Source organism: Bombus vancouverensis, chromosome 2, assembly GCF_051014615.1.
Source record: "Bombus vancouverensis nearcticus chromosome 2, iyBomVanc1_principal, whole genome shotgun sequence".
NCBI lineage: Eukaryota > Metazoa > Arthropoda > Insecta > Hymenoptera > Apidae > Bombus > Bombus vancouverensis.
In genome coordinates this window covers 153,044-225,132 of record NC_134912.1, presented here as the reverse complement: position 1 = coordinate 225,132, position 72,089 = coordinate 153,044, and the positions used below count along the sequence as shown (strand labels likewise).

The 72,089-nt window shown below is 36.3% G+C and overlaps 5 protein-coding genes across 13 annotated transcripts; 2 read left to right on the top strand and 3 right to left on the bottom strand.

Annotated features, from left to right (window-relative positions):
* Positions 1–29,343: 29,343 nt before the first annotated feature.
* On the bottom strand, positions 29,344–31,188 carry LOC117163859 (uncharacterized). Its single transcript, XM_076624600.1, has one exon. The coding sequence runs from the start codon at positions 30,473–30,475 to the stop codon at positions 29,645–29,647; it is 831 nt and encodes a 276-aa protein (XP_076480715.1). The 5' UTR covers positions 30,476–31,188; the 3' UTR covers positions 29,344–29,644.
* A 213-nt stretch (positions 31,189–31,401) lies between these two features.
* On the top strand, positions 31,402–34,046 carry LOC117165276 (survival motor neuron protein-like). 5 transcript variants are annotated; one of them, XM_076624618.1, is made up of 6 exons: positions 31,402–31,446; positions 32,564–32,746; positions 32,872–32,986; positions 33,374–33,671; positions 33,792–33,871; positions 33,940–34,046. In XM_076624618.1, exons 1-6 carry the CDS (start codon positions 31,417–31,419, stop codon positions 33,996–33,998), a joined length of 765 nt encoding a protein of 254 aa, XP_076480733.1. In that variant the 5' UTR covers positions 31,402–31,416; the 3' UTR covers positions 33,999–34,046. The 5 variants fall into 5 exon arrangements, with proteins under 5 accessions (XP_076480733.1, XP_076480747.1, XP_076480719.1 ...); XM_076624632.1 differs by lacking the exon at positions 31,402–31,446 and adding an exon at positions 31,879–31,897; XM_076624604.1 differs by lacking the exon at positions 31,402–31,446 and adding an exon at positions 31,935–32,383.
* Positions 34,046–37,892, bottom strand: LOC117165275 (katanin p60 ATPase-containing subunit A-like 2). Of its 5 annotated transcripts, none has more exons than XM_076624641.1 (5): positions 37,752–37,892; positions 36,760–37,335; positions 36,243–36,583; positions 35,831–36,030; positions 34,046–35,680 (listed from the first exon to the last, which is right to left on the bottom strand). In XM_076624641.1, the coding sequence occupies exons 2-3, from the start codon at positions 36,922–36,924 to the stop codon at positions 36,296–36,298; spliced, it is 453 nt and encodes a 150-aa protein (XP_076480756.1). In that variant the 5' UTR covers positions 36,925–37,335; positions 37,752–37,892; the 3' UTR covers positions 34,046–35,680; positions 35,831–36,030; positions 36,243–36,295. The 5 variants fall into 5 exon arrangements, with proteins under 5 accessions (XP_076480756.1, XP_076480751.1, XP_076480766.1 ...); XM_076624636.1 differs by having other exon boundaries at positions 37,622–37,756; XM_076624651.1 differs by lacking the exon at positions 37,752–37,892 and having other exon boundaries at positions 36,243–36,356; positions 36,415–36,583; positions 36,760–37,061.
* A 753-nt stretch (positions 37,893–38,645) lies between these two features.
* On the top strand, positions 38,646–53,326 carry LOC117165274 (venom serine protease Bi-VSP-like). Its single transcript, XM_076626798.1, has 13 exons — positions 38,646–38,729; positions 39,484–39,576; positions 47,401–47,692; positions 48,077–48,128; positions 48,200–48,384; positions 48,601–48,766; positions 48,838–48,992; positions 49,321–49,375; positions 51,030–51,125; positions 51,202–51,480; positions 51,556–51,824; positions 51,908–52,004; positions 52,167–53,326. The coding sequence occupies exons 3-8, from the start codon at positions 47,672–47,674 to the stop codon at positions 49,357–49,359; spliced, it is 618 nt and encodes a 205-aa protein (XP_076482913.1). The 5' UTR covers positions 38,646–38,729; positions 39,484–39,576; positions 47,401–47,671; the 3' UTR covers positions 49,360–49,375; positions 51,030–51,125; positions 51,202–51,480; positions 51,556–51,824; positions 51,908–52,004; positions 52,167–53,326.
* On the bottom strand, positions 45,136–50,184 carry LOC143303629 (omega-amidase NIT2-like). The gene is made up of 4 exons (XM_076624664.1): positions 50,071–50,184; positions 46,253–46,437; positions 45,752–45,860; positions 45,136–45,417 (listed from the first exon to the last, which is right to left on the bottom strand). Exons 2-4 carry the CDS (start codon positions 46,334–46,336, stop codon positions 45,284–45,286), a joined length of 327 nt encoding a protein of 108 aa, XP_076480779.1. The 5' UTR covers positions 46,337–46,437; positions 50,071–50,184; the 3' UTR covers positions 45,136–45,283.
* Positions 53,327–72,089: the final 18,763 nt, after the last annotated feature.

The following is a 72,089-nucleotide window of genomic DNA, read 5'->3' as shown; positions in this document are numbered from 1 at the left end:
GTAGTTATTCTTATTTCCTGGTTTATTTAGAATTGTGTGTATATGTATTTTGTTTATTGGTTGGATCCGTTAATCGCCCTCGTTTTGTTAATCCTTCCTTTCGTTTCGTAGTGCCGTGTGTTCCTTTGTGCATTCAAATCCTTATTCGCGTGTTTTGTATAGAATGGTTTTCTTGTTCTTGTTACGGCGCGTGCGGAGCGCGGGACGTGACATCCCCGCCCTTGGAGTTCAAATTTCCAAAGGAAATTTGACTGATGGTATCTCTGAGTTCGCTCAAGGCGGACGTAGATGTCGTTGGTAGTTGAGTGACTACCGGTGTTATCGATATCCCTTGAGGTTGTGCTGTTTGATCATCGATATTTCGTCTTCTTTTGAGGTATAGTAGCGGGTGGGTGACTGAGCCGCATATTGCTCCTAATAGGGCGATTCCGCATTCGTAAGTTTCACGTAACTGGTATCCGTGTGCGGCTATATATATTATTGTCTTGATTAGTTTAAATATTGCGAGTATTCCAAATATTGCTGCACTGACAGTTCCAAATTCCATAAAACCAGTCCATAAGCTTGATACGGTATTTTTCGCTATTGTCGTTAATGTGTTTTGTCCATCATTCCCAGGATGTTTACTGTTCCAGGGACGATTGTTTTTCCTGTTGCTCCTCTGGCCAATGCGTTCAAGACTGCAGATTTTCTGCCGGGAACATGACGTGGTCCCGTAGTGCATCGAGGTCTTTTGGGTATACATTCCGCTCGTGGCCAACGACGATGGTGCTGAATATCGCCACGTTTGGCGCACGTCCGGGCGGAGTTCCTGTGGTGCGATTCCTTTGCCAAACGGGTAGTTCCGAGTAGCATTTTGTTGTATGTCGTACCTTTACTTGTACCGGAATGCATTTGACTATATGGACCGCTTCTCCTGCGATCAAAGCCATGTGTCCTGGGTTTTGGTTATGGTGTATGCAAATTCGTCGGGCGGTAAGTTTGCCAAGCTTAAAGCGTTCTCTATTAGTTTCTTCTGTGTGGTGTATCTTTGTGTCAGTGTATCATGGTATAATGTTTTCATTTCTCGAGTTTATCAGAAATAGGAATAACCTTTTATAGAAAAAGAAAATTTTATATTTATATATATTTGTTAAGGAAATTCGAGGATATGGGAATACAAATTATTGCCTACATTTCCCACACAACAGTTATACATCTATATTACTCTCTGAAGAACGTCTTGCACGCACGCTGGTCGCCAACCGACTATCCTAGATTCTTCTAACATCTGGCAACAGTCTTTTGTCTCCACTAAGACCTTGACGCCCTCTGGCCCTTACACACACACTCTCATGTACAATGTAAATGTATCACTTCCCTAACAATGTTATATTTTTCTTCTTTCCTTTTTTCTTCTTCCCCTTTTTCTTTTTTTTTTGTTTTTTTTTATTGTTAAAACCTTTGTTTTATTTTAGGTTTTACGTACTTGTTATCAGTGAAAATAAATATTATGAATACTACTTGGATTGTAATTATATACATATATGCGTACGTATTGGTAAGTAGTATAAATGAGATTTGTTTTATTGTTATAAATATATAAGTATATATCATCAATAGGAATAAATATCACAAATGTACCTTGTTTTCGAGTATATATACATATATGCGCGTGCAATGGTAAATATGACGGCTTATTTTTATGAGTCACTTGCATTATCAATGGAAGTGAATGTTATAAATATCGCCTACTTTACAACATGCGTGTATATATATATAGTGATGAACATAAGTGAAAATTATATGCATAGTTATAAATGTTGTTTGTTTACAGGTGGATAGCATCAGTGTTTGGTTTCGTGAGTGGCGTACAAATACTTTACAGTTCCACTGTGTGGATTGCTATTCATGTTCTTCCATCCGTCGTTCAGAAAATGGTTGATGAGTTCGCCATCAGTTCTGTACACACATATAAAAATAGTTAATGTATATATGTAGTATCGTGAGTGAGAGGCCTGGGAGTTGGCGGGTGAACCGCGTGGAATGTCGCGAGAGCCGAGGCGTTTGTTTTTGATCGCGTAGTTTTGGAAAGAGGAGACCTACGTGATCTTGGCCACGAGCGGTTGCCAAGGGACGGGAGAAAAGGAATCAACAAACGGAGTTTGCGAGTGGCGTTGCCGAGAGAGTGTTGATTGCATTTTGTGAAAGTCGAGTCGTTATCTGATTATTTAGTTGTGCTGTTTTCTGTACGTTTGGTGTGAATAGTTCAGGTTGAACAACAATCGTCTTTTTCTGTCCGATTAACATCTGTATCACCCATTCCTTGTAAATATATTATATCACGATATTACATTTTTGGGGGCTCGTCCGGGATTGGACAAGACAGAAAACGAAACGGTTTAACAGAGCTATTCGAGCTAGTTGTGAATTTACCGGTACGCGGTGCGATAAAAGACGATATCGTTGACTGTTTAAGTTTGTGTAGTGTGAAAAATGGCAAACGTTGGGGACGAACGATTGTCGGGTGAAGAGGGTTCGACGCTGGAGGAGCTGAGGAGTAAGCTCGCACGAATGAACCTCCCTATATCTGGTGCGAGGTCAGTGCTGATTGCAAGGCTGAATCGGGCGTGTAGGGCTGGACAATCGTATCCTAAGGGATCGACGGGCGGTGAAGAGCTAACCGGTCAACGAGATTTAGGAAATGTACAGAGAGCTGAGCGTGATTGTAACGAAGATGAAAATTTTGAGAAAATGAATACGAAGGAGTTGAAGGAGCGCCTCGCTAGTTTGGGTTTAAAAACGACGGGAAGAAAAGTAGAATTACGCGCACGGCTACAAGCGGCCATGGATGGTAATGACATATCGTCGGAAGAAGAAAGCGACGACGAAAGTGAGTATGAAGATGACAAAAAAGACGCAAGAGGATACAAGAGAGGTACGCGAAGGGTGTATCAGGACCGTGATGAATATTGTCGAAGGGCATGTGTTGGTTCGACACTGAGTTTTAGAGACGTCGAAGATGCATTAGAGTCGTTTAGTGGCAACAAAGGTGAAAATGTCGAACGATGGTTCGAGTCGTTCGAGGAAGTCGCTGATACGTGCATGTGGTCGGATGGGCAGAAGGCAGTCTACGCGAGGAAGCTGCTGAAGGGATCAGCGAAAATATTTGCGAGCTTCGAGTGTCATGCCAGGACTTGGCATGAGTTGAAGAGGGGGCTAGTGAAAGAATTTTCGAGGAAAGTCAACAGTAGGCAAGTACATCAGAAACTTGAAGAAACAAAAAAGGAGAGTGATGAAGCATGTTTGGCTTACATGTACCGCATGCTCGAAATAGCCAACCATGTGGACATAGAGGAGGAAGCAAAGGTGGAATACATCGTGGATGGAATAATAGACGACGAGAACAATAAGGCTATATTGTACGGCGCTACATCAATCAAAGAGTTGAGGAAGAGGTTAGTGATGTACGAAGAGCAGAAGAGTCGCAGAATAAAGTCGATTGTGAAGCCGGCTAAAACCCAGAAGAACGGGAAGCCCAGTCAATCTGTAGATGCAATGAAGAAAAGAAGATGCTTCATTTGCGGTAGTGAGGATCATCTAAGTGTTAAGTGTCCGGAGAGGGGAGAAGGTGTTAGGTGTTCCGAGTGCAGCGGATTTGGACATATTGCAGCGAGGTGTACGGCACGACCGAAAGAGACTTGCGTAGTGTCAAGATCCGAAAAGGGGAAGTATGTGAAGGAAGTGGCGATAGATGATTGTAGGTTTGTGGCACTAGTGGATACGGGTAGTGATCTCACGTTCATTCGATCAGACGAGTATGCGAGGTTAGGGTCACCACCCCTAGGTAAATGCACGCTTAAGTTCGACGGTGTTGGTTCCGCTGGCAATGAGACCTGGGGTGAATTCACCAAGGCAATGACGGTTGATGGGTGTAAACTGCCAATCACTTTGCACGTTGTTTCAAACAAAATATTGACGAAGCACGGCCTGTTGTTAGGCACTGATTTTCTGGATCAGGTAGAGTTACGGGTTAAACGAGGCGAAGTGACTTTCTTGCGGCTTGACGAACAGACTAACAAAGACGTGCCGGATGTGTTTAGAGTTAACGTGGTAGAACAGACCGACGAAACAGACCTAACACACGTACGGGAACCGCATTATCGTGAAGCGATTCGCGATATCGTTAGGGGGTATAGGCCGGAGAAAAAGCGGGACGTTGGGATAACGGCAAAAATCGTTTTAAAGAGTGACAAACCTGTGGTTCGAAGGCCGCGAAGATTGGCGCCTTCGGAGAAAAAAGAGGTGGACGAGTTGATGGAATTATGGACAAATGAAGGTACAATAAAACCGTCAAACTCAGAATATGCAAGTCCCATAGTTGTAGTTAGAAAGAAAGATGGTTCTATCAGAGTCTGTGTTGATTTTCGCGAGCTTAATGAACTTATTGAGTGTCCACATTTCCCATTGCCTTCAATTGATGATATTTTAGATGCATTGCAAGGTACTCAGTTTTTCACAACGTTGGATTTAAAGAATGGTTTTTTTCACGTGTGTTTAGACAAAGACAGCCGAAAATATACATCTTTCGTTACGCCATCGGGGCAATATGAATTTTTGAAATTGCCGTTTGGTTTAAAGATTTCACCCATTGTGTTTCAGAAGTATATTTCGATGATCTTTAAGGAACTAGTAGGTAAAGGTATTGTTATCGTGTATATGGATGACATTATTATTCTTGCAAAGAATTTAGAGGAGGCGTGGGAACGTTTGCAAATGGTCATAGAGTTAGCTGAGCAGTATGGGCTAATTATAAACTGGGGAAAATGTCGTTTTCTGCAGCAGGAAATTGAATATTTGGGGTATATAGTCTCAAAAAATACCATAAGGCCGTCTACACATAAAACTAGGGCAGTAGCAAACTTTCCCAAGCCAACATCTGTTAAAAAGGTTCAGAGTTTTTTGGGACTTACGGGGTACTTTCGAAAATTTATTAGGGGATACGCGAAGATTGCTAAGCCTTTGACGGATTTGTTGAAAAAGGAGGTAAAATTTCAGTTCGGCGATCGAGAAGTAGAGGCCTTTGAAATCTTGAAAACAGCGCTTGTCAACGAACCAGTGTTAAAGTTGTATAGAATGGGCGCGGAGACTGAGTTGCATACAGACGCGTCCGCAGAGGGTTACGGAGCAATTTTAATGCAACTAGATCTGGACGATGGAAAATTCCATCCGGTCTACTTTGCCAGCAGAAAAACAACTCCCGCCGAGGCAAAGTACACCAGTTACGAACTGGAAGTACTAGCAATTGTAAAAGCGTTGAACAAGTTTAGAATATATCTGTTAGGTATGCCGTTTACTATCGTCACGGATTGCCAAGCGTTTGCTATGACAATGAAAAAGAAAGATTTGTGTGCGCGTATAGCCAGATGGGCCTTGTTACTAGACGAGTTTAAGTATCAGGTGTGTCATAGGCCAGGTAAAAGCATGCAGCATGTGGATGCTCTGAGTAGAAACCCCCTGCCGAGCACTATGTATGTAACGGAAAGTGAAGACGGGCTGATTGCACGGTTGAGAAGTGCACAGAACAAGGACGTTGAAGTCCGTAGGATTTTAGACGCCGCAACGTGCAATCAGGTCGATGGGTATGTAATAAGGAACAATATTTTGTATAAAGAGTGTAAGGATGATGTGTTAATAGTAGTACCGAAGGCTATGCAGGTTCAGGTAGTCAGGCAGGCGCACGAGCGTGGGCATTTTGGGGTCACCAAAACAGAAGCTATAGTCAAGAAGGACTTTTGGTTTAAGGGGCTACGTAAAAAGGTCGAGCATGTGGTATCTAACTGTCTCGATTGTATCCTAGCCGAACGAAAATTGGGCAAGCAAGAGGGATATCTAAATCCGTTAGACAAAGGTGACACACCGTTAGACACTTACCATATTGACCATGCGGGCCCTATGACAGCTACAAAGAAAAGATACGCACACATCTTTGTAGTAGTGGATGCGTTCACGAAGTTTACGTGGCTTTATCCTACTAGATCTACTGATACCGCGGATGTTATCGATCGACTGAAGAAGCAAGCGGCTGTTTTTGGGAACCCACGACGAATTATCTCTGATCGGGGAACAGCGTTCACATCCAACGCGTTCCAAGAGTATTGCGAAGAAGAAAATATAAAGCATTTATTAGTCACGACGGGGGCGCCGAGGGGGAACGGGCAGGTAGAGAGGGTAAACAGGACACTCATACCTTTACTAAGTAAACTGACTGCCCCTAAACCCGATGATTGGTATAAACATGTCGACCAAGTACAGAAATACCTGAATTTTACATTAAACAGGAGCACGGGAAAAACTCCTTTCCAGCTACTTGTCGGGGTCGAGATGCAAACTAAAGAAGACCCACAGATCCGAAAATTGGTTGAAGAAGAATGGGTGGTGGAATTCGAAGAGCAACGTCGTGAACTGCGCGAGGACGCGAAAAAGAAAATTGCTGCTACTCAAGAGGAAAATCGGAGGCACTACAACAAAAGAAGAAAAGGTGCGAAACAGTACCTAAGTGGAGAGTTGGTGGCCATAAAGAGAACGCAGTTTGGCCCAGGATTAAAACTGGGAGGAAGATTTTTGGGTCCGTACCGGATAGTGCGAGCAATGCGGAATGATCGCTACATTGTGGAGAAGGTAGGAGAGCATGAGGGGCCAAAACGGTCATCAACTACTGCTGATTTTATGAAACCTTGGGTCATAAACGCCGAAAGTGACGCATCTGATGACAGAGAGATAGAAGGCAACATCTGAGGGCAGATGTTATTGCAGGATGACAGAGTGTAGTATCGTGAGTGAGAGGCCTGGGAGTTGGCGGGTGAACCGCGTGGAATGTCGCGAGAGCCGAGGCGATTGTTTTTGATCGCGTAGTTTTGGAAAGAGGAGACCTACGTGATCTTGGCCACGAGCGGTTGCCAAGGGACGGGAGAAAAGGAATCAACAAACGGAGTTTGCGAGTGGCGTTGCCGAGAGAGTGTTGATTGCATTTGGTGAAAGTCGAGTCGTTATCTAATTATTTAGTTGTGCTGTTTTCTGTACGTTTGGTGTGAATAGTTCAGGTTGAACAACAATCGTCTTTTTCTGTCCGATTAACATCTGTATCATCCATTCCTTGTAAATATATTATATCACGATATTACATATATATACTATTTATTTATTTTTTTATATATATAATTTTCGTTTGGATCTGTTCCTTTGTACGAATACTGTATCCCTGTATATAATATAATATGTATAATATGTTATAATTATGTTAGTTGTTATTTATTATATATAGTTTCCTTAACTCTCTCCCCCTTTTTCTTGTTTTTTTTTTTTTTTTTTTTATTAGTACCTAACATTGCTATTATGATGCTGTATTGTATTGCATTGGCTGTTATTTGTATGTGCGCGCGACGAATTTTTCAACATGGTCGCTCGCGTGTCTCTTTGGTATGGCGTTGGTTTAATGTCAACAGTAACGTGTTGTTGAAATAACTAATTAATTGTTAATCACTATAATTTTATTTAGAAGTGTTTTGTAATATTGTTTTGTGTTTCATGATATTGTGTGTGTCAATACCGTGTGCTACTTTAATGCGATAGCGTGGATTGTATTGTTACCGAATTTCAATAATCATTGTTTCGATTATACGTGACTTGCATTTATGTAAGTCTCGTTTAATTTAGTTAATGTTTTGTGTATTGTGTTACCAGTTATTTCGTGTAGCATAACTTTATTCCTTTGCACCGAGTTCAGTCATGTCTTGTCGTTAATATTTAGTTAGTCTATCTTGATTAATATATATATTTAACAAATATTTAAGAAACAATGGCGAGTGTAGTGGAATCGTTGGACGAAGAAATGGTTTTGACATTGTCGGAAAAGCTTAAAGCATGGGATGCGAACTTTCCCGATATGAGTGCAAAACTCGCCGAATTACAAAGCGGCTTATTCGAACTTAAAACAAAACAAGAACCTAAAACACCCGTATCGCCGCCGACAACGCAACAAGAGACGGTCCAGCCGAGTGGACATACCCAGCCAATTAAGCTAAAAGATGCGATCGAATCGGTGCCAGTGTTTGACGGATATCGACCATCGGTATTCCACTTTTTAAGAGCTTGTGAGCGCGCGCGAAATATGATTCCCAGATATCAAGAACCTCAATTGGTAAAATTGTTAGTAAATAAGCTCCGTGGACACGCGCTCCTCGCCATCGAAGACACAGAATTAATGAGTCTAAACGATTTCGGAAACAAATTAAAGGATCTATTCGGCCCAAAGAAATTTCTTAACGAATATAAAGGGGAATTAGGAACGATATTTCAACGACCCGGGGAAGACATATTACATTATATGGATCGCGTTAGAAATCTTAGATTGGCAATAATGGACGGAGAAAGAGGCGACTACGGCATCATATCCCCCGATATCCAAGATACTATAGATTGGGAAACGAAAGAAGCTTTCGTTAAAGGACTTCCGAACGAGGTATATGTGCGAGTAAAAATAGCAGGGTACCATACTTTAGAAGATGCGTATCGTCAAGCCGTCAAAGCAACACACGAATTGAAACAAATAACCGATAGAACGCGACCCCAACGACCGACACCCTCGAACTATTACAGACGCGACAACGCACATCCTTCGAACACTAACAACAATATCAGGAACAACCGCCAAGATCGAAGATCGCTACCTCCATCGCAGAATTTTTTGAATTCTACAAGACAAAATATCACGTGTAACTATTGCAAAAAACCCGGGCATCTAGTGAAAGACTGTTACAAATTTAAAGCCCGAGTAGATGCCGGATTAATCGTACCCTATGCTTCGAGACCATCGGGAAACCAAACACGTCCTTCGGGAGAATGGGGCGAGCCACGAAGGAACGATACGCCGAATCGCCCAAGAGTACAGGCGGCAACCAGGCGACCGGCGCCGACGGCAACAAACACAACAAGGACAGCCACCCCCGCGAGATCGACTCCACCACCCATAACGAGAGACAGAGCGAACGCAATGCCGACCATAAGATCGAACGAACAACCACTAAATATTGTGGGGGAGTCATCCCACAACCAAACGAGGTCACAGACAGAGAATCCAGAATCTCAAGGCAAAAGGAAAAGAGTGAAGCACAAGCAACCGGCGAAGGAAAATCATCAGGAGTTGAATTCAGATTCGGAAGGCGACCTCTCCGAATTATTTCAATAAAATTTAACGATTCCCCAACGACCCCAACTGCACGAATAGTTTCCCCAGATCTAAAGACTAAGACGAGTTTATTATTAGACTCTGGATCGGAAATCAACATTATCAAGAAACCTGCTATACTCGATTCAGCCATCATCGACGAAAAGGAATCAATCGAAGTGCGAGGAATTACGGCAACGAGCCTGGTCTTCTTAGGGCAGACGGTAATACAGGTTGCGGGCCATCCGGTTGTTTTTCATGTAGTCGATGATTCATTGCTAATCGATCAAGACGGAATCCTAGGATCCGAATTTTTTGCAGGTTGTAAGGCTCGTTTAGATTATGAGGGAAAACATATCAGATGGGGAAATATTTATATTCCCTTCGATACTAAAGAAAAAATAATTATACCGAAGCGAAGTTCAATAACGTGTTCGATTAATATCGCTAATCCAGAGATAAAAGAGGGATTTATTCCAAGAATCGAGCCGAACAAGGGAATCTATGTTGGTAATGCAGTTGTGAGGAATCATAAAGGAAAAGGTTACATAAGAGTAATAAATACTACTTCGAGAGATTACGTATTTACAACACCAACGATGGTAATTAAAGAATTTGAAAATCCCCCCCCCCCCCGCCCCCCGCTTCCTAGGACAGCGTGCAATACAGTTCTAAGATCGGAGGAAAGTAGATACGATAAAATAAATGAGTTACTACGACTCGAACATTTGAACGAAGAAGAAAAGGAAAATGCTAGAAAATTGATTCGTAATAATCAAGATAGGTTTCATATTCCAGGAGATACATTGGAAGCAACCGAAGTTCTGGAACATAGGATAATTACAACGGATAATATACCCATCAATACTAAACAGTATCGATATCCACCAATACATCGAGAAGAAATAAATCGACAGGTCCAAGAACTACTAGATACGGACGTAGTGGAACCATCAATATCTCCATATAACTCCCCGTTATGGATTGTGCCCAAAAACCCGATTCGCAAGGAAATAAGCGCTGGAGATTAGTCATCGATTATAGAAAATTGAACGATAAAACGATTGGCGATGCCTTCCCACTACCCAACATTACAGAAATATTGGATCAATTAGGAAGTGCAAAATATTTTTCCACGTTTGACTTGGCATCGGGCTTTCACCAGATCTGTATGTCACAGGAAGATGCCCACAAAACTGCATTTTCGACACCATACGGGCATTTTCAATTCAAAAGAATGCCCTTTGGATTAAAAGATGCCCCAGCAACATTTCAACGTTTGATGAATTCAATATTATCTGGTCTGCAAGGAATAGAACTATTCGTCTATCTGGATGACATAGCGATTTATTCCACGTCTCTCCAAGAACACGAAATTAAATTTAATAAATTAATGGAAAGACTGAGGAAAGCTAAATTACGATTACAACCTGATAAGTGCGAATTTTTACGACACGAGGTGAATTATTTAGGACATATAATTAGTGAGGATGGCGTGAAACCCGACCCAAAGAAAGTCGAAGCCGTATCAAAATTTCCACGACCAAAGAGGGCGAAAAATATCAAACAATTTCTGGGACTAGCAGGATATTACAGAAGATTTATACCCCGATTTCCCCAAGGTCGCGAAACCATTGACACAACTATTAAAGAAAGACACTCCCTTTAAATGGACAGAAAATCAAGAAAACGCATTCAATAATTTAAAGACAGCGTTAGTGACGAAACCCATCCTGCAATATCCAGACTTTTCTAAACCCTTTAACCTTACTACAGACGCATCAGGATATGCAATAAGCGGTGTACTGAGTCAAGGGCCAATCGGAAAGGATTTGCCGATTGCGTATGCCTCAAGGCTATTAAATCCCGCCGAACAAAACTACTCTACCATAGAAGAGGAGTGTCTGGCAATTGTTTACAGCGCAATGCACTTCCGACCGTATCTTTACGGAAGAAAGTTTACCATCGTAACCGATCATAAACCTTTAGTGTGGATGCATTCTATCAAAGATCCTACTTCAAGAATTTGGAAATGGAAATTAAAGTTATCGGACTTCGAATTTGATATTGTATACAAAGAAGGCAGGGCGAACGCAAACGCAGACGCATTATCTAGGAACCCTCCGGAAGTTTGTTTACCAATCAGAAAGAGAGAGGAAGTCTCACCGATTCGCTATCCTGTCTCAAAAAGATTCGAAATAGATACGTCAACCGAAGACTCTCCCATATTCGAAGCTAAACCACACGTCTTGCCTCAATCCAGTGATTCTAAAAATCAAGGAAAGGGTTTTAACCGAAAACATTTTACAATAGAAGAAACCCCCATAAAATATTTAGACCAAGCATTAGCAGAAATCGATGTAAGTACAGATAGAGAAATAACCAATCGAGAAAAAGAAGGCACGGATACAACAAGCGAAAAAGAGACCTCCACTGTAATTCCAGAACTAATTCAACAACGAGAAAAGGACACGAGACCTACGATAATTGCGGAACTAAGAATTTCAGAAACCCGAGACTCAATTGCGAGAGTAAATGACCATAAAGTAGTATTTATAGATATACATGGCAATCCGATAGATAAAGGAGCCTTAGAAATGAAGGAAACGGGAAAATTACCTCGTTATGAAGATTTAATGTTAGAAAAAGCAAGATTGAATTACGATTCTGGAAAATACATTGTATTCCTACCGATAAAGGAAAATAGAAATATTCCAATAACACCAGAAAATTTATTAAACTCGCTAAGATCTCTATTAGACGCAATAAATGAAAAACAGTTAACTTCGTTCAGCATTAGCAAAGGAAACTTGGAGGAAATACCCTGGCGATATACAATCAGAAAATTAAAGGAAATATTTATGGAAAAAACCTTAACCATCACCATTTGCACTGGGGAAGTAATTACCCCATCTGTGGAAGCGCGGAACAACATAATACGAGAAAAACATGAATCAAGCGTAGCAGGACACAAAGGAATAACAAAAACTTATCAAAGAATACGACAACATTACTATTGGGAAAATATGAAAAAGGAAATTCAAGATTACGTAATAACATGTAAGGAATGCCAATTGAAGAAACTCACAAGAATAAAAGCAAAGCAACCAATGGTACTTACAGACACACCAGGTAAAGCGTTCGATAAGGTTAGTATGGATATTATAGGTCCATTACCAAAAACCCAAAAGGGAAACGAATATATATCAACTATCCAAGACTTATTAACAAAATACTCAATTGGGATTCCACTAGGAGGAATCTCTTCAGCGGAGATAGCGGACGTTTTTGTAAAGCGATTTATTTGTCGTTTCGGGTCACCGAGAGCTATTCTCACTGATCAAGGAACGAACTTTACATCCTCACTAATGAAGAAAGTAGCAAAGAGATTCCGCATCAAACAATATACCACGACGGCATATCATCCACAAAGTAACGGTTCAATCGAAAGATCTCACCACGTGCTGATAGAATATCTCAAATTATACATTGAAAATTCCAAAAATTGGGACGAATGGGTAGAATTAGCTATGTTTTCCTATAATACCTCTGTACACGAAGGAACGAAATTCTCCCCGCACGAATTAGTTTTTGGACATCTAGCCAGAGAACCTACTGGTGAAGTAATAATCGAAGAGAACATGGAACCAACTTACGCAGAATATCTCGAAGATCTGTTCGATAAAATTAACACCGTACAACGAATGGCAAGAGAAAATTTGATAAAATCCAAACTAAGATCAAAAGAATATTACGACCGACGAATCAACCCCCAAGATTTTAAAGTAGGAGATTCGATATATTTACTAAAAGAACCCAGTAAAGGAAAATTCTCCGATCAATATACTGGACCATACAAAGTGCTAGAAATCTTGCAGAACCAAAACGTCAAGATCGAAGTAAAAGGGATTCCGCGAACGGTGCATTTAAACAAGTTAAAACTAGCGCATAATCGAAATAAGCAATGAATAAAGCGATTTCAGTGGGCAACGTAGTGCGGTAGTATATGTTATAGTGCTGTTCGTCGAATAATACAGATATCGAACACCTAAAAGGAAAAAGGAAAATTATTATACGTGTGTCAATTATTGCTTAAATATAAAACGTGTTAACTCAATGAACAATTAACTAGTGAAAGTGAAAGTTACCTTGTGAACAAGTGATCAACATACAAGAAAGTGTACGTGCAAGTATAGGTTATGGATCGTTGTTCGTGGAACACAATGTATGACAGCTACCTAAAATAAGTGAATAAATTAGTTTCAGTTGTCTCGGTGCAAAATACAAGGTTACTAAATGTTATAATTATATTATGGATAAATCAAAAGGAGGTGTAACACTGTTCGTCGAATAATACAGATAGCGAAAACCTAAAAAGAAAAAGGGAAAATTATTATGTGTACTCCAATTATTGTTTGAATATACAACATGTCGATTCAATAAATAATTAAAAGAGGGGAAGTGAAAGTTACCTTGTAAACAAGTAATCATCATACAAGAAGGTCTACATGCAAAATAGGTTATGGCTCCCTGCTTGCGGAACACCATGTACCAGCTGAAAATAAACGAACGAATTAACTTCAATTGCCTTAATGCAAAGAGCAGCATCGCTAAATGTTATAACGGTGTTGTGGAGGCGTGGCACTGTTCGTCGAATGACACAGATAGCGGAAACTTGGAAAAAGAAAAGAAGTTTATTACGAGTGTTCCAATTACTGTTTGAATGTAAAACGTGTTAGTTCAACGAATAACGAAAACAGTGAAAGTGCAACTTACCTCGTGAACAATCAATCACCATACAAGGAAGTGTACATGCATGGATTTCGCAGATTAACAAGAAGAAATAAAATAACTGATAAATATAGAAAGTGGTTAGAAAATAATTAAGATAGATTAATTGAGAGTTAGTAATAAATATAACCGGAGTAAAAGGATATTTTATTATGTATTAATCTACGTAGTATTGTTATATTATTATATCTAACATGTAGAAATGGATTTTGTACGCATATATGTATATATTTCCAATCCAAGTAGTATTCATAATATTTATTTTCACTGATAACAAGTACGTAAAACCTAAAATAAAACAAAGGTATTAACAATAAAAAAAACAAAAAAAAAGAAAAAGGGGAAGAAGAAAAAAAAAGAAGAAAAAAAGGAAAGAAAAAAATATAATATATATAAATATAAAATTTTCTTTTTCTATAAAAGGTTATTCCTATTTCTGATAAACTCGAGAAATGAAAACATTATACCATGATACACTGACGCAAAGATACACCACACAAAAGAAACTAATAGAGAACGCTTTAAGCTTGGCAAACTTATCGCCCGACGAATTTGCATACACCATAACCAAAACCCAGGACACATGGCTTTGATTGTTATTTAATAAGGTTTTGGGTTTATAAAATAACGATTCACTTAGATTCGTTTTCTCCAATATATTTCAGTCTTATAACACGTCTTACCACACAGGAATCTCCAAGTCAATAGAACAACGTGGTCGACTTCTAAGACAAAAGAGCGTCGTTAGAAGTCGTACCAACTTAGCTTGTAGTAAGCAGCGATCGTACCAACTTAACATTTCTCAACACTCCCCTTTGATCGCTAGTTTCTACAAGCCCCATAGCTTTGGTAAATTGCTGAGTCTTAATCCTATTTAGGCCTTTGGTGAGAATGTCAGCCACATTCTCAGGACTAGGTACATAAGTATAATCTAGTATCCCCCTCGATACGCAGTTCTTAACGTAAAAGTAACGCACTTGGACGTGCTTAGAACTCTCAGCAACTATCTCGTCCTTTGACCATGAAATAGCTCCGATATTATCGCAGAATATCTTGCAGGGGCGAGGGCAATATGACAGTTGACCCAATTCCTTTAACAGTAAAGAAATCCACACTGTTTCCCTTGCTGCTTCCTGCATTGCCACAAATTCCGCTTCGCACGTCGATTGAGCTATAATCGGTTGTTTTTTGGATAGCCAGGATATCGCACCACCAGCGAGTATGAACACATACCCGCTCCTGGATTTCCTGTCTACCGTACAACCCGCAAAATCCGAGTCGCAAAACACCTTCAGAGGTTGCCCGGTCCTTTGGTATACTAACTTCAAGTCTTTGGTCTTTAGTAAATATCTGAATACCCGCTTCACTGCTTTCCAATCGGATACAGTCGGATTCGCGCATCTTTGGCTTAGTTTCCCTATTGCACACGCAACATCAGGACGACTTACAGTAGCTACATACATTATGTGCCCCACAGCTTGTTCATATAATTTACTGTCGAAAGGCTCATCACGTTCAATATCAAAACCAGCCTCACATTCTCTAGCTAGCGGTGTCGACACTCCCACCACCCCAACCTCACGAGTAATGTCAAACAGATCCAGCATTTGACCTATCTGTACAGATTGATCGAATACTACAGTGGTGCTGTTTGGCTTACTCAGGTGGATGGACAGAAATTGAGTGTCTACACCTAGCATTCTAACATCTAATTTGTCCTTAATCCTAGTTTTGAATATCTCAATCCACTCATTCGTCCCAAACACAAGGATGTCGTCCACATACACAGCTACAATAAATTTTTTAGACGCATCCACATACACGCATGGACCACTCACGCATGGGTTCAGACTCCAACCTCTTAAAATGCTATTGATGTGTCTAAACCACATTCTTCCAGCTTGCTTCAGTCCATACAGGCTCTTTTTGAGCTTACACACAAATTTAGTTCTGTCTTTACCTGGAACTCTAAAGAGTTCTGGTTGCTCCATGTATATATCCTCATCCAGAGGGTTGTTGAGATACGCACATTCCACATCGATGTGCTCGTAAACCCACTCATTTTCCGCACATAGAGCAAGCAGAATTCTTAGAGTTCTGCGTTTTACTATTGGATTAAAGGTTTCTGAATAATCTACTCCAGGCCTCTGCCAGAATACCCGAGCTACTAGCCTAGCCTTATACCTATCAGGGTCTCTCTTTATCACAAGCACCCACTTACAGTCTATAACGTTTTTATTTAAGGGTCTTTGCACAATGTCCCACTCATCTTTACTTTTTAGATTGTCTAGTTCCTTCCTTATTGCATCAGTCCATTTTTGAGCGTCTGGCCCCCTCAGGGCTTCATACACATTCACAGGTACACACACGTTTTGAGCTTTACGAACAGTCGCAGTGTGAGCACAACAATCACATATTCTTGGTTTGTGTAGTCTTGCCGACCTCCTCGGCACAAACGGTACACTCACAGTATTCACTGGATTGTCCTCACACGTTAAACTGTCCATAAAGTAGTCGGTTTCCCCTTCGTCGTTTTCTCCGTCACTCTGTGTCTCGACGTCAGTTTGACCGGCTTCTCCCCTATGTTCAAAGGCTTCTACATCCCATATCCATTCCGAGGACTTATCCTTTATATGGTTCGTTTCCGCCTTAGCGCTCTTGTAGGGAAACGTGTTCTCCTCGAACCTGACATGACAGGATATTATCACCTTTTGGATCTTCGGTAGGTAAATTCTATAACCTTTGACCTGTCTGTCATATCCCACAAATATCCCCTCATCCGCTCTGCTCTCGAATTTTCCTCCGCTTGGACTCTTTAGATACCAGACTCTGCATCCAAACACTCTCAGTCTGTTTATCTCCCCTTGGAGGTCACATCCCTTACCCTTCCATAATTCCAGTGGGATCTTGTCTCCGATGGCAGCGGATGGGCATAGGTTTCTTATGTGGCATGCCGTGTTCACAGCCTCCCCCCACAGATAGTCAGGGAGTCCAGATTGGATGAGTAAACATCTGGACATCTCGACCAGGGTTCTGTTCGCTCGTTCGGAGACCCCATTTTGTTCAGGGTTTCTAGGAACAGTTTTCCTGTGTAAGATGCCTTTCTCCTTCAGGTAGTTCTCGAAGTTTTCTCCTGTGTACTCACCCCCGTTATCTGTTTGAAGGGCACTTATCTTGGATTGGTGTAAAGCCTCCACCTCCGCCTGGTACTCCTTGAAGCACTTGAGTACTTCATTCTTCCTACTGATGATTCTGACGTGCATGAAACGAGAAAAATCATCTATGAACGTTACGAAATAATTACCTCCGCCCAGCGACTTGCATTGCGTTCTGCCACTAATATCGCTGTGAACTATTTCTAAAGGACGTTGACACATGTGGTGGGCTGTCTTCGGAAATGGTACTTTTGTCATTTTCCCTGTCACGCAGACCCCGCATGGTTCCTCATGTATCCTAGAGCCCTCCTTCACGTTCCTCACAGGGATCTTTCTCATCGCGTCCCCATGTAGATGACCTAACCTCTCATGCCATGACACGATACCTTTGTACGCCTTAGCTTCAATAACCTCGGCGTGGTCGTCATCATTTCCAGGTTCTTCTTGATCGTTCTCCATGGAAACGTTTGCTACATGCCTCTCAGGTGGTATTGTCTCTAGGTAGTACACGTTGTCTCCTACCTTTGAGTTAAATACCAGATCCCCATGCCAATTGAGTGATCGAGATTAGATTTACATCTAATTCAGGCACCCACAGGGCGTTCGACAAGGATAGACTCCACCCGCCACAGGCTTTGGTCATCTTCACGACGATCGTGCCTTTTCCCTTGACTTCCAGGTACCCCTTACCAATCCGGATCTGTCCAGTCGCAGGCACGAAGTCCACGAACCGATACCTATCCGGGGTCATATGGTTTGAGGCTCCCGAGTCAAGATAGCTGATCCTGTCCCTTTCCACGTGGTTGATAGATGATAAAGCCAGTGTGGAGATAAGTCCCTTGGATCTCGGTTTATCTTCCGATCCTTTCTCCACTTTGTTTTCTGGGTCTTTCTCTTCCTTGTCTTCTTTTCCCTCATGGCAGTTGTACGATATGTGGCCTCGTTTTCCACATTTATAGCATTTTTTACCCTTTGGGTTTTTGTGCTTTTTCTTAGCGCCATCTTGATTTTGTTGGGGCTTGGTCTTCGATTGTTTGCAAGCCGCCATTGCACTGTTCTTCTCGGAGGGACCCATGGCCGCTTCCATTCTCCTTTCCTCAAGTAGGAGATCGGATTTCACGACCCTCGAGGTTAGATTCTTATCGAGTCTTACCGTCCTAAGATATGTCGTGTAGTTTGGGTCCGCCACGAGGCCGGCTAAGATGAAACACGCCATCATGTGGTCTTCGGTTCTTAAACCTGCGTTGGAAATTTTTTCGCACAGATCGTATATCTTTCCGCAGTATTTTGCGACGTCCATATCGGGGTTTTTTCTATGGTACCCAGTTCCCGTATGCATAGGACAGTGTCCATCGACGTGGACCTTCCATGGACGTCCTCTAGCGCCTTCCAACAATCTCTCGCTGTCTTCAAGGATTTAATTTCTCCGATATATTCGGGGCGAATATGTCGGAAAAGATATGCACGTGCCATGTTATCCTTCCTCATGCATTCTGGGTCCAGCCTTTGCGCTTCCGTAAATCCTGGTTCTATTGCCTCCCAGCAACCCAGGAAAATTAGCGAGGCTTCCGTCATTGTCTTCCAATACTCGTAATTCCCCTTTCTTAGGACCGGCTTCATATCGCTGTCCACATCACTTACTTTGTCGTGATCGGCCATGGCGTGGTCTCTTCTCGGGTTGTCTTAGAAAACACAAAAAACTCAAAAAAATAATACCGTTTTTCCCCGCAGTTTACTGCTCTGGGCCCATAACCTGTTATTTAATATGGTTTTGGGTTTATAACGATTCACTTAGATTCGTTTTCTCCAATATATTTCAGTCTTATAACACGTCTTACCACACAGGAATCTCTAAGTCAATAGAACAACGTGGTCGACTTCTAAGACAAAAGAGCGTCGTTAGAAGTCGTACCAACTTAGCTTGTAGTAAGCAGCGATCATACCAACTTAACATTTCTCAACATTGATCGCAGGGGAAGCGGTCCATATAGTCAAATGCATTCCGGTACAAGTAAAGGTACGACATACAACAAAATGCTACTCGGAACTACCCGTTTGGCAAAGGAATCGCACCACAGGAACTCCGCCCGGACGTGCGCCAAACGTGGCGATATTCAGCACCATCGTCGTTGGCCACGAGCGGAATGTATACCCAAAAGACCTCGATGCACTACGGGACCACGTCATGTTCCCGGCAGAAAATCTGCAGTCTTGAACGCATTGGCCAGAGGAGCAACAGGAAAAACAATCGTCCCTGGAACAGTAAACATCCTGGGAATGATGGACAAAACACATTAACGACAATAGCGAAAAATACCGTATCAAGCTTATGGACTGGTTTTATGGAATTTGGAACTGTCAGTGCAGCAATATTTGGAATACTCGCAATATTTAAACTAATCAAGACAATAATATATATAGCCGCACACGGATACCAGTTACGTGAAACTTACGAATGCGGAATCGCCCTATTAGGAGCAATATGCGGCTCAGTCACCCACCCGCTACTATACCTCAAAAGAAGACGAAATATCGATGATCAAACTGCACAACCTCAAGGGATATCGATAACACCGGTAGTCACTCAACTACCAACGACATCTACGTCCGCCTTGAGCGAACTCAGAGATACCATCAGTCAAATTTACTTTGGAAATTTGAACTCCAAGGGCGGGGATGTCACGTCCCGCGCTCCGCACGCGCCGTAACAAGAACAAGAAAACCATTCTATACAAAACACGCGAATAAGGATTTGAATGCACAAAGGAACACACGGCACTACGAAACGAAAGGAAGGATTAACAAAACGAGGGCGATTAACGGATCCAACCAATAAACAAAATACATATACACACAATTCTAAATAAACCAGGAAATAAGAATAACTACAAAAGGGGAAAATAATTGAAACGCCAGGAATATATATATATATATAAATATATTTCAATCAATCAATTTGGAGAGTTACATATAAGTATAAACATATATGCCGAACATGTAATAACCTAGTAAATATTAGAGACAGTGCTTCCAATACTATGCAATAAATACAATATTATCAATTTATGAAATATAAGTATACATGAAGTCAAAAACTAATAGTTTAACGAATACATAAAACATACAATATTGTATTATTAAAGAAATGAAGGTTACATTGTCAGAAATATATATATGTGTGCGAATTCTATCAAACCGATAATCTAAGATACATACCTAAACTAGCCTACATTCCGGTAAAGGATAAATAAATAATTGACATTTCATTTCGTATGAATACTACACTGCCAAGAGAAATATGCATATGAATACGTATATATATATATATATATAGATTTATATTATCGAATACTCTATAAAATAAACTACTCAAAACAATAAATAACGCAATCGAAGAATTACAAAACATTAGCCATATTAAAATAACACACAACATAAATATATATATATATATATATATATATATATATATATATATATATATATATATATATATATATACGTATATTCACACGAACAATACTTTTGTCACTTTAAAGCAATATTAATAAATAAATGTTCTAATTGCGGTAGAATAAGGAAAAACGAGCGGCAGACGGAAAATTACTTCGATATTAAACAAAATTAAAGACCCGTCACTATAACTTTGCTGATGACATTTATGAGCAGCCATGTTAGATTTACACGCGTATGGCGACAGGAATATTAGGGATTAATGGAAGTCAGTCGCGAGAAATAAATCATGAAAACACATTGTTAACACTTTTCTTTAATAAAATCTGTGCGCAACTACAAATGTAAAAAATATACATATGTCGGAGATGAAAGAACACCGGAGTCTGTAATGGAACAATTGTAGTTATTCAATCCGATTGTAATTGTTCGAGAGTTGTGATAATGAGCTTGGGCTCGAGGCCACAGTCAGTCGCCGAACGTAGCCGCGGTTACGGGATGAACGCTTTGTTTAACAAAGGTATGGAGTAATTCTATAGCTCTCCTTAAAAGAAATATTCGTGGCGACACGCGACAGTAAACATTCCAACGGTTTCTGTCCCGTGGCTCGCCACACGCAGACCCTATTCTTCGAGTAAGATGATTGCCAGATGTCGATGCGTCTCCGCAGTACATGTTCGGCTAGCCCGAGGGCCCGTTATAAATCTTAAGGTTTAGTTAACTAAAGTCCTTCAAACAGACAAACAGTCTTTGTCCCAACTACGGGAAGATAGGGGAGACATATTTTTCAACGAGCGGCGTCTCCCACTAGCAACTTTCCCTCGAGGGCGGCTATCATCTTTTTCTAACCACCGATATGGAGATTGACCAATTAGCAGCAACGCCAATTTCCCTTACTTTCTGAACAAAGGCTTTTCTCGACGAACCCGATGATCTCGTATCCTTAGGCACACCCCATTATAGTTTTCCTCTGTGGCATCATCGGGACGGGAAAGGCATTCTCGCTCGCGATCTCATTGATGAAAGGTGTAACTCTTTACGATCAGTGAATATTACGCGTCCGACTTTGATTTTGTGAGTACGTTCATCTATCATCCCGTCGACCGCGGATTCGTTATTGAACCTAGGATCATTGTCATTAGTTTCTCGAGTACCTAACTACCACGGTTACTTGTCCGGTTTTGTAATAATCGTATTTGCACTAGTCAATATCTTCTCTATTGCATAACGACAACGTGTAACCCAAACGAAAATTCGTTTCACGCCCCTAACCCTAATTCTAATGTAAACCCGACATATATAATAATTCTATATTGAAAAAAATATGAAATTAACATGATACATACATTACTACATAAGTTATATATAAAATATGTATATTATACCCTTGCCTACTGACTGATATGAATTTCTTTCGGTCTCGAATGCGTTAAAAGAGAGCGCAAAGAAGTCGAAATTACTTATTGTAATTAGTAAAACGACCTGAGTGGCAGACAGATACAAGAAAGAAGGAATATTATATTAGCGGAATTTTTATAGCAATTATATAGGGTTTCGATCGCATAATTAATCAGTATCAACTTACCAGTCTTTAACGGAAGAACAAAAAGAAGAGCAGACGGCACACAGACCGCAATGATGATCATTTTCAAGTAGAATCTCAAACTGCCGTACATCTTTGAAAACTTCGTTAGTCGTAAGGGATCAAAGGATGATGTCCGCGCTGCGGAAAGTAGATGAGAAGCGGCTATTTCAACAACCACCGTGTAGGTACTGCACTAGCCAGAAGTATCTGCGACAGAAATCAGAATACACTCGTTTTCGCATGGTTGGATCAATTTCGCGTGGGACTAACCTGATTGAACCTAACGCGGGATAATTGCTCAACTCACGACTTTAACCAGCCCGCTTGATTCTCTGTAAATGCTTGAAATTGACGCTTGGATTCTTTCCAGATTAACTAGCTTTGCCCCTCCCTCCCTTTATCTATTTTCTTAGATCGACTTAGACTGCCACAACATATTATCTTTCTTCTTTTCTTTTCTTTTCTTTCCTTTTGATCTTTTAAAGCCCTAAATCGCTGGCTATTTTGTATACTATATATTTTGTACACTCAATTACTCTGTAAGTCATAAGTACATATGTTTTACAACGTTATTTGTAATATTTCAGTTAAAATCCAGAAAAGCCAGAAATATATTTTCAGCATATTTTAACGCGCCCCAGGCAAAGATCTCAAAAACGAGTTGCGGCACAATTTAAAGCGACAAATAGCATCGCGTGTCTCGTTGTGGTAACACACGGTTCGCCAGTTTTTTTTTTTTTTTTTGATATCGGTGACTGCCATATTCTCTTGAGTTTCTAACTCGTAAAGATTCTTTCCCCAGGGATTGGTCAACTGTGTATGTCCCCATGCGACGTAACTTGCTTAAGGAACACGAGCCGGTGATATGCAGGCAACGTATAATTGAATATCATTCGCTCTGAAACGCTGAAGTAATGACCAGTGCAGTGGTCCAGTGGTCATATTGAATGCCGCTGGATATATCAGCATTTGGCAACCTAACCCAAAGAAGCAGGAAATATGAAGCCACCGAATACCAATTAACTTCGTAGTTGCACGGTTCACATTCCATCATTTCTGAATATGCGAGGACAGTCCTCTTATTGTGCTTTTAATTCTTTTATTTGTTTCATTTTCAGCAAATATACTGGTTTTTTAAATTAAGCTTCTTTTTATACAGAGTTACAGATTATATTAATTTTATATAGAATATATTTAAGAAAGATATTTAATTTTTTGCTAGTTAAGTATTGATCGATTAAGTTACTGTACCTTTGTTCCGATAAATGCGTGCCATTTCCTCGAATCTAATATCATAGCAAATGCCAATACCTATTTTGCAGCCCTTCACATCGAACGTCGTTAGGGAGTTACCAGGACTGAGTGAATCACTCTCTCGAAAAGTAATCTTATTAGGAATGTCGATGTCGAATAGATGTACCTAATAACATAAAAATGTAGTCGCTAATTCTATTGCTGCAACTTTTGTAATTTAATATCAAAGTTACCAACTCCTAAACTTTAATTATTTTTTATTTAATAACTGACAGCGTTTTTATCACTTTCTTTTATTAAAAAATCTTATCATTTAATAATGTTTAAAAAGGAGAAAAAATAAGTATTTTCGTATGTGAAAAATTTATACAACAACAAACACATTACAACAAAAATGGGCGTTTCCCGTATCATAACGTATTTTATAAACCGTAAATTATAGAATTGGTTATAGTATACGTATGTACATATGTATATTCCTAAATTATTCCTAGATAGAGTCACTTTCTTCACCCCAATATTTTCAAATTCAAAGCCATAAAGGAATATATTACTTATCTTTCGGTGTTTTGCTATCAAAGTTCCATCGGGACCCCAAATAGTACAGGTATTGTACAATTTATCGCCCTCTATTTCAGGCATCGTACCACCAACTACATAGATGTTGTTTTCTTTAGCTGCGTTCGATGAAGCAACGCTCGTTTCACCATCAGGAATACTCTCGGCGTATTTTGGAAAGTACTCTGCATTGCAATATTTCAATTAATGAAAAATAACTGTCTTTTGTTCCAACCATAAATTAAATTGAAATGTTTGTCAGTTTTTTATTTTCTAAATTATCAAAATAACTAAGTTTTATATTTCGACTTAATTAAATATGCAATTACTTAGCTAATAGTATATATAATAAATTGTTTCTACAGGTTCAAAATGAAAAATGAATATTTAGAAATATTTAATTACGACAATGCTATTTGTGTTAGCATCAGTGGCTTGTTACTCAACGACTTTGCTAGTACTTTTTGAAACATAAAGTTAGTTTTCAATTAACACTTATACTAGAGGCGGAATTATAAATGCAAAATAATTGATAATACTAATTTATAAGTACCTAATTATTAGTATCTTAAAAAATATATTTATACAAAAATCACGATAATCATGAAAATGGGGAAATCCTATATTCTCGACTCAATTCACAATTTATTTTGTATATTAATTAGATTTGTGACGGATGAAAAGAGAGGGAGAGTTGTGCGTTTCGTCCCGGGACTACCGGTGGACTCGTCAGTAAGGCTATGCCCGGTAGTCCCTGCCTTAAACGTAGAGGGAGTCTCGCTAGGTGCGGTATTTATATCAATCGCTCGTATATTCGACCGCTAGCGAGTTAGACAGACAGACTCGTTGTCGTCGTAGCCCTCTAGTGTTGGCGGTTGGTACCCGCGGATCGCGCGGGAGGTGTTGCACCGCGTTGATGCCTCGACCTGTCGGCGTCCTGTTGATACCGATCCGCCACAGATTCCGCGCTCATCAGTACGTACTCACTGGCGACATCGAAAAAATGTATCGGCAATTCCTCGTACGACCAGAGGATCGGAAATATCAAAGGATATTATGGCGCAGCGCGAGTGGAGAAACAGAAACATATGAGCTTAACACCGTAATACTCTTATCATAGAAATAGAAGCAGTCCTCAATTCCCGCCCGCTAACTCCTATCTCCACCGATCCAAATGATCTCCTAGCCCTCACTCCCGGACATTTCCTCATTGGCGATTCATTAATGCGCTTACATGATCGAGATTTCAGGGACATTCGATCGAACCGACTCTCCAAATGGTAGCATATCCAACAGCTTAAACAACATTTTTGGAACCGCTGGCATAAGGAGTATTTGAACGAGCTAACCAACCGCAATAAATGGAGCAAGGGTGGACACAGCATCCAAAAGGGCACAATCGTCATCCTCAGAGAGGACAACGTTCCCTCCATGCACTGGCCTCTGGGCCGAGTTATCAAGGTTCATCCAGGCGCCGATGGTATTGTCACGTAAAATAACAAAATAAAAAAGGAATTTGAGGTAAAAAATAAAAAAAAGAAAACTTTATTTTTTTTCTAACATCAATACACTTTACAATCTACTTCCGAACTCTAGGCGTGACTTTCTAAGACTGACTCTTATGATTTTACTTTCGATCGGATCCGATTACTTTCTTTTGTCATCCCTCAACATCCCCACCGTCCATGCATTTGCTAGGCGTCCGCAATCGTTGCCACGTGCTCTTTCTTCTAGAACCTTCGGTGGAAGGACCGTTGGGATGTTGATGGTTCATTAGGCACTTCCGCGATATACATTGTCGCCGAGTGCTTTATCTCTATCGTCAGTCCGTCGGATTTGAAGTATGCCGGTCGTGACATACCCCCCTGGTTAGATTGATCTTGGTCCTCTAAGATCGTAGTAGAATGGAATTATTTAAATGTAGATCAAAGGATATGTTTACGCTTTTTTTCAGGGATCGCTATGAATTGATTTTCTGCATGTGATGGTACAAAAGTTATTTCGTTAATCTTAAATATAGCAATTTTACAATATTTGTTAGTGTTCGAGAAGCTAATAATTTCAGAGGCGTAATCATGTTGTAGTTTTCGATCGTGAATTGGTTGGGTTTGTTTACAAAGCGTAATTCCTATCCCGTGAATTTAAGGCAACTAATTAAGGGTATTGTTACTAGTGCTAGGGTCAGCATTATCCTGAAAAAAGTACGCTTTCAATCGGTTACCATGTATCTTTTTCTTAGCATTGTCGATAGAAATAATGTAATAAGGAGTTTTCACATCGTTAATCCTGTAGGGTCCTAACCATTCAAGGTCCAACTTATCTCTTTTATGGTCGTTGTGAATTAAAACAAAGTCTCCTTTCCTAAACACAGTCTGAGTTTTAACAATCTTTCTTTCTTGGTCTCGCTTGTATCGTTGCTTATTCTGAATAAGTGTTTTGTGAGCTGTTTCCCAATATTTATTCAACTGTTTTTGCCAAAGTAAGTACATATCATCATATGTAAGTGTGGGAAATTTGGATATTGCGGAAGGTAAGTTAGCTTTTCGCCCAAAGGTCAATTCAAAGGGAGAGAATCCTGTTCCTTCATGTTTCGCGGTGTTGTACCCTAAACAAATGAAATTAAGTACTTCATCCCATTCTTTGTCATTGTCGTGTAATGCAATACGAATTAAATCTTTAACTGAGGCATGCGTTCTTTCGAGGGATCCGTTATTTTGTGGGTGAAATGAAGTTGTTTTGATGTGTTTGATTTTAAAAGCTTCTTCAAATTTCGTCATTAAATCACTAACAAAAGTCCCTGATCTGTTAGGATCGTTTTTGGTGCCGAAAATATGTAAATATAGTGTTCAATGAGCGCGTTAATTATGGATTCAGTTCGTTGCGTTTTAAGGGGAACTAGTATCAGATATTTCGTAAGTTCATCGTGTATTGAAAGTATGTATTAGTTTCCGCGTTTGGTTTTCGTCATCGGTCCTATGATGTCCATAGCGATTTTGTCGTTAGGGTTAAGTGGCGTGTCTGAGATTTGTGGGGATTCTTTGGGTCTGATACGTGTTAGTTTCCCCTTTTGACATGTGTCGCATGTTTTCACAAAGTTTTTTACTCTTTCTAAAAGTCCGGAAATTTTGAATTTATCCTTGATCCGTTGATACGTTTTCTGTATCCCTAAATGTCCTACGGTGTCGTTATGGTTTTCCTTTATTGCTTGTATTATTTCGTTTTCGTCTAGTTTTAAGATGGGATTAGGTGCATAAGTAATTTTCTTGTACGTGTCGTTAAAATATATTAGCGTGAGTTTAATCTGTGTTTTCTCTAATTCAGTGAAATCGCTATTTCCTATGCCGATTTTTGTTGTATCTTTAAGAATTTTGTAAAGTCTTCTGATCCAAAGTGTCTCGTCGTATTCTCCTAAGTCGTTTCGAGTTAATTGGTAAAATGTTTGGTCATTTGGTTTAATTTCTAAGAGTTTCGGATTCTCGTTGTTGTCTTTCCATGCGTTGAATGAATTAGTGTGATCAATTACTAGGTCGAGGTTAACTACTTCGTCGCGAGTTACTGCGTGAACTCTAGATAAAGCGTCTGCAGCTGTGTTATCTTTACCCTTTGTATATTCGATTTCATAGTCATATTCTTCGAGTCTAAGTCTCCAACGAATCAGTCTGCTAGAAGGGTCTTTGCAATTGTGTAGCCACTTAAGAGCTTGGTGGTCGGTTCGAATAATGAAGCGTCGTCCTAACAAATATTGTCTTAATCTTTTCACGGCCCATAAGATGGCTAAGAGTCCCTTTTCTGTCGTGGTATAGTTTCGTTCGGGTGGATTCAGTGTTCTTGAAATGTAACAACAAGGATGACCGTCTTGCGACAGTATTGCTCCTAGTCCTTCGTTACTTGCGTCGGTAGTTAAGGTAAAGGTTTTGTTAAAGTCTGGATAAGCTAATATTGGGAAATTACAGAGTTTGTCTTTTAAAGTATCAAAACTAATCTGGTGTTTGTCAGTCCAATGGAATGGTGTGTCCTTTCTTGTTAAGTCTGTAAGGCTTTTCGCGATTTTGGAAAAGTTTCGAATAAATTTGCGGTAATAACCTGCTAAACCTAAGAATGATTTCACGTCCGTGGCACTGCGGGGTAATCGAAAGTTTTTTACAGCGTCTAATTTCTTGGGGTTTGGTTTGACTCCTTCGGATGAAACTACATGGCCTAAGTATTCTAATTCCGGTTTTATGAATTCACATTTGTCCGGTTGCAATTTAAGTCCTAATTCTCTGAGTCTCTGAAATACTATCGTGAGGTTTTCGTTATGTTCTTGAATCGTTTTTCCGAATATCACTATGTCATCCAAATAAACAAAGCAGTATTTTCCTACAAGTCCAGCTAAAGCTCTGTCCATTAATCTTTGAAAGGTAGCGGGTGCGTTTTTAAGTCCGAATGGCATTCGATTGAAATGAAAATGCCCTTGCGGTGTCGAAAAAGCGGTATATTTTTTAGATTTCTCGTTCATTGGAATTTGATGGAATCCTGAGGATAAATCAAGTGCCGAAAAGAATTTTGCGTTTCCTAGTTGTGTTAAAATGTCGTCTATATCAGGTAAAGGGTAAGCGTCTTGTTCTGTGAGTTCATTTAGTTTCCTGAAATCGATAACTATCCTCCATTTCTGTTTTCCTGAGGCGTCTAATTTTTTCGGAACTACCCATACCGGAGAGTTATAAGGGGATTCGGATTCTTCTATAATATTTTTCTTCAACATGTCTCCTATTTGTCGCGAAATCTCGTCACGGTGACATTCCGGTGGTCTATACGATCGCGTGTTAATAATTTTGTCTTTGGTTAACGAAATTGTGTGCTGAGTTAAATTAGTACAGGGTAAAAGATCGGTTTCTAAATTAAAGATGTCAATATAATGGAGGATAATCTTTTCGATGGATTCACGGATTGGTTTTTCAATGTGATCTGTTCTCACTAGGCTTTTTAGTTTTGATACGTTGGAAAAGTCATGAGAATTTTGAATATTGCTAGAAATTTCAATGTTTTGCTCACCAGTGTTGATAAAACATACTTTAGTTGGTTTGCCTTCCAAATAGATTGTTTGAACTCTGTTTTCTCCAGGAGTCAAATGTATTGGTTTCTGAAATAAAATGGTTTTGTCGTTTAATCGGATTTTGTCATTGGATATTGAATAGTTATACTTCTCTAAACATGGTAGCCCAATGATTCCGTCTTCGATAATAGGGAAATTGTTCGGTACTATGTGAAAAATGTGATTTTGTCCAAAAATTCGTTTCGTTACGTATTCGTTAGTTTCGTATTTGTCTCGTTCCATAGAAAATTTTTGTTTAGGCCCTATTTGTATCGCGTTGACAGTTTTGTTACGTTTCACCAGGTTTATCCCTGCTCCTGTGTCGACCAGAAATACTCGCTCTTCGGTTCGGGTTGACAAAGGTATTGCGAGCAGTCTTCCCGTGGCGATGTTGACTCGTATGTCTCGTACGGTTCGTCCATCTCTTGGTTCGATGTTGTTTCTTGTATTTCGTCCCATTCCTGGACTGCCTGAATCCTTGCGGGTGGTTGATCGCGCTGGATCGGTGGTAGAAAATTTTGACACTTGTTGGCAATGTGTCCCAGCTTTCCGCACTTGAAGCACTTCATCTACGCGCGTTCAGCAGGTGATCTATTTTCTACTTGGTTAAACGTAGCAGGTTTCTGAGCTACTGGCGTGTTAGGCGATCTTGATGGTACAGATCGTCTTACCTGCATATGCTGGTTGTCGGGGCGATTACTAACCGAAGGTAAGCGATTACATGACCAATTAGGTTGTCGTTCTTCTCGCAAGTAGCGTTCTACATCGGCTGCCTTTTTTTCAGCTTCCGGAAGATTCAAGGGTTCACTGCTTAATAGTATTCGTCCTATGTCGCGTCTGAGTCCCTTTAGGTATACACGAACAGTCTTCTTCGTGATTTCTTCAGTCATAATTTTACGCGTTAGTGGTTGTGGGTACTCATTGGTTACTGCGTACAGCAAACGGTTGAGTATTCTTCTAAACCGAATATTAAAACTTTGCACTGATTCCTCGCGTCCCTGTCTCAACTCTCGTAATTGTTCTTGGTACTCATCCGAAGTCAGTTGTGCTGCTAAGTTATTTCTCAGTGCGTCGTACAGATCACTGTAACACTCAATAGGAATGTTGCGAATACTTTGGGCTGCTTTCCCCACGATTTTTTCCACTTTTATTGCTTTTAGCAATAGATCTTGCTCCATACAGCGATCCTTCATACTTCTCACTTCTTTGATGAAGTCTTCAACTCCTACATCATCATCTCCGTTGAGCGTTGGGATGTAGCGTATTGCATCCTTAGCTCGTAGAGTGGGAGGAGCGGGCGGAAAATAGCCTCTTTCTTCCACCTCGGGTTGTTCGATGTCGAGGTGGACAGGTGGGGTGTCTGGAGCTGCTAACCCTGACAGTTTGCGTGCTTTTGCCATATTCACGGTGCGATTGATTGCTGTCGACGCACTTTAATTGTCTTCGGTGATAATGGAAGCAAATTCATCGGTCGCAGGGGATCCGAACCCAGTCCGTAGCGCTGCGACGGTTTTTCCGAGATTCTCGATTTCTGCTGCCCTGTGTCTGTTCTCTTCGTCATTTTGCATAGACAAACGTAACATTTCCTCTCGTAAAAGGGCAATGTTCTCGTTCTGTTTTTGAATACTGTCCCATATTGCTCGCAACATTGGGTCAGTTGAGGTTGAAGTTTGAGATTCGTTTGCCTTAGACATTATTGCGCTGATTTATAATTTTCAGACGAAGACGAGTCTTGGCTACTGAAGCTAAATTTTCTTTCACGGTAACGTACAAAGGAATTCAGTTTACCTTTTATTGTTACTTCACTTGGTTCGCGATAGTTACTTTGTTGTTGCGGATGACCGTAGTCCCAAATAATTCGATCTTCCGTAGATGATGAATGTCTTTTGGTTTCCGAACAAACATTTTTCACTATCCTGGCAGGATCGCCAAAATGTCACGTAAAATAACAAAATAAAAAAGGAATTTGAGGTAAAAAAATAAAAAAAGAAAACTTTATTTTTTTTCTAACATCAATACACTTTACAATCTACTTCCGAACTCTAGGCGTGACTTTCTAAGACTGACTCTTATGATTTTACTTTCGATCGGATCCGATTACTTTCTTTTGTCATCCCTCCACATCCCCACCGTCCATGCATTTGCTAGGCGTCCGCGATCGTTGCCACGTGCTCTTTCTTCTAGAACCTTCGGTGGAAGGACCGTTGGGATGTTGATGGTTCATTCATGATGGTTCAGCGATATACATTGTCGCCGAGTGCCGCCACATCTTTATCTCTATCGTCAGTCCGTCGGATTTGAAGTATGCCGGTCGTGACATGCTCTTCGGGCCACACGTTTTATGATACAAGACCAGCAAAATGATCAATGTGTAATTTTACATATCTTACATTTTTTCCAAATGAAATATTGTTTTTATTAAACGTTTAAAACCTCAGGCAACATTTATTTCATCTGATTTCAGTTTTACAAATATATATCTATAATACATATCTGTATAAATTACGGTCTGGTTATATCAAACAGGGACCGACACTCACTAGGGAAAACTGCCCAAAAATTGAATCGTAAAAACCAATATGAAAGACAACAAATTTCTCGTTCTGCGGAACAAATAGAAATGAGCAGAGTATCTTTATCTTTATCTGAGACATTCAAAGCGTATCACGCATACGCTAAACCTGAAGAAAACTTTCTTGTCTTCCATGTTCATTTTTCCCTTTCCATTTCCGAACGGTTTCTTCTATATTTATTTATATGTTCGTGATTGATGCTATTGACAACATACAACTAAGGGGAAATACGAATAGTAATAGATAGATGTATAATTCATTATGCAATTTTATAGAATTAAATCTTATTTATCTTCAGATATAAAAACTATATTTACCAGCTGAAACACTAACGCATATGCAGTATAATATAATCTACTTAACAATCTCGTTTTAGTTATAATATGTGATTAATTCTTTTGCTATTTCGCTATAAACAGTTTCTTGTGCATACAATATTTTTTTATAGTATTCTAATATATTGTTAGATATTGTAAAGAAAGTAAAATACAGTTATTGAAGTTTGGGAACATTCAATGTTAACCTTGCTTCAAAAAATAATCTTTCGAATGAATGGGGAATAGATTTTTAGTATTATAGTTGGCATAATGTCATCATTGTTTACAATGTGTTAGAGTTAAAGAAATGAGACAAATTAATATTTCAGAAGCAAATTCAATATTTAAATGATGTTATTTTAAAATGGCAGATGATATGAATGTTCTTTTTATACGAGGAAATGGAAACGTATGTATGGTAATGGAAACGTAATGGTTTTAACATTATTTTAGTACAAGATTTTAGCATAATAGTAATTAACAGTATCCACTACCTTTTAGTCAATTTTTGAAAAATGACATATATGATAATTTGCAATAGTTTGATAATAAAATACTTGTATCAATATTAATAACGTATAATTTGCTATCTCAAAAGGATACAGACACAGCCAATGATAATGTTTGGGATGATAGTGCATTAATAGAAGCATATGATAAAGCAATAAATTTAGCAAAAGAAGAAGTTATCAAGCGAATGGGAATGGATGTTGGAAATTCTCAACCGAAAGAAAACCTACAAAATCTTAAGCAGCCTAAACACGCAAGTAAATTACACAAGGTTGTGATTTTGATAGAATATTACAAATTTGATACAGAATATTATTAAATATATTGATTAAGAAGCAAATTATTTTATTTTGCTATTTACTTATATTTATTTGTATACACATCTTTTCTCTATAGAAATGGATCATAGGAGCACCTTATCGTGCAATATACTCAGAGGATGGAGAAATTTATGAAGCTATAATATCAAAAATTTACGAAAACAATGGCACGTGTGTTGTAAAATTTGTAGGTAATACCTTTAGCATGATGGTTATGTCAATTAAGAAATGTACTAAAAATACATATATATATGAAGTAAAGGCTTTCGCATAGTCTATCACAGTGTCATTCAGCAGGTCCTTAACTGGGCAGGAGTACCTGTCAATGTCTATGGGGAGACCCGTGGGATATAGGGTCATGAACCATAAACATGCATGTTACTTATTGTTCATTATTAGCTGCTTGGAATATAATTCTCCTCATTAGACGAGTGATTATTACTACATATATCAAGGCAAACATTTATACATATACATTTATGCACGGGAAATTCTAATACATTGCCTGTAAGGACAGTAACTGAATGGCACTCAGTAATTCTATTAAATGACAAAAATTTCTTTTACTTTGTGTTTAGGCTATGGTAATACAGAGAAAGTCGAGTTGAGTTCTCTTTTAGAATCAGAAGGTTTGCAAAGTCAAATAGCACAACAAAAGAAAGCTTTGCAAGAGAAATTCAATGAAGAGAACGATAAGACTTGTGAGACTAATTTTTCTACAAATGTAAATTCGAAAAAATATAATGTAGAAAAAATGGATTGTGACTCTGAAGAAGCAAATGCGTATAAACATCACTTCATACCGGGACCATCTTTCAATTCGATGACTGATATAATGCCACCTGCACCTCCTTTACCACCACAATTAATGGCCAAGTAAGTACAATTTAAAAATTCTAATGGAATGCTGAATACTTCTAATATTAATAAGTAATTTGGAATAAGTTTAATATTTTATTTGGAAAAAAAATACGAAATTTTAATAAAATGTACTAGATTACCAGATAATGATACAGACGCACTTTCAAGTATGTTGATGTCATGGTATATTAGTGGTTATATGGTATATTACACAGGTAATTATTTCATATAAGTATTTTATTGTATATTAAATTTTCAATGGACTATGTTATTTCTTTTGTAGGTTATTATCATGGTTTGAAACAAGCAAGAAACAATCAAGAGAACAGGAAGAACTGTTGATTATATCAATTTTTTCAATAACAATATAACAATAATATAAGATATAATAAAATATAAAACTCATTGTATTTATTTACTTCAATTATTTGAAATAAAGAACAGCTTTATTTTCATATAAGACTTTAAGACTTTTTAAAAAATAATTACTAAGATAAGAAAACATAAAAAACATATTTTTGATAAAATACACTCACATATATATGTCGGGTTATCATTAGCATTTAAGGCGCGTAATGATCCTTCGTTTGAATTAGCCATTGTTTTACGAAACAGAGAATATATTTACGCGAATAAACAAGATTTTACAAAATATTATGAATAATGAGTTTAATAAATAATAAGATTAACAAACGATAAGTTTAACTAATAATTAGATTAAAGATTAATAAGTTTAACGAACAATAAGAGGAACGAATAATATGTCTTACGAATAATGAATTTAACGTATAATGAGATTAACGATTGATAGGTTTCACGAATAATGAATTTAATTAACGCTATTAACAATGTTCCAGGGTTCAAACGAATCCACGGTCAACGGGATAACTCTTTACTATGTGTAGAATAATTTTAAACACAAAATACAATTGCTGAGACACTCGGTAAATTGCTCGATGTATCACTTTCCAAGGCGATCACACGAATGAATATCTGATGAAAATCTTTTTCGCTATACGACTGCATTTGTTTGTTATATGCTCGCTGGAAACATCGAGAAGGTTCCAATCGTTGTTGCTAGGCAATTTCTGTCAAAAGTTTGTTGTATACTCTTTGGAAACATCGAGAAAGATTCAAACGCCGTTACTAGGCAGTTTCTGTCTGGAGATTGATTCCTAATACAACGTGTGTCCCATTATATCGACATCTCTAAAGTACAATTCTATGTGATTTCTAGGGAGAACAATACAACCGATCCACATCTTCGTCAGGCAAAACGTTTATCCCGTGACCGTGGCTACGTTCGGCGACCAGTTGTCACCTCGAACCCACTTTTGCTTTCACAAATGTCAAACAATTACAAATGACAATTGCTTAATTACAGTTATGATAAAATCTAGGCTAAAGCATTAGAAGGCTTCCTCAAAATTGCAAAGGGAAGGCTCCGGTTTTCCTTTCATCTCCGACATATATAATACAAGGATATAATACAACCGAATATTTTAAACTTAGCCTATAGCGCGTGCGCGCACACACACGCACACACATGACACACATGACACACATGCGCGCACACACATGCGCGCATACACACATGCGAATGATTTCTCGGACGATAATCCATTTATTTATATTTTTCAATATCTGTCCTTACGATTGCGTATTTATTTGTTCCACGTATCATATTTATCTATTTGCATAACTGTAGGTGACTTTTTTTAAACAATTTTGCTAATATTTCATAACTTTTTAATTCATATTTCAAAGTGGTAACAGGTGTTTCTTTCTTTTCAAGTCTCCTCCATATCGGGCTTATTTCTAGTAGCCACGCTTGCTTACAAAGCAATTTTATATCTGCACAAGAATATCTTTCAGTACATTTTACTATGTGGTTTACAATATCTGTATTTTCTAATAAGTGGTTGCTAAGGTATAATTTGAATATACCAAGTCGAGCAACTTCATTGGGTAATGATACGTATATTTGCTTTTCGAGACGCCTGAGTAAAGCTGCATCAATGCCCCTAGTAACATATTTACAATAAATATTATCGTTCTATTATACTAATAATAATGAAGGAATACTTCAAACAACACAATAACATATTTGGAATTTGGAGAAATATTACGATATTTTCTACTTAGAAAACATTGAAATAACGTGATATACGTACCAAGGGGAATTAGTTGTAGCCAGAAGAACTACATTAGAATTCTCATTAGACACTAATCCATCCAATCTAGAAAGAAGTTCTGATCTGAATCTCTTTGCAGGTTCAGACAATATACAGTCTCCTTTATTTGTGGCGATCCAGTCAATCTCGTCGATAAAAATAATTGTAGGCGAATGACTATAGGCAAGTTCAAATAAAACCTGTTCAGTTTAACAAATGTATTATTCATTAAATATTATATTCGAAATTCCTTAAATTCATTGCCTCATCACGAATATGATATCATTTCGTTTTCCAAACAACTATTCTATTTATATGTAAATGACGAAAAATAAAATCAAATCTTTTTATACCTAGAATCTCTCCTTCATAGACAAAGGAACAAAGAAACTTACATAGCAAAGCAACTTACACGTATATACTTCTCGGAATCGCCTCTCCATTTGCTGACCAATGAGCTGGCAGTTATGTTAAAAAAAGGTGCAATGGCATTCTGTCGCGACTGCCTTCGCTAACTTCGTTTTCCCTGTTTTGTATATTTCTTGTAAACACGTACAGAAATGAAAAGAATACGAGTATCTTACCTGTACCAGGTGGGCCGTACAGCAAAATACCTTTCCAGGGGGAAAACGGGCTATCAAAAAAGATATGATACTTAAGGGGATACACAACGGCCTCCTTAACAGCGGTTTTACATTCCTCTAGGCCTATAACGTCATCCCAATGTACATTTAATTTGTTTACTATGATCTCCTGTGAAGATACAAAGATAAAATGGCGTCTTCTCTATATTAAGTAAGTGTTACGTAATTTGATATTTGAAGCGTTACTGAAATCATGTCATCGTCGATATACGTTGGACGGTTTATCGACGGGAATTTTATCGTTTAAAAGGTTTACGATACGTATATTAATCGAAAATAACTTACGCATGAGATGTCCTCAGCAATCTTTCGTAATTCCGGATTATCTGAATAAAGCTTTTCAATGCATTTCAATATCTTCGATTGCATGGATTGTTCCATTGGGACGTTAAATAGCTCTTCTGATGAACGTCCATCACTCTCATTGGGGAATATTGACGTCACTGTCATTGCGAGATTAATATGATTCGCATTATCATCAGTTATCTTCTGCTGTAGATTCGTCTCTTTCACAGGCTCACTTCTCGCTTGTTTACTAACAGATTTGGCTTTTGTCTCAATACTTCTACAAACACTGGATCATATTGTAATACGATACGTTGAATACGATACGTTGAATACGTTGAATACCGTTTAATATCGTTAAATAATTTAAATTCTTCCGTTTTGCTTGCATTTGTCACTTCCCTCGTCATTTCCCTTCCAGTTATTTTCTTACACAATATGGGATATTTTTGAAATTTCATCTTGTAATGATTTTCATACTCTGCAACGATAATTTCCAAATCGATGTTGTCGCAGACCCGATGTTCGGGAGATAGACGAGCTTCCCGGAATAATACATCGCTAATGTCTATATACCTAAAGAAATGTAGTTTTTAATTAATTATAGTTTTTAACCGATTAAAAATATTTTTCGCAATGACTGAACACTATAAGATAACCATCAAACAACTGTTTTATCTCTAGGTAATACAGGCAAAAGAATGTATTTACTATATAAATCCTCGAAGATAATTTCTTGTCTTCTGCTCTTTAATTTCCAATTTTTAGATGGATAAGAATAATTTGAATTTATATTTCATATATTTGTTTATAACTAGTTAATCTACATTATCGATTGAGTTATTCTTAACTACTGAATTACCGATGTCGAATTTTCAAATTTGGTTTCGCCTTCTCTTTCCACGATGTCCACTGATTTCTATTTCGATTGGTCACTGACACTATTCAAGAGAATTGGAACTAGGAATATATTTTAATTATAATATACTCACCCATTGTGTTCCAAATAATCACATACAAGGTATAATATGTTCCGATGACGTTCCGAAATACGACTCTCCTCCTAATATAATTATTTTTTCATTACAATAATATAAGTTTTTTCATGTAATTTTTTGTTACATTTGCGAATTCAACGAGTTACACATGATTTTTCATGAAACACGAACGTTAAAAATATTTGATACAGCCTAATTATAAAAATTGTTAGAAGCAAAAGTCATAGATACTATGTGCGAGTATCGCATGAAACGAACAGCTATTAAGAGAACTGCAGCAATATTACAAATCAAATAACAAAACACACTCGTCTGTGACGTGGAAATTCTAAAATCTAAAATCTAGAATATTCCTTACCTTTTTTCGCAGATTATAAAATATCTTATTCATACTATCTTGCATCGATAAATCACCGTTCATAGTGACACTTTCAAATCGCCTATCGTTTCTCAATGGATACGAGAATTTCCGTTTATTACTTTAAAAACAACCCGTCCATTACGTTTCTCTTAAAAAATTCTTTCAACTCCGTTGAAAACCGAGCATCAAACAAGAGACAAACGATTTGTTGCCATGGAAATGTTTGGTTCACACATAAGCAACGCACAAATATAATGATAGAATAGCTGAGTGTGTGTACTGTATAGTAAGATGGATGCAACATGGAAATAGAAAGAGAACACCATGTATAGATACTTCCTGTCCTTGTTTAATCAGGCATGCACACTAGTGGACACTGACGCTGCTCGTATACCCCTGTTACATATTTCCTGTACAAGTGCGCGTCATTAGACAAGGACGGAACATCCTCTCTCTACTTCTCTATCGCGTTTTTAGTTCGCTCACGCGCTCTGTATTTATATCTATTACATTTCCACCATAAGCAGCGGCCGTGCAGTGACTTACAAAAGTTCCGAACGGTTCCATCCTGGGCGGACGGTTAATTGCGTTCGGTACTTCGAGGCAGGAAGGTGAGTACAGAATCGCTCCTCTTAGTACTCTTATTAGAAGTGTTATCATCGAATATAAGTTTTTTCAATAAATTCTTATTGTTTTACAATCTTTCTAGAATACAATGACGTCAGCAATCGATCATTTTCGCGAATTTATTGTAAATTAATTGGGGGAATATCTGGAGTTCTTTATCGGTTTCGACTGTAAAATCAGCAACTATTCGAATTTTTCATTCATAATTGTGACGTTTTCGACTCTTCCGTTGCCAAGACCCTCTTGAGAGATTTTTGGCACGTTCCATCACCCTTGTTAAACGAGTGCACATTGGTGGATATATTGATTTTAAAAACCAATACGTGAACGAGGTTTATTATCTCACTGGGACAAAGAAATCCGTTTTATTCGCGAATTTTCCGTGTTTCTTCTTAATTTTCGTGAGTGTCTGGCGCGGAGCATTATTTGAATGAACTTTTCATCGTTCAGATTATATTTCGTTTAAAAAGATTGAAATTGATGTCGAGAAGAAATGAAACAAGGTGCTCGGGCATTCCATCGTTTCCCGGGGAAAGAGAAATATGAAAAAAACGGTCGTTCTTCCTTCTGCCATTTTCGTCCATTACCAAAATGGTATGACCCAAATGTCCCGGGTCATGAATCAATCAAGCGAATTTTGAATAATTTTTGAATAATATCCAGTTAATAATTTGTGAAACAAATTAATTTCATTTTATCGTTGGAAACAAATTAGTTGGATTTTTCTTTCTTTAGCAGTTTTCGCCGGAGTTGACCTGACGTGCTACTTCAGTTTCCATCTTCGCTTCTCGAAACTTCCAACGTCCTTGGTGTTGGAGTCTCCTTGCCCAGGTGAGTACATAGCTTCTAGATACTCGTCGCTGTTCATCCTTACGAGCCTCTCGAGCTTTAGTTGTCAATTGTTATCGTTAAAGGAAGAGAAGCTCGCGACAGATGTTATCGAACAAATCGTTTGTTCTCGAAAAGTTCGAACTTGTTCGTTGCGTTTGAATATATATGGACGGACTCCATTTTTCATGACATCTTCATGATTTGTCATGTCGTGAGTATAGCTTCTGACTACCATATGTTTGTGATTTATGTGAAATTTGACCACTATACCGTGATAGAAAAATATTTCCAATGAATTATAAATATTTTACATTGTGAATTATAAATATTTGTTACAAATTATATCGTACTTGAGGTGAAAATGAACCATATATCTGCTTATGGAATACGAGGTAGTAAATCATTCGAAACATAATAACGATTAATTAAGCACATATACAATAACGTTTACGAATGAATATTGCGAATTATTGTATGGCTTTAATGCGGTATTTAATGTTTTGATTGCGGTCTTTGAAATGGTATCATAGGTGCTGATATAATATCGCGCGAAAAAGGAAAGACCAGTGGTTAATATTGCAGGTGCACCAGTGCGTTGCGCTCGTCGGGGGTGGTTTTGACGCCGGTGCCGAGGAGAGACGCAGAACGTGTTGGATCGACCCGCGAACGTAGCCCGTGCTCATACTGCGACAGAGTTCGTTTCAGTTAGGCTCAGTCGCTGTTTGTCCGTCGACAGCGTATAGTCGCGTCGGCCTACGATTCCTTTTTTCTTCTTGTTTCTTGCGAACTCTCTCGCAACAGCCGTTCTATACGTACGCCGCCAGTATATCGCGTGATCATCGTTCCCGTTGCTTCCCTTACCCTCTCACGTCCCTCGAAGAAGACCTCCCTTGGTTTTTTCCTTGTTTGGAGGGAATTCATCGCTCGGACACATGGACTGCGAAGCACGAGGGTTGATCGAGGCATCAGCGTGATGTACTTTTCAGGTTTCATATTTTCTCTATGATACTTTCTAAGGAGAATTTGGAAGATATACATTTTTAGGAAATAAAGGTTTTTATGGAGTCATCGATAGGTTAGAATTTAATTAACTCTCTTATAACAGGTATTCCAATTTTTTAATATATAAATTTAGTTTCCTCTATGGTGTTAGAGAACATAACGCGGGCATTTTATGATATAACGAATATATTCGTATATATTTTAGTTTATTCATTCGTCAAATTTCCCTAGTAGGCCGGCCTGCAGCTCACATGCAGCACTTAGTAAAAATTTGTTTTGTTAGAGGTTGGCCATTCTTCTTGCTATAAAAATATCGTGAAGTCATATCATATGATAAAGCATCTTCTGAAAGCTAGATGCTCGATAACGAGCCTAATGATTCTCGGTAGTTTGTAATGAGGTGGTATAGTGATAGGTGCGTAAGGAACTACTCTTGGTGTTTTTAACGAATAACAGTTTATTAGAACTAATCAACAATCAGAGTTAACAATTAACGGTCAACAATAACATTTAACGGACAACAGGTAACAACTAACAAATAACGATAGACACCGAGATGTCGTTCGTCGCGTTGCTATCGAAAAGGGACCGAGGAGTTACACTTCTAATGACGCAAGCCAGACTGACTCTGCTTTTTGTTTTTCTTCGCGCAGACCTTCCCTTCGTAGCCCATCGATATCCCCACTCGCGTGCATTCATAAGATGTGTCGCCTGTGCTGGCACGAGTATGCTCTTCCGAGAATTCGGCGGAAAGAGTGTGAGGATATCGATGACAGATTGGGCACATCGGTGTTGCGCTTTGGTGGCGTCGCGCTTTGTATCTGGAGCCGTTGAAAAGTTGCGTGGCCTGTGCCGCCACAGTAATGTCAAGCTTTGAATTGGCGAGATCGCTCTGCTGTCAAAACGCCGTCCAGCGGCGACCACATTCTTTAACCACGTTCAAGGGGTATATCACGCTACAGAAACCATCAAAGGGTTTGCAAGTTAGTTGCCTTTTAGAAGTGGGGCAGTTGGTTGTTACATGTAATCCGTAGTTGCTGGCTGTTCTCCTTAGTCACCATACATCATAGAGACGACAGTTATAGTCGCCAGTTGTCCTTTCTAATGGTTGCTTGTTGTCGCTAGTTAGTTCTCGTTATCGTTATGTATTCCATCAATCACGCGAAATTTAACGTATGGGAATTTATTCTTCTTTATTCTTTCTGTAGGGAGATTTTTTAAGACGAGGAAAATATAGAATATTTTAAGACGACGGTAAGATTTGAATTTAAGTAACTGTTTTATGATACAACAAAGTGGAAAAACGATTTAATTTTATAAAGTTTAAGGTAATTTTTTAAAAAACTTCGAATTTAAAAGATTCAAATAGATATCTTAAACGTAATTAAACCCTCCATATCGTAAGAAATTAAATGAAACTGCGCAACAAAGTTAATACATTTAATGTATTATTTTAAACATTTATTTAAAAACATTTATTTAAAATTGAAGTGTAGGCGTTGACGCGCGCGCGCCATTCGAAGCATTTGTCAGTTCGTTACATCTGCGGTAAAAGTTGTAACTACGAAGAAGCTTAACATATGGTGCGTCTCAAGACGACAGTAAAAAGTATTAAGAGATTTTTCGAGATTTTTTCTTTTAAGTTTCCAAGTACTTTTTCTATTTAACTTCTTTTTTTTGCATTTTCTAACAATATTCGATAAATAGAGACGAAATATGACAGTTCTTAGTTCGGAGATTTATTGGTTCGAAAGTTACTATATATATATATATATATATATATATGTCGGATCAGGATTCGAATTTTGGGCGCGCGACGACTCTTCATGTGGACTAGCCATCGTTTCACAAAGCCGAGATTTTATTTACACGTATATACAGGTCTATCACTAAGCTTAACAAATAATAAGTACAACTAATAATAAGTCTAACAAACACTAAGCCTAATGAATAATACGATCTACGAATAATTAAATTAAATAATACTATTAGCAATGTTTGAGTTCAAACGAATCCACGGTCACCGGGATAACTCCTTACTAAGCGAAACTAACTTAGACGCAAATGCGATCCTCGAAAACGCTCGATGTATCACTCTCCAAGGCAATCGCAAGAATGCCAGCCTCGTGGAGATTTTTCTCCCTGTACGATTGCATTTTGTTTTCTATACTCGTTTGGAAGCATCGAGAAGGTTCCAAACGCCGTTGCTAGGCACACTCGTTGGAAGCATCGAGAAAGTTCCAAACGCCGTTGCTAGGCAGTTTCCGCCTGGAGTTTTGATTACTAAATACAATGTATGTCCCATTGCATCGGCACCTCCGAGGCAACATCACACGTGGCTCGGCCCGCTCTCGAGGCCGCATGCCGCCACAACCACATTTCTCGGAAAACACGTACAACCACTCCAGACCTCCGTTAGATAAAACATCCATCCCGTGACCGTGGCTACGTTCAGCGACCGATTGTCACCTCGAACCCAATCTCGCTTATTACAAATCTTAAACAATTACAACTATAATAAAATCTAGGCTAAGGTACTAGAGGATGTTCCCAAAATTTCCAAGGAAGGGCTTCGGCTTTCCTTTCATCTCCGACATATATATATATATATATATATATATATATATATATATATATATATATATATATAATAATTCTATATTGAAGAAAATATGAAATTAACATGATATATACATTACTACATATGTAATTTCGACCAATTGCGGGGAGACGTAATCGCGAGGAGAGACGTCAACGGGGGTCGTAAATCCCCGTTACGACTGTAGCAGTCGACACCACGAATTGATCGATCCCCTGATTTCCGTTGAGATAATAAGGGGTGATTGAGTTTGTATAACCCTGTGATTCACAGAGTTATAAATTATATATGTCCAACACTTAGACTACACTGATGCCGAAATAAATAGTTAACAACCTGTCGCACGACGATGCGATAGATATGTGCGCTAGAGCAGGGCTCTTATACTGGAAATTAGTGTATTAATGGACTTAGCACTATGATGTATTTAGGAGAGAAGATGTATGTTCGACCACACCGAGAACCGACAAAGATTTGCGGGAAGTATGCGACTCTCGCGCTATGTGCAGACTGCCGCGTTAGGCGTTAGTTTTTAGACTGACTGTCGCTCTTTTTTTAATACGGAAGAAAAGTTCGGTGTGGGTGTGCCCCTGTGCCTAAAGAACGCGGATTCGTTGTTCCCAATTTCGTTAGGAAAAGTGAGGGTAACGAACCGAGGTGTCGATTGGTCATGACCTGCATTACTGCTCGAAGGGATGAGTAGGAAGTCTCCTACCATCGTGGTGGATAGATGACTGTGTGCGTGAGAAAACCTAGCTTGTTTTATTACAGGGCTATTCGGATTTTCCTCATGGGTGCATACCCGCTTTCTCCGTGTTTTAAGTGCGACTAATAAACCCAAGGACCTCTCTAAAAAACCAGATGTGCGTCGAAAATACTTTTAGGCTGAAGAAATTCTTCAGGACAAACGGATTGACGACACATGGCGAAACAATACAGGAAAGTGAAAGTTATGGTGGGCCCTTAGGTTTATTGAGGGTCGAAGTGACGTTACGCAGGTCGGTTGTTGTCCGGTCGCGCGGGCTGGCGTGCAGATGTTTTAGGCGGCGTAACAACATAAGTTATATATAAAATATGTATATTATACCCTTGCCTACTGACTGATATGAATTTCTTTCGGTCTCGAATGCGTTAAAAGAGAGCGCAAAGAAGTCGAAATTACTTATTGTAATTAGTAAAACGACCTGAGAGGCAGACAGATACAAGAAAGAAGGAATATTATATTAGCGGCATTATCATGTTTTTGCTCTCTTTAAGTCTTTCATCGAGACAGACAATCTACAGGTATTAATCGACCAATTTCTCCAAGCTGATAACTTCGAATTGATGTTTATATATAAGAAGTGTTATGTGTTAATCTGTCTAAATGTTTAAAAGGTGTTATAAATTAAATGTTGTTAAACGATACGTAATTGCCTTTTGATCGTAAATTTTACTATCAAGGGGTCTTTTATGTATGCGTAATCATTGTGAATTATAACAATTTATGTGATCGATATTAAAGGTGTTTAAAAGCATGTATTTTTTTCTATATTATTATTCTCCTATATTATTATCCTATATTATTATAGCATTCCTATATTATTATAATATCCAATTACATGTTGATACACAGGATATACAGATTATTATTTATAACGTTTTGGTTTTTTTAATTGAGTCATTCATTTAGTACAAATGATAAGAAATTAGTAATAATTCACAAAGAAAGAATATGGTAGTAGAAATATTATAAAAAAACATTTTCTGTTTTAGTGTAGAGTTACTCCTTCTTACAGACAGTGTCGTACAAATCTGTACGTCTCTGAGAAACTGTAGGTATCTGAGCCCTTACTTCCTCAACAACTTTTAGATCTGATAGAAAAAAAGAAACATACGAAGTAATAAGTAATGCTTACTAATAAATTCAACAAATACAGAGGAAGATGGCTAAATCGATAAATTAACGAGGCTAAAAATTAATTACATCATGGATCTCTCGCTTTTAATTTTAAGCTGTAAATTACAGATATCGGTGACTGCCATATTCTCTTGAGTTTCCAAATCGTAAAGAATCTTTCCCCATGGATTGGTCAACTGTGTATGTCCCCATGCGACGTAACTTGCTTAACGAACACGAGCCGGTGATATGCAGGCAACGTATAATTGATTATCATTCGCTCTGGAACGCTGAAGTAATGACCAGTGCAATGGTCCAGTGGTCATATTGAATGCCGCTGGATATATCAGCATTTGGCAACCTAACCCAGAGAAGCAGGAAATATGAAGCCACCGAATACCAATTAACTTCGTAGTTGCACGGTTCACATTCCATCATTTCTGAATATGCGAGGACAGTCCTCTTATTGTGCTTTTAATTCTTTTATTTGTTTCATTTTCAGCAAATATACTGGTTTTTTAAATTAAGCTTCTTTTTATACAGAGTTACAGATTATATTAATTTTATATAGAATATATTTAAGAAAGATATTTAATTTTTTGCTAGTTAAGTATTGATCGATTAAGTTACTGTATCTTTGTTCCGATAAATGCGTGCCATTCCCTCGAATCTAATATCATAGCAAATGCCAATACCTATTTTGTAGCCCTTCACATCGAACGTCGTTAGGGAGTTACCAGGACTGAGTGAATCACTCTCTCGAAAAGTAATCTTATTAGGAATGTCGATGTCGAATAGATGTACCTAATAACATAAAAATGTGGTCGCTAATTCTATTGCTGCAACTTTTGTAATTTAATATCAAAGTTACCAACTCCTAAACTTTAATTATTTTTTATTTAATAACTGACAGCGTTTTTATCACTTTCTTTTATTAAAAAATCTTATCATTTAATAATGTTTAAAAAGGAGAAAAAATAAGTATTTTCGTATGTGAAAAATTTATACAACAACAAACACATTACAACAAAAATGGGCGTTTCCCGTATCATAACGTATTTTATAAACCGTAAATTATAGAATTGGTTATAGTATACGTATGTACATATGTATATTCCTAAATTATTCCTAGATAGAGTCACTTTCTTCACCCCAATATTTTCAAATTCAAAGCCATAAAGGAATATATTACTTACCTTTCGGTGTTTTGCTATCAAAGTTCCATCGGGACCCCAAATAGTACAGGTATTGTACAATTTATCGCCCTCTATTTCAGGCATCGTACCACCAACTACATAGATGTTGTTTTCTTTAGCTGCGTTCGATGAAGCAACGCTCGTTTCACCATCAGGAATACTCTCGGCGTATTTTGGAAAGTACTCTGCATTGCAATATTTCAATTAATGAAAAATAACTGTCTTTTGTTCCAACCATAAATTAAATTGAAATGTTTGTCAGTTTTTTATTTTCTAAATTATCAAAATAACTAAGTTTTATATTTCGACTTAATTAAATATGCAATTACTTAGCTAATAGTATATATAATAAATTGTTTCTACAGGTTCAAAATGAAAAATGAATATTTAGAAATATTTAATTACGACAATGCTATTTGTGTTAGCATCAGTGGCTTGTTACTCAACGACTTTGCTAGTACTTTTTGAAACATAAAGTTAGTTTTCAATTAACACTTATACTAGAGGCGGAATTATAAATGCAAAATAATTGATAATACTAATTTATAAGTACCTAATTATTAGTATGTTAAAAAATATATTTATACAAAAATCACGATAATCATGAAAATGGGGAAATCCTATATTCTCGAATCAATTCACAATTTATTTTGTATATTAATTAGATTCCGCGCTCATCAGTACGTACTCACTGGCGACATCGAGAAAATGTATCGGCAATTTCTCGTACGACCAGAGGATCGGAAATATCAAAGGATATTATGGCGCAGCGCGAGTGGAGAAACAGAAACATATGAGCTTAACACCGTAATATTCTTATCATAGAAATAGAAGCAGTCCTCAATTCCCGCCCGCTAACTCCTATCTCCACCGATCCAAATGATCTCCTAGCCCTCACTCATTTTAAATTAAATTATTATTATTAAATTATAATTAAATTATTAATATAACAATTAAAATTTTATATTTTCACGTGAGTTTCTTTAGATAATTATTATCAACATGATGACTAACTCTTACGGATTAATACGTGTCTGTAGGGCAATCCGGTGGACTTGATCGGCTTTTTACTTCGAAAGTTGAGTAATCGGTGTCGCTTTCTTACGCATCTTTGAACTGTATAAATGTTTTAAAATTGTTTGATCCAGAATGTACCACACCGGACAATCAAGAAGGCAGGTGCCTTGACTACAGAAAATGTAAACCTCTGCAAGAAATATGGCAGATAACAGTACCGTACAGCCACCGATTTTTATAGACGATCAGTGTGCAGATACCAGGGCAATGTTACGATCGTTTGCTGTCCGAACGATCCAAACAAAGAGAAGAGAGAAATTTTAATAAAAACTGTGTATAAGTATAAGGCTTTGCGACCACCATACTGTGGTTTTAGCAACGTCTCTCATACCAGGGTGGTCGATGGTAAACCAGCTGAACTTGGTACGTTTTATGTCTTTCTTTCCGATTAATAATAAGCCATTTACTGCAAAGAATGAACTTTAAAGGCATTAAACAGCACATCAATGTACATTTCAATTACACTAAATAATAATGCTATGATTCTATCAGTAGTAACTTTACTTATTAACTTGAATTATTTCTTTCTTTTACTTCATGTTAGGAAGAGTATCTTTTTGCTTGAAATAAAAAATTGATATAGGAGTAATAATATGGATAGAGATCAAAAACTGTTAGGGCAGAAATTACACGTTTGAACTTTATAGTTCAGTATAGTTCAAATAGAAATTATATAGAATTATTTAATAATTTGTATTCCACTGGAATAAAAATTTAATTTCTGTCTTCATCAAATCTCTATTTCAGAGTATTTGTACGTATGTACTTATCGTCTGCTGTATGATCGAATATCGAATAGGTAATAATCGTTGTTACTCATTATGTGAGAAAAAATTATGTATATTCACAACTATGACTATTGCATTTTAGGCGCTTGGCCATGGATCGCTGCATTAGGTTTTCGTAATCCCCGAAACCCAGACAAACCACTATGGAAGTGCGGAGGTTCCCTGATATCGGCTAGGCATGTTTTGACCGCAGCACATTGTGCACATATGGATGGAATAGAAAACATACACAATCATAATATTGCCATTCTTAGATTGGTGGAGGAGGTGCCATTTTCGAGTAAGTCCTCAAATATATATATATATATATATATATATATATATTATATATATATATATATATTTATATATATATATATTTATATATATATATATATAAATATATATATATATATATATATATATATATATATATGCTATTGAGTATTACTGAAGTATCATATCCTGAAATTTCTTACTGTACACATATATTGTGTCATAAAGCGTGTACATTTCTTTCTCATACTTTTGGTCATTCGTTTCCTGCATTTTCATTTATTTTTTTATTTTTCAGGGTACGTATATCCCATTTGTACGAAAGAGCCCCTACGAAAGAGCAACTTCGTCGGCTATAACCCCCTTGTTGCTGGATGGGGAGCATTAAGATATAGTAAGTGATATCAATTTTATAATAAAATTAAACAGTTCCAGTCTTAAATATCTTTCTTATTTTCTTCGTAGGACGACCACGACGTAATGCATTAATGGAAGTACAAATGCCAGTGATTAAGAACGCCGAATGCAAAATAGCTTATTCCAAATTTCCTAATGCACCTGATATCACTGATGGTATAATATGCGCCGAACATGCTCAGGGTGGAGAGGATTCTTGTACGGTAATTAAGTTATAGAGTTACTACAAACTATACGGTATCTGAAGACACGTCAATTCGAATTAACATCAAATCGACGTCTTAAACATTAGAAATAATAGATAAACACAATTTAATAGTCTTGCCCACTTCTCACACCTCATTATGGTATTTAATCTAATTTCCTTCTAATCTTAGTTTTGCTCAAAATACATATAACATGTACATTATAAATTGGAGTATTTCAATACACAAATCAATAGAAGATTATTACTGTATATAAGTATAATTTCAATACAATTCGATCGATATATTTCAGTATCTTTGATTAAAAATTTAACGATCCTTTCAGGCTGACCGCGGCGGACCACTGCTGATACAACATGAATGAACCTCGTATTTAATAGGTATTGTGTCTTATGCTTATAAGTGCGACACAGCTGGGTATCCCAGCGTTTACACTAGGGTCACATCGTACCTTGACTTCATTCTCCAAGCGATGCAATAATATGATATTACTGTTCCATAAATATCATTGTGTAAAAAACGTAAAGTTGGATTTTCTTATTGTGGAGATAAGAAACAGCTCAAATTTACATTGTTTTGTACGTTACAAATTATAGGCTTAAAATGTACGAAATGTAACTTTGAAACGACACTAATTTTTTACGCACGATAAACCTCCACGACTTAGGTATGTAAAGATGATAAACGTATATTAATTCTATTAATTTGGTAATAATAAACCAACTTTCTGAGAAGTTCTGTAAATTTCGTTTCTGTTGTATCAAGAGAATAATGGAATATTCCACTTAGATCGTATACTTCTTGTATGTACATACAAAATTTTCCGGCTAATCTAAAACACTTCATAAGATAGAGAGCTTCTGGAAATTCGGACACAGAGAGTACATGAAATACAAGATAAGTCTCGTGTCTTTCAAAATTATTTTTTATTCGCTAAAAACGTCCTGTGTACTCATGCAATCACATGCAACCTCGAAACTTCACTTATTTTTTATCACTTTCCAATTCAATACACTGTTTCTGCATTTTTGACTATATGTAAGAGAAATTTCCATTCAGCCAAAGGTGTACTTACAGATTATAGATTCCTATATGACTCTCGGTAAAAATTTATCCGCACTCCAGATAGTTAAAACTTCTGTCGACCGTATTGATCCATCTGCACTCTTCGTATGACGTCAATATCTGTTCAGTGCTGCTGCGTAGGTTTCATTGTGTTACGTCAATTCGTTTGTGACCGTTGCGCGAGTAATGGCGCTTTGCAATGGTGATTTGCAGGAAAACAGTGCAGGATGCTGTGATTCGTTTCTTGTGGTCGGAGGTTATGTTTGATGCCTATATTTATCAAAGATTTAATGCACATTATGGAGAAAGTGTTTTGTCACGAAGTGTGTTTGAATGGGCACAAAAGTTCAAAGAATATCGCACAAGTGTTACGAAAAAACAGCTGGACGCCCGTCCACATCCATGATGACAACATTGAACGTGCTCATGAACTTATGCTCTATGGAATAGACGAGTGAAGCTTGATAATGTGGCAAATCATTTGCAAATCAGCCACGGGTCTGCTTATGCAATAGTGCACGACAGATTTGGGTTTTAAAAAGTTTGTGCGAGATGGATGCCGAAAAAGCTGATGAAAAGGTGAAGACGACGATGCATTCGTGGTTCGCAGCTCAGCCCAAAACATTTTTTAATGAGAAAATACGAAGGTCTTTCAGCAAATGGACAAAGTGTATACAGAAATTGAGTGATTATGTCAAAAAATGATGTATGTCTTTTTTGACAATTGCTTAAAATAAATTCTACACCGACAGAGCGGGTAACTTTTTACTCACCCTCGTAAGACACTTAAATTTCCAATCTATTATGATGAATAAAAGAGCTTATACTATTAAATCTAATTGTATTTTGTTGCATGAGAGTACACGTGTATGTGATGTACATTACCTTTATATCCCCTTGAACGCTTCAATATTGCGCGTATATACTATATTTTGTACAGCTTCTATAAAATTTTGTATGTTTGTTTAGGCTGTTAATCTAGAGGCTGGAGTACAAGGAAGTGGCACAATGATGTGGGCTGATGACATTTATAATTATCAAGGAATCACCCCTACATTCGCTCAGGTATATATCGTTGACTATAATGTATTTAACATATATGATTGTTAGAATATTAATAATTAATTTTTAATTCTATCAGAATTTTAATGAAACTGTCCCTTGGGAAGGAAGAACTGATACCTTGATATCACGGTTTGTACATCCTATATGTACGACAAATTTTAGAACATTATATAACGAAGAACCAGATGGTCGTGGCCATGTGATGTGAATAAAAGGACTTGAATTTGATGATATTTTTATAATGTTAGATAACATAACTAAGTATCTTCACAGTAAGATAGGATGACATGGTTTACATGATCTTAATGTTGTTCACTTGAGTGATGATATTATAAGGAAAAGTGTAATATCACAGGTAGGATGATTCATAATTTAGAACTACTAACTCATGTATGTATTAAAAATTATAGAAATATATTAAATTTTATAGGATATTTATGTTTACTAACCAGTAATTCAGAGATTGGTATTCATGGTTACTATAACGAGGCTGTAGAAACGCACCCTTTCTTCTTTGCAAATGGTCCTGTATTTATGTCTAAGCCGAAACTGGAACCTCTGAATAATTTAGATTTATTCTTGTCATTTTCTAAAATACTTATCTACAGTATACCATAAGGAATGATACCGTATCACACCTAATCAAGTGCCTTAAGAAACATCAACAGGATATCACAGTAATCCCTTATCGACTGATATGTAAGTAAAAGTTATGTGTCATTGTTATACACAGTTATGTGTTAGTGCTATACACAGTTATTTATCATTTTCTATTAATTCAGTTGTAGCCACTACAATATCTATGACACTGGTAGTAATTATAAGAACAATAATGATGTTCTATAAGAGGAAATGATGATTAGGAGCAAAAAGTTACAGGTAAGTCAAAGTATATGTTATTTGCCATTTGAAAAGAAAGTTACTAACTTAGAATTTTTTGATAAATAATAATTGTGCAAAATATATTGGATTTCAAATTTGTCAAAAATTGAAATTTAAGAAGCATTGTAATAATATAACATTAATATTTTGATTTTTCAGGAGATATCATGCGGTGGATGGATAATATGTAAAAAATATTAAGCAGTATATGAATTTTCATATTGCGTAGAGATAACAAAATGAATTTTAAAAAATGTCGACATGGTAATAAGAAATAGCATCATGACAAAGAATATATAACCACAGTTTCATTTTTTATAAATAAAAATTTGTTGTTCCAGATTTTGAAATATAGTGAAACGTTTAATTAGTATCTTAATATCTTCAAATAATTATTATTTTAGAATCAATTGTAATTGTATCATACGTACTTTTGAATTCGTGCAAGAACATATGTAATTTTGAAGTAGTTATTATTAGGAAATTGTTAGACGCGAACAGTATGCGAAAAGTTAGTATGCAGTGTAATAATTATCAATCAAAACACAAGAATTAAATTCTTGAGGAAAAAATTTCCGGAATTTCTTATTTACATGATTATAAAGAAATCCATAATAAAAAGGAGCTGCTTTCTAATACTTCTCTTCCTTATAATGCCTACGTTAATAATAACGAGGTTCGACTTTTTGTTTTTAGAGGGATACTGGAAAATTTGAAAGTACAGTACCATTGGGAAGAAAATCACGATATTGAAAACGATATTTGCAAGTAAATTTCCAAAAAATCTGTTTTCAAATTTTCGCTTTCTATTTCACATTAAAAGAAAGGGCTGCCTTCTTTTTCTGCAAGACAAAACAAACATTCTGAATCTCGTATCAATGAATGATGTCAATAAGTTATTTTTCTTTTCAGATTGAACAATATTTCAGATTTATTCATAATTTCATACTACGCGAAGAATAGACTTTCATAGGTATATAAAGGAAATATTAAGTATAGGAAAACTCTTTTTCGTTGTAGGTGACATATGCTTCACGGTTGAACACATGTATTTTTGAACACATATAAATGAAAAAGTACTCTTATGGAGAAAAAGAATTGATACCTTCGATTGACATTAGATAATCTATATAAACTTATGAACAATCACTATCAGTTTGTATTTTAGGTGCACACGCAGATTTGTTGGAGTTCTTATAAAATGTACTTCCTGTACGAACGTTTTATTCTTTCAATTTTTACGATACTATGTCTCATATAATAACTATATGGATTAAACGTAATATAAATGATCCGAAAATAGACTCGAACGACATTAATTGTCTTTCTATTTATACCAATATCGAAAATACAAGTAAAGCTGGAGCAATAGTATGCAAGAATGGACTATTTATTATTTTAAACCAAATCATAGCATATTCAGAATGCACAGTATTATCATGAAATGTAAATGAATCAGTTGTAAACGAACGATTTTACTGTAAAATCATTGCCTCCTTTTTTTCATCTGAAATATAGCAGCAATGAGTACATTCTTTTAATATATAATAAAACGAGATATCTTTATAAAGTTACATATGTCATCACTGGTAACTGTTATCTCGTATGACACCAAATATACCGTTAGTATGGAATGATATTTTTATGAAGATATACTTTAATGATAGATTTTATGAATGAAACGTTATATAAGAAAAATTATCTCTTGTTATTCTATGAAGTGTAGTAGCTAATGAAGATTAATTTTACGAAGTATTAGAGCAAAAGAGAATTAAAAAATTAAAAAGATCTAAATAAGATTGTTCGTGTGGCTTAATTATCTCAATTCTGGTACACCACTTGTTACATTCTAACTAATTAGCGCTAAACAATAACTTGCAAATATTAAAGATATTAACACCTTAATATTAACACCTAAAGGTTTTCAGGAAATTTTATAATATTTGATTATTGTATATCTAGTCATTGATTGATAAAATTTCTTGTATAAGCATAGATCGAGGTTGACGTCATACGCAGATTGCATATCATTGACAGGTATCGTTTTAATTTATTTTATGGCTAGAATCATTTGAATATTATACGAATAATTATTTGCATTCGAACGATTAATAAATCACGTACCTATAAAAGATATATTATGAAAAAGACGTGACGAAACAAAAAAATATTGGAAATTCCGTTGTCATTAGATCAATTATTTTTGCAATGATTTTTATTTCCATGTAATGACATATGAAATGGGTAATTCATTAACATCTCCTCGAATCGAATATAATTCGTTACACTTCACAACAATTCAAATAATGGACGGGAAATATATAATAACTTTCCTGTCCTTGCGTTAAAATAGTACTGTACAAATCAGACGATACAGGAAATACCCAAAAAACCCAATTACATCCACATTGCATGACAGCACACTTGCAATGGATTTTTGTGATTTCAATGTCACAAACAATGACACAACTAATCAGAACACGTTCGAGGCTATAGACATTGAAATTACCGCGTGTTTAATACGTTTAAAGCATAAATCTAAATTTCACGCGATTATTTCTTTGTACATTGTGAAACTCTTAAATTATCTTAATCGAATAAATAATCCTAATGTAATAAAACATCTTGAAATAGACCTAGATATCTGAAACAGAAACTCGAAGGATAAGAAATCCTAAAAGGTACTAATCCTAAAATAACAAACTCCTAAATAATAAACAAGTGATAAAACCTGTTATAAATAATAAAGCTTACCTGGAATAATCAAATCCTAACTAATCGAAAATAAAATAAGGCAAGCAATTCTTAATCTTTCAAGTAATTTTTCCGAAAACACAGAAAGATAGAGAAATTAAAAAGACGCAGCACAAATTGCAGCACAATGAAAGTTTCAGAGCGATGAATACGATCGTATTAAACTAAATAATTTTCAAAAGTGAAATTACACTGAAACGTGTATCGATGATATTTGTCATTTCTACGATCTGTTTCGCTTGATCGTGCTTCTTTTCTGATGTAAATTCAATTTATAATACGAACTAAGTTTCCTTTATTATTATTAGTCCTGCGTCTTTTTAATTCGTCACTTCTTTTATTTCAGAACAATGACGGGCTCCAAGATGCTGTTCGGATGTTTGGCGTTAATTGCTTTTCTGCATCCATTAGTTCACGTTTGTACTTCGAGTAGTACAGCTCAAGGTTTGTACTTCGAGTTGTCTTTTTCCATGCACTTCAAATTCCAATACGATCTGGTCACGTGGCCTTCGTACAATTTCGAAATTTTACCTGTTTGGTAATCGTCAATGAAAAAAGAAGTTATGCGTGACCTCAACACATTGAAACAATTTTTATGATTTTTTATTTGCCGGTTGGTCAGCAAGTTAATGGAAAAATTTCACTTAACTATTCGCGTTAATTTCTTCGGTTTAACTTTTGGGAAATGCTTCGTTAGCTTCGGGAATATTCCAACGATTCGTTTTACGTACAAAATAAGCATGATAAATATTACATCACGGTAATGAAAACTATTGGCGTGATACCTAAGAGAAAGATGCAGAGACATTCTTAGAATTTCTAATGACACCTTTATAGATTTCTCGTTTAATATCGCTACTACATTTGAATCACTTTTACCTAACGGTGTCACATAGTCTCGTTGGAAATTTGTCAAATTCCTTAAAATGATCACTGAAAATTTTCCTAAATTTCCAAGAATTTATTTATCACGAGGTAAAGAAAATGTGTATTAGAAAGATGAGATCGAAGGTTTACCATTTTTTCAATTATGGCGAACGCAATATGTAATCAATGAAAATTTTATATTTTCACGTTGAAAGTTTCTTCAGATAATTATTATCCAGATGATGACTAACTCTTACGAATTAATGCGTGTCTGTAGGATAATCCGGTAGACTTGATCCGCTTTTTATATCGAAAGTTGAGCAATCGGTGACGCGTTCTTATACACCGAACCGCGAAAAGCAAAATTTCATATGATCTCACCAATTTCGGATGTCAGTCAAATCAGTCAAATAATAAGTTCGCGTTAATATACACGTTCGATTTTTGAAAAGCTTGTTCAATTTAATAAGAGTCTTGGTAACAGGCTTATGTTTTTAGACCTAATTGGTTGTTTTCATTTACAAGTACCTCGTGTTAAAGTACTCATAAAATGACATTAAAATCAGAAAACTAATAACTGAAAGATTATCATTTTTCCTCTGTGGTAGTTTACATATAACATAATGCAACTAACATGTCACGATTAATGCAAAATAAATAAATTACTAATATAGACATTTTTTTAGTAATTTGTATAATCGTGAAACGAATTGAACTTTCTAAAGGCAAATATTAAAGGAAACATGGAATTGATGCCAAATCTATCACAAATATTATTTATACTACTTATTTGCGCAGTTTGAAGCGAATCAAATTGATGAAGGTTTCTTTGTTACATGTTAATTTACATTTTAAAAGACATAACAGGCACGCTAATTAGTTTGCTTAAGATACTTTCGAGATACCAAGTTAGACGCGTTTCCATGAAATCATATCAATTTTACGATGATATTTTTCTATCAAGCATGCAATTATAACCGTATCGTTGATTAGTGCATACAATTATCCATGTACATTCGTCTTTCCGAGTACCGCGCTTCAATATTGCTAATTTCAAATTCGTACATTAATGTTCGTAAATGCTTGAAAATGCTATATAACTGTATCAGCTTCTGTTAAAAACATTTTATAGTAAAATCTCTATAAATTTGTAATATTTTTTAGACAATTTGAATTCATTATATTATACATCATACATTCTAGTCATTTCTAATTAAGTTACTTTTGCGATGTTTAATTACATTTTATGTATATTCTTATAACTCTCTCTGTTACGGCGCGTACGATGGTCCGTGCGCCGTCTGAAACTTTATACTATATACTGATCTACTACATACTATATCCTATAAACTGAATCCTTTGACGTAATCTTAATAGCTTGAAGGAATCTCTAACCCTGTAAGTGTTTTCGGTTTATGGATGGTCCTTAGAACAATGCTTAGGTTTATTGCGCACTCTTACAAATAACGGAGAAAGCGGGTAGTTATTTTTCCAATAAACAATGTCACCCACGAGCCACGTTGGTAGGAGGCTTCCTCCTCCTATCTTCATTCATTAACGTTGGCTATAATCAATGGGCACCCTCACTTTCCTAACGAAAAGTGTGAACAACGAATCCGCGTTCTTCGTTCAGAAAGCACACCCACACTGAGATTTCCTCTCGTGGCGGCACACGAGAACGCAAATCTCACCACTCGAAACCAACTAGTGTCGGACGACGGCGGCGCAGTGGTTAGCGCCATAGAGTACAAACGTTCGGATCCCGGGTTCAAATCCCGACGCCTCGTACTCTTCCAAAGTCCGATTTTTCTTCCACGACATCTAAATAAGAAGGAAATACAGCAGTACTACACCCCGGCAAGCGACATCTACAGCCAGCAGGCTACAATTATCACGGATATATGAAGGAAGACGGAGAAAAAGAAGAAAAAAAGTGTGTTTCGTCCAGAGCCTGCTAGTGGACTCATCAGTAAGGCTTACCTAGCAGGCTCATGCCTTAGATACAATGGAAGGAGGGGGAAACAAAGCTATGTACATGGCAGAGACATTGAAGACGGATTCCTCCCTCCCACGGCCGGATACTGTATCCAAGGCCGGTCGGATCTCCTACCCTCTCTTGCGACGTATCCCAGTGGAGCGGCCCCACTCTTAATCTAGTTTGGTGGGAAAGGTTCGCGTACACACCGTGTGTAAGAACTATTAAAAACCACACAGTGTATCGCGACTACCTTTCTACTACTTAACCCAAGTCCTATATTATCAGTCTTAGGTCCGAGGCGGCTCCTGTCACGTAAAGTTGGTACTTGGGTGGTAGTAAGAAGGCTGAGTCGTAACCCAACTACTTATTTTCCTTTATAAAACTTTATTATAAACACTTACAAAATAACACCGAACCGGAGAATAAGGGTTGTATGAGTACAGCAACTAGAAGAGGAACAAGAACTGCCCGAGCTGGGTGAAGTCTCGGTTTATATACGTTTTGGTTTTAGGATGTTGAGGGGATAGGTGTAGGTTATGATGTAGAAAAGTGTCCGAAGGTCGGGGGTCCATATCCTATCTCTGATGTGGACTTTGGTGCATCACAGCCTTGGTGTATGCTATGATGATAAGGTGGTGATGTATCCAAAAGTGTCCAAAGGTCGGGGGTCCATATCCTATCTCTGATGTGGACTAAGGTGCCTCACAGTCTTGGTGTATGCTATGATGATAAGGTGGTGATGTGTCCAAAAGTGTCCGAAGGTCGGGTGTCGATGTATTATCACTGATGTAGGTTGAGATGTGATTGATGTCACATACCCCCCTCTTTAGATTGATTTTGGTCCTCCAAAATCTTAGTGTTTCCTCAGTATGGAGCGATGGAATTGGACTCTGACTGGCTCGACTTGTACTTGTTCTTCTTCGTCGTGGTATATGCTTTTGCTATTTCAACCTGTGAAGGTTGTTGGCTGGTTAAATTTCGACTACGATTAATAGGGATAATTTGCTAAGTTTGACGAAATGCCGCAGTATCACGTGTTGAATCTTTTGTAGACTTTCTAACAGCCTGTGATATAGAATGAGTTAGTGGTCTTTGAGTAATGGTTTTATACTATCTTGTTGTTTCTTTATAGTTTGATTGTTATCCAGTTGTTCCTTTGATACTTGCATTTCTTTGTTTTGTCTAGCAACTTCTAAAACCTTTTCAGCATCTACAACTGGTTCTTTTTCCATGCATGTAATTTCTTCGTCAACCAGTACAACTGTGCTTTCCTCTATAGTTCGTGTTTTTGTGTCATTTAGTAAACTTTTCAATTCAATTTCCACAGTATCTGGAGCTTTAGATACCGACTGACTGTCATCTGCATTTTCAATGCCCCAATCATCAAAGATATCCTGAATGACACTTCTTTTGTTAGTTATGCGCACTTTATCTGCTTCACTTATAGATTTATTCCTTCCTTCTGTATTAGCAACATGTATAAGTACGACAATTTTATTATGAATAATTTTCTTTTCTACATTAATTTTATGTGAACTATCAAAAGATCAATCTTGCCATTTCCATTTGTTGTTTCTTGTTATTCTTTTCTTTAATATCAATGTCATCTGCAGTTTCTAGATCACTAATTACTCCTGAGGTAATAGGAGTTATAGAATCGTTTCTTGTCTTTGTATGATTTAATATGTCATAATTGTATTTCTGGCTACAATTTTCAGAAACTTCTTGAGCCACAATTTCTGTTGAAATTACTTCTATAATTGTTCCATCACTTTTTCGTGCTTAACCTATCGAATTAAATTCTTCATTTACAATTTCAGCGTTCTTCATTCGTCTTTGTTCTGCAGAAACATTTTTTTTTCTTCATTGGAATTTACAACAGCATCCTTTTCATGTACAGTTAAAACAATATTTTCTTCTGTACTTTCATTCATATCATTAATATATAATAGTTTCTACAGTCAGTACCATTACTTCTGAACTACTATCAACTAGTTTAGACAAATCTGTGTCTGTATCCGTGAGATGCAATGTTTGGGCTTTATCATCAAAAGTTTCACCAAGTGTTTTAATTAATGCTTGACACTGAGCATTAGTAACACTAACTGTATCTATATTTAACACTGTACAAACGTTGTGTTTCTCAATGTTTTGTTCACCCTCATTTGTATTAAATATTTCAACATCGTTCGTACTTTCTTTATCTAAAGATGTGTCACCTGCATATCTTGAATGATCTCCAATCTCAGTTGTATTCTCTGCTTGCTCTTCTTGAAATTTCTCATCTTTTTTCTTTTTTATATTGATCATCAATTTGTGGGTCCTTATTTATTATTTTTTGTTCTACTTCATTAATCGCAGCGTTCTTTATGCTCTCTGTCTCACTACTTTCCTTATTTAAAAAATTTTTTTTTGTTTTTATTTAAATCTGTTACATCACATTTATTTACTACTAAACCATCTTGAATTGTATTATCTGTACATTCCTGTGACTTTTTTTTTTTTTTTTTTGATCATCTGGAATATCATGCGCATTCTTTATAATATCAGTCGTTGATTCTGATATTAATGAAGAAGATACATCTACTTTTATCGATGATTCTACTTTATTAATGTCACTGTGCACTTCATCTAGTTGTTCCATAGTAAAACATCAAGATTGTTACAATTACTTAAGAAGTCATGGATTGTTATTTAAATATTTACTGCACTTTTCCATCAATGTAACCCTTTATGGCAGTTTGACATTCTACAGAACACCAATGCTGTATCAGTTTATATTTTTCTTCATCATGAAGTTTTATTATATCACCTAATTCTTCCTGATGTTTTTTTTCTTTTTTTTCAATTTTCAAATAAGAGTGTGTTTTCTATGTGAATCTTTTAATTCTTGGTTCGCCTCGAGTAAGCGATTATTAACATCTTTGGAAAGTTTTTGGACGTTTTCCAGTTCTTTTCTAAGAAAATTATTTTGTTCGTTCATATCTTTTACTTTACCCTCAATTTCTACCCTACGCAATATTTCAAATTTATTTTCATTGACAAGGATCATTTTTCTTATTTTTCAAAATCCAGTTTCAATTTATTAGTTTCTTCTTCATATTTATATCCAAAATCACCCACTTTTTCATATTCACCCTTTAGTTCGTCTAGTTCATATTGAAGGGCAGATTATTTGTCCTTGTGGTTCAAGAACTACATTTTATCTCTTTTGCATCTTTAGCTCCAGCTTCACGTTCCTCCATTGAATTACTAACACATGAATTAAGTTTGGCCTTTTTTTTTTTGTTCCAGCAAGTCAACTTCATATTTGTGACTTATGTTATTTCTTCTAATTTTATTGTTAGTTCTTCAATTTGTATTCCAAAAGATTGAACTCTTTTTACGTGCGTGTGTGTGTGTGTGTTTTTTTTTTGTAACTCGTCGAGTTGCAATTCTAATTTTTGCACTTCCTCCTTCATGTCCTCTATGTGCTTCTCGAAATCTTGTGTCGTCCTGTTTTTGTCGGAACATTCTACTTGAAGATCAGCGAGTTGATGCTCGGGATCGTAATTCAATTTTTGGTCGTTAGCAGTAATAAGCTCACGTAACTTCACTTTTGAACTTGATCTTGTTTGGTCTTGATTGTGTTTTCGTGGTGCTTGTGGTGTTCTAAAAGTAATCGTCACGTTGCTTGCATTTTTAGTGCACATTGATACACTGCACTCTGCACAGGCAATGCTTTTGTTGTCATGAAATCTCTCTAACTTTTCAGTAACAAAACCTTTTATTTTATTATTTAATTTTGGATCATGCGCCCCTGGTGAAGATACATTATGTGTTCTCTTTACCTTTATTATGCACACGTTTTCCTTTTACTCTCAATTTTTCGATCATCTTGTGCTGTTCTATATATTGTGTTCTTATGTTCTTCGCATATAAATCCTGTCGATTGATTTTATCTTTCAGTTGAGGTACATGTTTAATTCTTTACCTGTGATTATGATGAACAACCTCAGCGTATTTCCTTTCTCTCTTTTTTTTTTTATGGATTTCTTGATAATCTTTTAGAAGTTGCTCGTTATATTTGGAAAGCTTTCTCACTTCGTCTTCAGCTGTTTCCTAACGGGATTTTTCTTCTTCAAGTTTTTCTGTAATCATTTTTTCTAAATTTCTCCATTTATTCTGTTCTTCTTCGAGTAATTCATTACGTTTCGGTATCTGGCTATCTTTTCCTTTAAAACATTTAATTTTATCAGAGAGTTCTCCTATTTTCAAACTTGCTTCATTTAAGGTAACTTTATGAATCTCCGATTGATGCTTTAACATTTGATGTAAGTCTTCTATTGCTGTTTCACGTTCTTTCAACTGTTCATTAAATTCGTTGTTTAGCATATCCACTCGAGAAATTTCGAGTTCTTGAGCATCGTTTCTTCTTTTAGAAATTTGGCTTATTTTCTCTCGCCTGCTGCTACATGTTGCTGTCATTTTATCAACTTCTTTCTTCTTTTTTTTTCTTTTTTTTTTTTGAACTTAAAATCTTGATTTAAGGTTTGTGTTTCACTATATGATTTATTATTATTAACTAGTTCAACATTATTCTCAGTAGATTTTTTTTCGCGTGATTTTTATACTTATTTAAATAGTTTAACATGAGCAAATGCATCGTACGTCAGATATACCATTTTTAATAAATTGTCGCCTTTACAACTCGAGTTACCTCTGAACGAGTCGCATGATTGATCAATAAGCCATGAGTAATTATGCAAATTCAGTTTTTTTTTCATCTATCTATCTGAATATTATAACAAAGACTTTACATTGAATATTTTATTAAAATTGTAAGTTTTTCATAAACGCTTCAAAATCCACAGTCTATTGATCAACTCTTCTATCCTTTCTCTTTCTCCTCACTAAAATAGATAAATTCCTAATGTAGTTTGTGGATAATATTTTTTTTTTTTCTAAAGCAAATCACATTTATCATCTGATATATTTTTTGAAATAATTTCTGTCTGTACATTTTCTTCTTTTTCCTTACTCCTCTTTCTCTCTCTAATGAATTCTTTTTATTCCGTAAAATAGTTTTTGTATATTCAATTTTGTTAAGTGCAATCCTTATTTCTGATAACTTAGTTTTATTAGATAATTCTTGTGAATCTTCTACTACATCTTCCATATCATTTTGAGTGCGGCTTCTACCTTCAGTAAATTTAATATCTTGAACCGTATCATTAATTTCAATAGCTCTTTCGGTATCAAGTAAATCGCACTTATTATTTAATATACAGTCAATTTGAATTGACTTCTGTCTCTGCAGTTTCTTCTTTTGTATCTTCTTCGAGTTTTCTTTGTTCTTCTAATCCACCCTTCTCATTTTGTAGGATCTTCCTTGTATCTTCATCTTTTTTAACTTCGACTTTATCCGATCTCCTAGGTCTGCCTCTATGTTTCGCTTCATCAGTTGCTATTACACCCGTTGCTGCATTATCATTTTCTACAGATTTATACCTATCGCTATCACTAGCTGTGTTCGTTAAAAGAACTTCCCTTCGTTGACGAGTATCAGTTGTTTCGTTTTCACTATCTGAAATTGATTTTTGTTTAACACCTCTTTTTTCTTCTTTGGCAAATTTATTTTCTACATTTTCCGATGCCTTTTGTTTATTAATTATTTCAGACTTGTCTTCGATTAATTTCGTCTTTAAAGCGCTTCGCAAAATTTTATTTGTGTTTGATTGTCTGGTTTGATTATAAACAATTTCTTCAAATTTTGGCGAAGTAGCAGGCTTTGCAGCAACATTATAACGACTGCTCCGTTTACTACTATCTAACATAGATGGAGATGGATTCTTGTCATCTTTATTCTCTAAAGACTTCTCTTGTGTATTAGCATCTAAATTTCTCGACATAAGATCTGCTGAAGTTTTTGATTCTGTAGTGTCACACGCATTTTTCGCTGTCATTATTTGGTCTTCTTCTATAAGCAAATGTTCATTATTGTAAGCATTATCTCTTGCTTTTTGTATGGATTCTAATGATATATTTTGTTCAACGTTGTCTATTGATTTTGTATCATTTTCAGCAGTTGATTTACTAACTGCTTCTAATTCCTTCGTTTCAATTTGGTTTTCTTTATTTGTATCGCCGTCCAAAATATTTCTCATTGAAATATTATCCTTCTTGTTATGATCTTTTTCTGCTTCTCCTAAACTTTTACTTTTTTTGTCAAACCATTCTTGTAAATTTTGAGTATCTTGTGACGAAGATGGTGACAAATCATTATACAATACTGCAATATCTTCTTTCCTTCGTTTCACAGACTCTTTCTGGTATTCTGTCGAGCTATTGACATCAAACATTAAGTCTGTTTTAATGAAAATATAATCCTGTGAAGCGGTGTCAATTGATACTTTCTTTTCATAAGAATTTTCTACATTAGACTGCAATTCTTTTGAAAATTCTTTCAAAACCATTTCTTCATTTCCTACAGTAACGTCTGTTTTCTCCAAGCTTTTGTTCAAATTATTAGAAACTAAACTACCCTGATAACTCCGACTAGTAGCTTCTTTAATAGTCTCCTTTAACAGTTTTCTTAACTTGATTTCGTTCTGCTTCTGCATAGCGTCTAGTATGGCCCGAATACTTGGATTCACACCAGTAGCCATAGGGCTAACAGAAGATGTGTCTTCTGATTTTTTGCTCATAGTGGTTATTGTACTGTTGTTGGAGTCTGTACTAGCGAAGCTATTGCGACGAGTACGATAATATTTAAAAGAATCCAGTTCTTTACCTGAATATTCTTCTTTTCGTGACCAGTTTCAGTTTTGGTGATGACCGTAGTCCGCTTTCCGTAGAAGTCGTTTTCACGCAAAGTGAGCTGATCTGCAGTCGATCGCATCCGAAATGCGTAATTTCGTTTTCTTGAAGTTGATGGATCCTGGCACGGATCGCCAAAATGTCACGTAAAATGGATACTTGGGTTGCGAGAGAAAAGAAAGCTGAGTCGTAGCCCAACTATTAATTCTCTTTTATCGAACTTTATTATGACTTTGGCACTTACAGTAGAATAACGTTGAACAGAGAAAGGGGTGTTGTACAAGAACAGCAACTAGAACGAGAACTCCCCGGGTTGGGTGAAGTCTCGGCTTATATACACCCTGGCTTGGGGATGTTGGGGGGTTTGGTGTGGATTCCAAGGAGTCCGAAAGTCGGGGTTGGGGCCTTATCTCTGATGGGGACTAAGATGCGTCGCGGCGTCGGCGTCCGACAGTCGGGAGTCGATGTCTTTTCTCTGAGAGGTAATTGGTGTCACACGGTCAACGGGACGAACTCTCCATCTAACAAAGGCATTAAGTAATCCTATAGCTCTCCTTAAAAGAAAGATTTGTAGCGGCACATGGCAGTAAACATTCAAACGGTTTCTGCCCCGTAGCTCGCCACACGCAGATCCTATTCTCCGGGCAGGATGTTTACCAGATGTCGACGCGTCTCCACAGTACGTGATCGGCTAGCCCGAGGACCGTCATAAACACTAATATCTAGTTACCTAAAATCCTTCAACAGATACACAGTCTTTGTCCCAGTTACGGGAAGACAGGAGAGACCTATTTTTCCACGAACGACATCTCCCACTAGCAACCCTCCCTCAAGGGCGGCTAGCATCCTTTTCTAACTACCGATATGGAGATTGGCCAATTAGCAGCAACGTCAATTTCCCTTACTTTCCGAACGTAGGATGTCCCCGACGAATCCGATGATCTCGTGTCCTTAGACACACCCCGTCATATTTTTCCTCTGGGGTATCACTGGGTCGGAAAGTCTCTCTCTCTCTTGCAGTCTCATCGACAAAAAAGGATTAACTCCTTACGGTCAGCGAATATTAACACAGAATCCGACTTAGATTTTTGCGAGTGCGTAGGACTACCGTCCCGTTGCCCGCGGATTCGTTATTGAACCTAGGATCATTGTCATTAGTCTCTCGAGTATCTAATTACCACGGTTATTTGTCCGGTTCTATGGTAATCGTATTTGCACTAGTCAATGTCTTCTCTATTGCATAACGACAACGTGTAACCCAAACGAAGATTCGTTTCACGCCCCTAACCCTAATTCTAATGTAAACCCGAGGTATATATATATAAATAAATAAATAATTATAAATTAATATTACCTATTATTAATAATAGTTTAATTATATATCTCAAGATAATAAAATATTTATAATTTATATTAATTTTTATATATAAATATTTAATTATATATAATACATTTTTTTCGATTTAAAGTTAAAATATTTATATTTATATTTTAATTTTTTTATAAAAATAAATATATGTATAAAGATTTTAAAATTAATATATTTAAAATTAATAATTATATATTAATATATACTTATATACAAGATAATTCAATTTTTATCAATTTTATTAAAAAATTTCAATTTTTTATTAAAAAATTTTATTTTATTACGTTAAATATTTATAAATTATTCTAATTTAATTATCTAATTAAATTATTATTAATTAATTATAATAGCAATATTTATAATAGTATTGTTAATTTTTTATTTTTATATTTTAAAATATATATATAATGTACGTATCCATTATGTATTTCCAATGTACGTACAGCAGATACTCACAGGAAAAACCAACGAGACTAATAATAAAATCAATGAATTAGAAAAAAAGAGCTATAGACAAATATCTTATAATATACTGTGGCATAATCTGCAATTTATTATAAAATAATTGATCCGAGCAGTATTAATTATAAAAGAAGATGGCTGAATATGATAGACACTGTCGAAAACTAATCAAATATAATCATTTAGTTAATCTTTAAGATTTAAGTTAAGATACATCTTTGAGGAATCAATAAGTCTTTCGCTAATAGCCTAATAGATCTCTTGGTAGATTAAACGAAGAAATACCTAACCGCGATTACAGCCAATTGGTACATATTATTCGATACATAATTAATATTTGTATCACGTACAGCGATGCAAGTGGTATTGAAGAAAATAGCCATTTTATGTTACAACTATAACGAGTAAATTTACTCGTTTAACTTGAGAGGAATTAAAAAGGTACCTGACTTTTAAATAAGCATTAAATAAGAAATTTAAATATCGCAGACGGTGATGTAGGTGTTATTCAAGAAAGGAGAACATTTTATTTTGTAATTAGAACGAGTAAATGAACGAATATCGATAATATAATATAATGATTAATATGAATTTTATCTGGCTGATTATTTAAATACCATAACATATTTCACAGTAACGTCATCGACTGCCGTTAGGCTCCTTTCCCTTTTTGTTCAAACTAATTGATAGTCGAAAACTAGTATCAAGGAGGTGTGAATTTAGTCTTAGTTTGTAGAAACTATTAAAATGATAAAAATGGATACCGTATTAAATCGTCGAAGGCGCCAATTTACGATAAAAATTAAGAAATTGTTCAATTTGATTTTATTATAATGGAAAACCCGTCCTTTGCTATGTCAAGAGATCGTTAACGTTTGATTGACATCTCGACACCTTGTCAAGATATATAAGGAACGCGGAAGTCGCGCGCGAGCTCTTTCGTGCCTGAAATTCCGGATAGTGAATATCCAAGAAGAATTTAAATATAAGGTAAATAAAAAAAATATCAAATAACAACATTGTAACTAGTAATTTATAACGTCTAAGCCATTAATTTACAATACTTGAGAAATTAATTTATAATATTTAAGCTATTAATTTATAACATTTAAGCCATTAATATATAACATATAAGCAATTAATTTATAACGTCTAAACTATTAATTTATAACATTTGTTGAGATATGTATAATTTTCTGTGTTGGACTGGGTTAAATGTGTAGTAGAGATACTTGTATGTCAATATCAGCGTGTGGATGTATGTGTGTGCGCGGCGTCTCGAAAACAGATGAATGTAAACTGTTCAGTCCGTTAATAGTCGGGTATAGAAGAAAGTGCTGAGACGCGTGCAAGTGTGTATCGATGAATATATAAGAAATCGTCCATGAAATAAATATATTACTATTTTAAAATTAATCCTCAGTATAAATTTAGTGTTCTTATAACATTATTTCGACTTCAAAGATCCACAATTCTCAACAACATTTGTGCTATTAATTTATAACATTTAAGTTATTAATTTACAACATCTAAGCCATTAATTTACAACATTTGAACTGTTATTTTATACATTTAAGTTATTAATTTATAACATTTAGGCTATTAATTTACAACATCTTAGCCATTAATTTACAATACTTGAACTATTATTTTATACATTTAAGCCATTAATTTATAACATTTAAACTATTAATTTATAACATTTAAGCCATTAATTTATAACATTTAAGCTATTAATTTTCAACATCTAAGCCAATAATGTACAACATTTAAACTGTTATTTTACACATTTAAACTATTAATTTATAACATTTAAGCTATTCATTTATACCTTCTAAGCCATTAATTTATAACATTTAAGCCATTAATCTAAAACAATTACATCATTAATTCTTAACAGTTATACCAATAATTTATAACAACATTTTCCCATTAATTCAATGTAATTATGCTCTTAATTTATAACAGTTGTACCCTTAATCGGAAGTAACTCTACATTCATTGATTTTAATCAATACCATAAATTCGTAGTGAGTGAATTAAAGATTTATTTTGCTTTATTTTATTAACGAAATCTATCAAGTCTTTGAAGTGCTATTTCATTTCCATATAGCATTATATTTTAACTCTGAATACAGTATTCAATTTTCAATTTCACTATTTCGTATAAAATCTGTGGTAACACAGAGTGTCGATGTATGTGTCACGTAAAATAACAAAATAAAAAAGGAATTTGAGGTAAAAAATAAAAAAAGAAAACTTTATTTTTTTTCTAACATCAATACACTTTACAATCTACTTCCGAACTCTAGGCGTGACTTTCTAAGACTGACTCTTATGATTTTACTTTCGATCGGATCCGATTACTTTCTTTTGTCATCCCTCAACATCCCCACCGTCCATGCATTTGCTAGGCGTCCGCGATCGTTGCCACGTGCTCTTTCTTCTAGAACCTTCGGTGGAAGGACCGTTGGGATGTTGATGGTTCATTAGGCACTTCCGCGATATACATTGTCGCCGAGTGCTTTATCTCTATCGTCAGTCCGTCGGATTTGAAGTATGCCGGTCGTGACATATGTAACGATATATGGTATAACGTTATAACGTATTACTTTACATGATATAACTTTATAACGTATTACGTTATATGTTATAACGTTATAACGTTATAACGTAATACGTTATATGGTATGACGGTATAACGTATTATGTTATATGGTATGACGTTATAACTTATTACGTTATATGGGATGACGTTATAACGTATTACGTTATATGGGACGACCTGTTTCTGTCTGGAGATTGATTCCTAATACAACGTGTGTCCCATTATATCAGCATCTCCAAAGTACAATTCTATGTGATTTCTAGGGAGAACAATACAACCGATCCACACCTTCGTCAGGCAAAACGTTTATCCCGTGACCGTGGCTACGTTCGGCGACCAGTTGTCACCTCGAACCCACTTTCGCTTTCACAAATGTCAAACAATTACAAATGACAATTGCTTAATTACAGTTATGATAAAATCTAGGCTAAAGCATTAGAAGGCTTCCTCAAAATTGCAAAGGGAAGGCTCCGGTTTTCCTTTCATCTCCGACATATATAATAATCTGTTAATAGCAGCGTTCTCTTCATGTTAACTACCCTCATTATCCCAAAAGAAATAAGGGATTGAACGATTCGTGGCGTCGATTAGTCAATCGTAACGGGAATTTACGATTCCCGTTGGCGCACTTCCTCGAGATCGCGTCTCCCCACGAACGTGCGAATTTACATATTTAACAATATATATATGGCGGGTTAATGTTGAAATTTTGGGTGTTTGGGCGTTAATTTTAGTTTCTTTACATTTTTTTCCTTTAGGAATACCTGCACTTTATCATTTATGGAAGTTTTGTTAACAGAAACGAAAAATTTAGAAAAGATATGTATAATCAAGGAACCTCAGGATAGCACACTTAGACTGCAGATTTTTCTGTATGCAAAAGTAAGTCAAAGGAAGAGGATGAAGTTTTCTTGTATAAGGCTTTGTTTCTGCTTGAGCTAGCTTACAATCAAATACATTCAGTGTGACAGAGTATCGACAACTATTTCAAACTTTAGCTTTAAATACAAAAAGTTTACGCGCAAAAATAAGCTGAAGAAAAGAAAAATGTTTTTTTTCTTGTTTGACGTCTTATCCTGTCTGGCGGTATGGAATTATTCTGGAAAAGCCTGTATATGTACAGAGTATATAAAAAATACACTTATTTGACCGGACCATCCTAATTCTACAACTCTGGATGATACAGTTTTACAAACGTCTACTCATCGCGAGGACCAACTTGCCAACTTTTCAAAATAAGCTATGAGTCGCAATTGAACCGTTTTCTGGAGAAATGACGTTGAAATTTCATTGGGTCTTACATCGAGATTATTCGCAACAAGTTTATATTTCGCAGTCAGGTAGAAAGTAAGCAATGTGACATCAACGAGAAAACAACAAGTTTTCGTTAGCAGGTGGGATAGCCCGTGATAAACAGAATGGAGCAATCAGCGTGATTTCACATTATTACAGAATTATCTACTGCGTGAAAAAAGACTTTCAAACAAAGATTCTGATTTTATTAGCTTTCTTTTAGAATAAATAGAAACTAAAATTTGTAAATAACAATTAATCTCATTATTTTAAATAATATATCTAAACTTGTTGAAATTGCAAATAATTTATTTCTGTCTTTTAACATTTAAACAATTATTTAAATGAAAATTTATTTAATAGTGCCCAGTATTGCGCGCAACACATTTTTGGAACAACGAACAATTCGATAGTCGGTAATAGAGATAGATGGCAAAATAATTGGATTTATTGATAAAATGAGGATTAAATTGATTAAAAAAAGTAAATTGATTAAAATGTATAGAAATCCTACATATACAAGAATAATATCTTGCACGTCATGGTATCCAAATATACTTTCCCAGTAAAGTTCCATTTGATCCTCGTGCTAAGTAGCATACGGTGCCAGCAAACGTCAATTTTTACAAAATTTTGCATGAATCAATCGATCCAGAGGCTCCGATCCTCCGAAATCACGCTAGTGGACACTTATACGCCCTGACACTTTTTATACATGCTGTACATAAAAATATATGTATCGAAACTGTTGTTATTTCTATACTCAGAGGTAAGATCAGAGTAGTTATTATTTTATTGAATGGATAAATCTATTACACCGTTCTGAGCCAAAAAAAGCCTTTATTGCACACGCTTACAAAAACTAGGGATAAAAACAAAAAAGCATCTTAAGCCTATCGATTAAATCTATCGATTGTAACTAGCATCATCCTCTAGTTACTATTTCTTATCACTAACGCATCTGCATATGGATGGCGAGCACGAACTCACGTTGTCATTTTCAACAGAAACTTTGATACAAAGTACGCAGATTTGTGTATAAATACATTACGGTTGAAAAATTGTTGAATATTTACTACTGTATCTGTTATACTTGATCGTTAACACCTATTTTTTTCGCCTGCCTAACTTACTATCCTCAAAACGTTATCAGATTATACATTTTGTTCGGCTGATAAAATGGAATTTCTTGGAATTTAGAGCTCCCTTTACATTCACTTGTTATTGTACGAGTATTTTGCTCGTTCACCAGCCGTTCACTCATTTTATTTCGCAATCGTGACAATTTGATGCTGCTTCTCCACTCTGTATAACGTGTTACCTACAAACACCGATATGTATATAATCTGATGCATTAATTACTATACGATACACCATGAGAACGTTAATACACGCAAAACGAAATAGATAAACAGTATCTGCTAAAATTATAGCTATAATATATAATATAATATATAATATAATATAATATAATATATTTTTGTTACAGTCGACTTCTCCAAAAGTCAAAAGCTTGTCTTGTTATTGGCACGTACCGTAAACACTCGACTAATTGCGTATTTCTTAAAGCTATATTTCTCCTCTTTACAACTTTTTTACGAGATTAGTTTGAAATCAGCCCAATTGATAAACCATTTCAATTTTCAATCTCCTATATTCAAAATTTATTATAATCAATTCTATTTTAGTTTTTGCTATCAAAGGAACATAAATTGGAAGTTGAAACAAAAAACATGGGTTCTAATTAAATATTACTATCTGCTTCTATTCTTAATCGTTACGAATTATTTATACATTATTACCAATTATCAGTTGTTTATTATACATTGCTCGTTGCATTCACCCTATTACCCCTACACTTCCGTATCATCAACCATATTGCTATCTTCGAATAATTTTCCTCAAACGCAAAATCTCCCACGTACCTAACCTTTTAATTTCAAAGCTAATTAA

What these genes read in the sequence shown, in the direction of transcription:
- LOC117165276 (XM_076624604.1), top strand. Translation starts at nt 32,330, where the DNA reads ATGGCAGATGATATGAATGTTCTTTTTATACGAGGAAATGGAAACGTA. An exon ending in ACGCAAGTAAATTACACAAG is followed by an intron (nt 32,747 to 32,871) that starts GTTGTGATTTTG and finishes TTTTCTCTATAG; the next exon opens with AAATGGATCATAGGAGCACC. An exon ending in CCACCACAATTAATGGCCAA is followed by an intron (nt 33,672 to 33,791) that starts GTAAGTACAATT and finishes AAAATGTACTAG; the next exon opens with ATTACCAGATAATGATACAG.
- LOC117165275 (XM_076624641.1), bottom strand. Translation starts at nt 36,924, where the DNA reads ATGACAGTGACGTCAATATTCCCCAATGAGAGTGATGGACGTTCATCA. An exon ending in TTGCTGAGGACATCTCATGC is followed by an intron (nt 36,584 to 36,759) that starts GTAAGTTATTTT and finishes GTATCTTCACAG; the next exon opens with GAGATCATAGTAAACAAATT.
- LOC117165274 (XM_076626798.1), top strand. Translation starts at nt 47,672, where the DNA reads ATGGTAAACCAGCTGAACTTG. An exon ending in TGGTAAACCAGCTGAACTTG is followed by an intron (nt 47,693 to 48,076) that starts GTACGTTTTATG and finishes TCTCTATTTCAG; the next exon opens with AGTATTTGTACGTATGTACT. An exon ending in TATGATCGAATATCGAATAG is followed by an intron (nt 48,129 to 48,199) that starts GTAATAATCGTT and finishes ATTGCATTTTAG; the next exon opens with GCGCTTGGCCATGGATCGCT.
- LOC117163859 (XM_076624600.1), bottom strand. Translation starts at nt 30,475, where the DNA reads ATGGCAAAAGCACGCAAACTGTCAGGGTTAGCAGCTCCAGACACCCCA.
- LOC143303629 (XM_076624664.1), bottom strand. Translation starts at nt 46,336, where the DNA reads ATGCCTGAAATAGAGGGCGATAAATTGTACAATACCTGTACTATTTGG. An exon ending in TGATAGCAAAACACCGAAAG is followed by an intron (nt 45,861 to 46,252) that starts GTAAGTAATATA and finishes TTATGTTATTAG; the next exon opens with GTACATCTATTCGACATCGA. An exon ending in TGTGAAGGGCTACAAAATAG is followed by an intron (nt 45,418 to 45,751) that starts GTATTGGCATTT and finishes TCTCTGGGTTAG; the next exon opens with GTTGCCAAATGCTGATATAT.